Here is a 72089-nt window from a genome sequence, read left to right on the forward strand (position 1 = left end):
TCCGATTCGAGGTATTAAATTTATGGTAATACCGAGTGAACAGTCCTAACATCTCTGGTGAGAAATGAGTAACTGAGTGAATCCAACAGTAGTTTTTAAATTGAGCAATCTTGATGAACTGACACTTTGATCAAGTAAAAGCGAAAAAGAAGAAACATAAGCTGCTGGCAAATGGATTGACCTCGACCTCGGGTATGATTGTTAGAAATTTATTCGATCTAAATGCATCTATGTGAATATGTGTTTTTATTTCGAGTCTTGTTTTCTTTTTCGTTTTCTTTTACTTTCTTGAAATGAGTAAACCATGCTTGAAATTTGCCTTATCTTTTTCTTTTCTTTTTCTTTATACTTGGGGACAAGTATGTTTTAAGTGTGAGCAGTTTGATAAGGCTCATTTCATGCATCGGTTTAGGGGTAAAATGTACGCTACTTGATCGGTTTTATCGCGCAAAGCAAGTGTTAAATGTGCAGAAATGCCGCTTGACCAAGGCAACCGGGCCAAACTGATCAAGCAAGTACAATAGGCGAAAAAGGCTAGAAAGCAGGGGAGTTGATCAGGGGAGTAATCAAGCAGTCAAGGAGGGGACCATTGGCTTCCAGAAGAAGGACATGTAAGGCAATGAGCTGGATGGTGCACATCATTCTGTTAGCAAGGACAACGTTCTAGAAAGGGACACGTGCTGATATATGAGACGCAAGGACGGAGCTGAGTCATGAATCTGTTACAGAAAAGCGTCGCCATTCTAGAAGGAAAGCACGTAGCAATCAACGAGTCGCTCACTCTCAGCATGAGCGAATATTCCCTGCCAAGATCATTATCCAGCTGGAGGTCGTGCCGAGCCTATAAATAGAGGATGTGCCACCACGCAAAAGGAATCCGGTCATTTACTTTCCGTCTTTAGTTTAGTTTAGTTTAGCTCTCTAGTTAGTTCAGTTCTCTAGATAGCTTAGATAAAGTAATGCTTAGTTAGAAAGGGTGATTGAAGAAGCGCTGCAGAATACTTGATATATGTCGGCGTATTCTTAAGTTTCCCGCCGAGGATCTCCTCGGTTTACTTGCTTTCGTAGTTCTGAAGTGTTAGCTTAGTTTAAATTTCACGTTGTACTGTTCTGAGTTTTAGTTTTAATCAAAGTTGCTTTCGTTTTCATCATTATGCTTACTGTTCTAAGTAGTTAATTTTCATTCCAGTCTAAAATTCACTTGACCCAGTAGTTAAATTTCCCTTGAGCAAGTAGTTAGTCACTTTTCTGTCTAAGTTGAAATTAGTAGTTAAAAACTCCCAAAAGTTAAAGCGTGGCAGCAGCCAACCTCCTATTCACTACTCACACACTTGATACACTAGCTTCTCTGTGGGATCGACCCCGAACTTGCCGCTTTACTGTTAAAGTAGTGCGAGATTGGGAGTTTATAAATTACATTGGTGGCGTGCGAAAGCGAGATCAACTTGATCAAGTGGCAACGACATTTGCTAACTGATCCATCCGGTTCAGTTATCTCTTCCATATAACTTGAATCAAAAAGGAAAGTTGCAATCGCGAGGCCTTCCAGCCCAACCATCTTAGTACGATCTAGAAAAAAATACGACTGAACTATCCTGAAATGGAAGGAGTATTATTTTTAGAAGATGATGACATCATATATGTGAGTTGATGATATTGTTAAGAAAATTGTATTATGTTTATGAAAAAAGGATATGGTGATAAGTGCTTCATAGTATAGGTTTTGCAATGAGGATATTGTCTTTCAAAGTTCATACACTTTTTTATTAGCATTAAAAACTATTTTCTTTGTATTAATAGAGTTGGAATAGCCCATATATATTACTTGCCACTTTACTTATTCAATAATATGGGATGTGGCACATGCCAGGCCCAAACCGGTTCGATGATGCGTACCTGATTTCACATTAGTATTATATTATCTGTCTTTGTGCTTAGTACTTCCGTAGTATTTATCTTTGAGTAGTTACTCTCCAAAAGACCTCGTAATAATATAGTTAGGGTATATAATGCTTGCAAGTTTATTTATTCCCTAATGTTAGATGTGGTTTGCACCCTAAGCATGAGAATGAAATCAACCAAAAAATAACAATTCCATTCATTTTGTATTGGTGAGCCAATTGATCAATGAAGCTGGCTCGATAGAAGAGCGTTGGTGTGTGAGCTGGAAAAGAGCCGTTAGAAGTAGTTAAAAGTTAGTTGGTTGGTTATTGGTGAGTTGATTGTGTGTGATCAATGTTAGTTAGCTTAAGATGCTCCTAGCTAAACTAGTATAGTACTTCATCCGTCTCGCTTAAGATGACATATTTTCCTTTTTAGTTTATCCCAATTAAAATGACACATTTCTTTTTTTGGAAATTTTCTCTCTCCAATTAATACACCCAACCACTATTTCTCACTACTATTAAAATATCATCTTTCTTTCTCTCTCTATTTTAATACTTACACCCACCTTTTCTCTCTCTAATTAAGCACATTAATCAATAACTCCTAAAATCCTGTGTCGGCTAAGAAATGTGTCATCTTAAACGGGACGGAGGGAGTAGTATATATGACAGGGATGGACCAATGTAACAGTGATCTTTTGACACACAAAAATATCAATAAGAGCTTCTCGTTTTTCTGCGAACAATGTTTGGAGAAAAGCACTAAGGGGCTTCTTAGTATGATGGAATGGAATGGAGATGAGAATTGAATGAAGGTGGGAATGAAATTGTCATTCCATTCCATTCTTGTGCTTGGTAAGCACAAGGAATGTAAAAGGAAATGAATTGTTATTCCTTGATTGATTTCATTCATATGTTTGATAACTACAAATTAATATAGAAATGAAATGGAATGAAATATGAATAATTAATATGTTGATTCTACCAAAAAAAGCACTACACACATTTCACACACTACACGCACTTCACACACTACACATATTTCACACACTTCACGCATTTCACACAGTTCACAACTACACACACTACACACACTTCACACACTACACACATTTCACACAATTCATACACTACAAACATTACTTACATTTCACATATTTCAAGCATCCTATTTTTGAATTTGTGTAGTGTGTGTAGTGTGTGAAATGGGTGTAGTGTGTGAAATGTGTGTAGTGTGTGAAGTGCGTGTAGTGTGTGAACTGTGTGAAGTGTGTGTAGTATATGTTGTTAGGTTTAGTATACTGAAAAGCATGTTTCGAGCGAGTTCGCAAGAATAGAATCTTGCATGTGTACGGAAAAACTCTACAATCCACTTTTGACTCAATTCAGTATCATTCGAGCAGTTTGCACGAATAGAATCAATATATTATTACATTGTGTTTGCTTGTGTGTTTATAAGATGTTTTATAAACATTTAAATGCATAAGAAGTAAACAAATCCTAAGTCTTTTGCTTAGTAGACTGGTCGTGGGCTGCGCTCACTTTAAGGTACTACATTCGGTTCTAAGCAATGCTTTGCAAAAGAAAAGAAGAATTTCACAACCTAGATAGGCTTTGGCTACCTATCGTGAAAGGTTGCAATGTCAGTCCGATTATTTCTAAGCCTTATTGAAATAAGATGACGTTGGTGTGGTATAGCACTGAATGGATCTAACAGCAAGACGAGTCTTTATGCTATCTACTGAAAGACGAGGTCTTGATAATTAATTTCTTAATCTACATACGTTAGCATTGAGCATACGACATTGAGTGTCTACTATTTTGACTTACCAAAGGTGCGGGTTTTTCGTCACCCAACGATCCAGGTATATTGGGTAGTGGTGATCATTATCTAGCGGTGCTAGGATTGCTATTATGTTGAATCGTGCACGGGGATGAGTCTCGTTTTATAATGTCCCTCTCTCTATTGTGTAGGGGACGAAAATTTCTCTCAGCTCCTCCTCCGTGAGAAAGTTCTGTCTTCTTTATTCGAGTCCTAGTATTTCGATAAGATCAGCCCACCCTGATGTCGGAATACAGTTTGGGACACCAGTCAGAAGATCTCTGGTCTAGTATTGAAGATCAACGTGGAGAAGGCGCGAGCAATCGACGATTCTTTGGAGAATCAAATCGGTAACTCTAAACGGTAGAATTCATGATTTAGGATTTATATTCTTTAAGCATGAATTATTTGCATTCTAGCATGCAATTCTGCGTTAACATGTGAATTGATTAATCTCATAATCTGTCAAATAGATCCTACGTCTGATTTATTTGTTTTGTACAAGTCTTCCGTTGTGCAAGGGGCACCAAAACCCCTACATATGTAGTGTGTGTAGTGTGTGAAATATGTGAAGTGTGTGTAGTGTGTGAAATATGTGAAGTGTGTGTAGTGTGTGAAATATGTGAAGTGTGTGTAGTGTGTGAAATGTGCGAACTGTGTGTAGTATGTGAAGTGCGCGTAGTGTGTGAAATGTGTGTAGTATATGTAGTGTGTGAAGTGTGTGCAGTGTGTGAAATGTGTGAAGTGTGTGTAGTGTGCAGTGTGCGTGTGGATTTTTCAATTATTAAAAATTTTAAAATTTTAATTTTATTATAAAATTGTGATGATATTAAATTTAAATATAATATAAAATGATATTTATATAATTTTGTTAAAATTTAAAATAAGAAGAAAGGAAAATGGAATGGAATGGAATGGTCATTCCTTAGCTAAATGGATGGAATGAGTATTCCCATGTGGAATGGAATGGTCATTCCAAAAGGAATGATAATTCCTAACAAAAATATTTACCATGCAAAGGAATGGAATGGAGGTAGAAATGTCATTCCATTCCTCCATTCCAAGAAGGGGCTAAGAGCATCAGCAGTGGTGCGGAATTCCCGGCGGAATTCCCAAAAACACCTCCTGCCACGTCATACGGACTTCCCACTGCACTGCCACGTCATACGGAATTCCCACTGCATAGTGGCGGAATTCCCGAAGGAATTCCCACAATAAAAAAATTCACAAATTCACAAATTAAACAATTTCCGGAAGTAAGAAATTTACGGAATTAAATACTCGACACAAATAGGGAAAAATATTCCATTAATAAAAAAAAGAAAAGCACATTTCACCAAATTAAAAATACATATTCCCCAATATTCTTCGGAGACCCCATATCATTGTCAAATGTGAATCAAGTTGCTCGGGGGTCATATTTAACCTATCGGCCAAATTGAGTTGGGCCAAAAGGGTCCACAACGAGTTGGTGGGGGTTGAGGTGGCACAAAGGGAGCGGGGGCGGATGGAGTCGCGGCGCGACGGGGGTTGGTCGTCGCCTTCTTCCTTCCTTGCGGCCGACGTTGGGAACTGCTCGGGCCGGCGTCGGGGCTACCCAAATTAGCTCCGGCGAGCTGGCTAGCCACCTCATCCTCGCCGGCGTCGGATAGGGATACCTACCTCAACCGTTTGCTGGAGGAGTTGGAGGATGATGATACGCCCCCCCTATACTTCGGATGCACACGCACCTCCTGCCAAGCGCTGAGGTACTTGAACGGTTTGTAATTTAAGGATTGGTAGGTCGCCAAGGCTGCACTGATGATGTCGATCTCGCTCCTACCGCTCCCCGCCGACCGCTCTTCTTGGAGGTAATACCCCTGGAACTTTTGTATTTCTTCGTTGGCTCTGAATATGACATTGCGCACCATACTCTCATTGCGCTCGATGGTTCCAGCCGGGCGGTCTTCACCGGCGAGAGACGCGCCACCAAAACCTATCCCCGCTTTGGTTCGTGCTTATCTCCGGATCTTCAGAGATAATCAAATAGACTTTGAATAATTGACCAATCTCTGTCGGAGTGTACGGGGTGCGGACACCACGAGGAGTAGGAGTAGGAGTAGGAGTAGGAAGAGGAGTAGTTTGAGAGCCGTCGCTGCCGCTCCCTCCCGATCTGGGTTCGGGTACCCACCCGTATCACCCATCGGGGGCATCTTGGTCGTCCACCGGGTAAGGCCGGTAGCCACCCGGAACTTGAGAACCTTGGGTTTGAGGAGAGGCCGAAAATAGCATTTCCGGACTAGGAAATGGTTGTGAGCGGAACCATTCGTGGTTCCAACCGAGGGAGTCGGAGCGGTGATCGCCGGAGCCGGACATTTTTTTGTAAGTAAGAATGAACGATTGAGAATTGATAAGAGAAGATGAGAGAATTTAGATGAGAATTGTGTAGTGTGGTGTTAAATTTTTGGTGTAGAAGTGAGAGTATTTATAGATGAAAATGTGAATTTTGGGGAAAAATTGAAAAATAAATTAAAAGTGGGGAGAAAACGGATATAATTTATTGGGAAGTGGGAAAATATTTTTTTTATTTAATTCGGATTTTTAAATTAAATTCGATTTTTTTAAAAGAAAAAATAAAATTGCCAACGACATTGCCTTTGGCCAATCAGGCGCCGCCACGTCAGCTGCTCAGCGGCACGGACGTGCTCGATGCATCGAGCAGCGCCGTGCTAGCGGCAAGAGCACATCGGATGCTCTTATTGGGTTCGAATTCGATAATTGAGCAAGACTAGTCGACTTTGCCACATTGCCATCAATATCTATATATATTACTACTAGTATTTAGGTTAATTGCCAATAAAATTACTGACATTTATGTATATTTTGGTTTTTGCGGACCTTTCAGAATTTGAATGATTCTCAATTATCCCAGTGTGACTTTCTTAGGCAAGGGCTAAATTAGTGCACACTAAAATTAGTGTTATTTCACGGTCATAATTTTCAAGTCATATTTACCGATGTTCATATTGGACAATTTTGCACCGGAGATTTGTTATTCGGGTCGGGTTGGTAAATAGCAAACAAATTGAAAGTTTGTGGTTTTAAAAGTCAATCTTAATGTTGATGGGAAAAATCGAAATTCAAGAAAAGTTTATGATTTTTAAGGCGAAAACCCCTTTAAAATATAGTACAACGATAATTAAGGAGTTAGGACCCCCCAATATTAAAATTGTTGGGATTCGCACACACAAGGCTTTCACACACTCAAGAAGATCACACACACACACTCACTGTTGTATGAGATCACACAATGCAGAAACACACACACTCACACTTTGAGTATTGAAGATGATAATCTTGGAGAGAAACTGGAAAACTCTTTATTGATAAAACTCTACTCTAAACTACATACACGGTTTATGAGCTATTTAAAGCTCTACAATCAAGTAGCAACTGCTACTAACTAGCTACAACAAGAATCAAGAAAACAAGAAGAATAACCGCTACATCTCAGCTAACTAACTGCTGCTCCAACGGCTAGTTCGGCTAGGTTGCTTCTTCCTTCTCGGCTCAAGACCGAACTCCCTTCTCGGCTCAAGACCGAAGCAACTCCCTTCTCGGCTCAAACCCGAACTCCCTTCTCGGCTAGTTCCAGCTCAAAGCCGAGCTTCCTTCTTCTGCCTTCTTCTTCTCGGCTAGTTCCAGCTCAAAGCCGAGCTTACCGAACTCTGCCTTCTTCTTCCAACTGAAATGAGCACTCCATTATTACAATTCTCCACCTGAGGGCTCATCTCAGTTCTTGCACAAACATTGATCAACTTCTTGCAATGATCAAACTTGTCTCTACCTAGAGACTTTGTTAGCATGTCAGCCGGATTGTGCAAGGTGTTAATCTTAATCACCTTCACTCTCCCCTTCTCAATCTCGTCTCTAATAAAATGCAACTTTATGTCTATGTGCTTGCTCCTTTCATGAAAACCCGGATGTTTAGCCAAGCACATAGCTGAGCTGCTGTCACAATGAATCACCATTGTCTTTTGGTCAAAACCAAAGTCAGAAATCACTCCCTGAATCCAAAAACTCTCCTGTACAGCTGCAGTGAGAGCTATATACTCTGATTCTGTTGTTGAGAGAGCAACAACACTTTGCAAACCTGATTTCCAGCTGATTACAGTTCCAAACATGGTGAAAAGATAACCTGTTTGGGACTTTCTGTTGTCCAGGTTTGCAGCATAGTCTGCATCACAATAGCCCTGCACAACCTCCTCAGATTCACCTTCCCAGCCATTGAAGACAATTCCCCAGCCACTGGTAGACTTCATGTACCTCAATATCCACTTAAGAGCATTCCAATGCTCCTTCCCCGGGTCAGCCATGTATCTGCTAGTCACTGAGATAGCATGTGCCAGATCTGGTCTGGTACAGATCATAGTATACATAACACTTCCAACCACACTAGCATAAGGAATAGACTCCATCTCCTCAGCCTCTTGCTTAGATTTAGGGGCCTGCTCCTTTGAAAGCTTAAAACTCTGGGACAGAGGAGTTGATGCAGCTTTTGCATTTTCCATTTTGAATCTCTGCAAAACTTTCTCAATATAGTCAGTTTGAAGCATCCACAGCTTCTTGCAGCCTCTGTCTCTCTGAATATGTATGCCTAGGATCTTCCTTGACTCTCCTAGATCCTTCATTTCAAAGCTTGACTTCAGATCTTGTTTAACTTTCTGAATTTCTGTCATAGAAGGCCCTGCAAGTAGCATATCATCCACATAGAGTAATAGGTAGGCAATGGGAGTCCTGCCTGCCTTCTTGATGTAAATACAATCATCATATTCTGACTTGGAGAAGCCAATCTTCTTCATCTGTGCATCAAACTTCTTATTCCACTGTCTAGGACTTTGCTTAAGTCCATAAAGACTTTTCTGTAACAGGCACACCTTGCCTTCTTCTCCAATCTTCACATAGCCCTCTGGCTGTTCCATGAAGATAGTTTCCTCTAGATCTCCATTGAGGAAGGCTGTCTTCACATCAAGCTGTTGTAGCTCCCAGTCAAGCTGATTCACCACAGCCAATAGGATCCTAATTGAAGTGTGCTTCACAACAGGTGCAAACACTTCATTGAAATCGATTCCCTCCTGCTGTGTAAAGCCTCTAGCCACCAGCCTTGCCTTGAACCTGACTCTATCCTTATCAGTGGTCTCAATCTTTCTTTTAAACAACCACTTACAGCTTACCAGCCTCCTTTCCTTACCATCTGTACTCAGCTTGGATTTGTCCACCAAAATCCATGTTTTGTTCTTGAGTAAAGACTCTATTTCCTCATTCATGGCTTCAATCCATCTTTCTCTATCTTTACTCTGCATAGCTTCTTTATATGTGAGTGGATCTGCACCATCAATACTTTCAGCTGCACACAGAGCATAATACACAACATCAGAGAACTTTGTTGGCGGCCTTGTTTCTCTTCTAACTCTGTCCCTTGCAAGCTGATAGTCTCTGATAGAGTCTGATATAGACTCACCAGCCTGGTTGCCCTGAGTTGGAGCCTCTTCTTTATCTGAATCAGACTCACTCCCTGAGTCAGTGACTCCACCTGCTCCTAGGCCAACCCCCACAGGCTCCACCTTGAAGAAATCACCCTCATCTTCACTGGAGTCCAGCTTATCTTTCAGGTATGGCATCTGATCCTCCAAGAACACCACATCCCTACTCACCAAGACCTTCTGCTTACCGGGCTCAATACACCAGAGCCTATACCCCTTAACACCCCTCTGATACCCCAACATAATACATTTCAGAGCCCTAGCTTCAAGCTTGCTTTGCCTAGCATGAGCATAGGCCACACACCCAAACACCTTGTACTTTGAGTAGTCACTATGAGCTCCATACCACATGTAATCAGGAGTTTCAGATTTCAGGGCAGTAGATGGGCATTTATTGATAAGATAGGCTGCTGTATACACAGCCTCACCCCAGAACCTGCTGCTCAAACCAGAACCAAGAAGCAGGCACCTCACCCTCTCTAGGATAGTCCTATTCATCCTCTCCACAACACCATTTTGCTGGGGATTACCAGGAACAGTACGGTGCCTCTTAATACCCTTCTCTTTACAAAACAGATCAAACTCAGCAGACAAGAACTCTAGGCCATTGTCTGTTCTTAAGCATTTAACACTTCTACCCTTCTCTAGCTCAACCTCCTTACACCATATCTTGAACTTTGTGAGTGTTTCAGATTTTTCCTTAAGAATATATACCCACAACTTCCTTGTATAGTCATCAATGATAGCTAGATAATACTTTCCTCCACCAATTGAACACACCGGTGAAGGCCCCCAAAGATCACTATGTATGTAGTCTAAAGGGGCTGTAGAAGAGTGAATACCTGTAGGATAGGGTGCCTTCTTTGCTTTTCCAAGTATACACTGCTCACAGGGGTCCATCTTGTTGAAATCTCCAGAGATCAGGCCCTTCTTGATGAGTTCTTTCAAGCTTCCTTCTGCTGGATGGCCCAGCCTCTTGTGCCATAGCATTAGGGAATCATCTGACACAGCATTGCTTTCTCCATCAACAGCCTTAGCCTTCAAATAATAGAGAATATGCTCTCTGTCAGCCTCCATCATCACTGCATCTCCAGATTTAACAAACAATTTTCCTTGACTCATCAATATGGTGAACCCTCTCTGCTCCAGCATTCCCAATGAGATGAGATTCCTCTTCACTTCTGGAATATACCTCACCCCAGTTAGGATCTTTATAGAGCCATCTTGTAGGCTTAGCTTTACCTTCCCTATTCCTCTGATCTGACAAATGTGATTATTTCCAAGAACAACCGTACCCGATGCTTCTTGAAGATCATGAAACCAGCTTCTATTGGGGCACATATGGAAGCTGCACCCCGAGTCCATTATCCACCTGTGACTGACCCCACTGTCACTAATATTCATAAGTTGAGCCGGGGGATCAGCACTCTCCACACAATCAGATTGGTTGTGTCCCTCAGAGGCCATCTTTCTCTTCCATGCATGACAATCTTTCTTCAAATGTCCAGGTTTCTTGCACCAATAGCAAGCTCTGGTTTCCTTCTGAGCATCAGAACTTGAGGGTTTAGGGCCCTCAAACTTCTTCTTGAAGTTCTGCTTCTTGAACTTCTTCACATTCAAGGCCTCTGCAGCTTGAACATTGGAGCTTGCAGAGCCTCTGTTGGCTGTCTTCTGGAGTTCTTTGGCCATCAAGGCTGAATAGACTTCTGCATAGGTGATAGGTTTATCTCTTCCATAGATAATTGCATCACTTAACTGGTCATACGAGCTAGGCAAGGCATTCAATGTGAGAATGACCTTATCCTCATCTGAAATCTTGACATCAACAGATCCCAGGTCATCAATGATCTTGTTGAACTCCTCTAGCTGCTCAATGATGGACCTATCTCCAGAAAAACTATAGGCATACAGCCTCTTCTTGAGATACAGCCGGTTAGCCAAGGATTTGGCCAAGTAAACTTCATCCAACTTGTCCAAGATCTCCACCGCAGTCTTGGCTTCTTGAACGTCCCTCAAGACCTTATCTCCAAGGCACAGAATCACTGCAGAATGTGCCTTGAGCTGCATCTCCTCCATCTTTGCCTGAGCTTTATCATCAAGCACTGGAGCCTTTCCTTTCTCCTCTGGTTTTGCAAGAACTGCGGCCAAGCCTTGTTGAATCAAAACCGCCTTCATCTTCATCTTCCACAGGCTATAATCATTCTTGCCTGTGAACTTTTCTGCATCAAGCCTTGCTGCCATCTCTGAAACCGTTTGATCCTCTGCAAATCAGCTTCAATATCCCTTTCCCACAGACGGCGCCACTTGTTGGGATTCGCACACACAAGGCTTTCACACACTCAAGAAGATCACACACACACTCACTGTTGTATGAGATCACACAATGCAGAAACACACACACTCACACTTTGAGTATTGAAGATGATAATCTTGGAGAGAAACTGGAAAACTCTTTATTGATAAAACTCTACTCTAAACTACATACACGGTTTATGAGCTATTTAAAGCTCTACAATCAAGTAGCAACTGCTACTAACTAGCTACAACAAGAATCAAGAAAACAAGAAGAATAACCGCTACATCTCAGCTAACTAACTGCTGCTCCAACGGCTAGTTCGGCTAGGTTGCTTCTTCCTTCTCGGCCCAAGACCGAACTCCCTTCTCGGCTCAAGACCGAACTCCCTTCTCGGCTCAAGACCGAACTCCCTTCTCGGCTCAAGACCGAAGCAACTCCCTTCTCGGCTCAAACCCGAACTCCCTTCTCGGCTAGTTCCAGCTCAAAGCCGAGCTTCCTTCTTCTGCCTTCTTCTTCTCGGCTAGTTCCAGCTCAAAGCCGAGCTTACCGAACTCTGCCTTCTTCTTCCAACTGAAATGAGCACTCCATTATTACAAAAATCATGTGTTCGCCATTGCACACAACCCAAGATAGGGCGGGAGGACAACTGCGCGCGTGAGCTTTAGAGCATCCACACCCATGCTCTTTGCAAGAGCATGAATGTGGGTCTGGACCACATTTATTCATTTCTAATTTCCTTCTTTTTCGCAAGAGCACAATACCCACATCCATGCTCTTACACTATTCTGTTATTCAATTTAAATACTTCAATTACTAAAAACATTTCCACAATATTAAAATGCATTAAAAATACCCGAAATACTATTACAAATTACTAAAAATTAAAAATTACATAATTTAAATTCTAAAAATTAAAAATTATGAAAGAGGAAGATGTAGGTGAGTTGTATGTAAAAAATATGAGATAAGTATGAGTGAGAGATAATTTGATATAAAAAATGGATGATGGATGAATGTGTGTATTTATAGATGATTTTGGGATAAAAAAATTTTAAAAAAATAAAAACATTTGAAAAAAACGGTCGAAAAACAACTATATTTTTGGGAATCTGAAAATATTTTTTTTTTATTTTTCGGATTATTTTTTATTTTTTTTAAAAATAGAAATTGCCAACAGTATTGTCGTTGACCAATCGCAGGGCGGCACGTCAGTGTGCTCTTCGGTATGGCGGTGCTCGTTGGCAAGAGCACGTTCATGCCGTCAGCAAGAGCACAACGGCGAGCACGGTACTCGCCTCGCCGACGGCACGGCGGCTGCTCATCCGACAGCACCGTTGCAGATGCTCTTACCAAGCCTAATGTAGGTTTCCATGCATCAATTCTGCTCTAGTTCTTTAAACTGTTCGGTTAGAACATTATAAAAATCCAAAAATATATGTTTAGAAATTTCCTCACCTGGGATTCCAGAATGTTTTCGAATATATCTAATGTTTTGATGTTTCAGATTCGTAATTTATATCTAAATTCTAGTAGAGTTTAAAAGAATTATAGTAGAGTTTAAAAGTTCACATCACATGGTGTCACGACCGCATATTCTAAGAATAGAAAACACGGTTGATCATGAGTCCATGACTAGTTGGGAAGAAAAAGGGAAAACGATCAATTGGCTCGAAACATCGATCAAACGTGGAATTTTAACATTTAAATCAGAGTAGTTCAAGAACTGAAAGAAACAATATTCAATGATTGTCAAACAATGTTTAGTGGAAGCATTCGAGAGTAGAATAATGTCATGTACGAAGATACAACATATTCAGAACATTTGACAGTCATCTTCTTTACTTCAATGCTCAACATCCTCCGCGCTCGTCACATCTCAACCTTCACATAGGGAAAACACATGTAGGGTTGAGTACTTGATACACCAAGTGACTTTATGCCAAAAATATTTTCATAAATTAAGTCATGTCATGCCATGCCATGCCATCTTTGAGTGTACTCAGGTTTTACTTTAAAAATGCAGAGAAGCACTAAAATTCTTTCAACTTTAAAATGGTGATCAGCCGATCTACTATCATCATCATCAACTATCACATACCAAATATGAACCATCTCGTGAAACGAGAATGTGGCCACAAACTCGATCACTAGACCGGTCGACCCAAAAGAAGGTTCACAATCCCTATTTGTGTACACTAGCCTGAGGAAGAGCTCACCACCTAGTCAGACCCGAATTCGTTTACAATCAAAGTCTAGAGGGAATCTAACCCAAGACACAATCAGATTGGCAGCTCCATCAAAAGCCAAAATACGGTAAAACATAACCTATTTGCAAAGTAGATATATCATTCATCATTTGGCAAAATATTTCAAAATATTTTAAAAGAAAGCCCACCTCAACAACTTAGTATTTTCCTTAATCAAACGTCTCAGTTCGACCTTAACTTGCATGTGAACAACACATCGATCTCTCTTAGTAAACTTTTTGTGTGACTTTAGAATGTCGTCTTCATCTTCCTTTGATATTTTGCTGAAATCCTACTCCTCAGAGTCGGGCCCAAACTTCAGCCTAACTCCTCTATTTCCATCAGTCCATTTAGTGCAAACAAATATAGTCCATTTCTTTTCCTCTTTGTAACTTTTTTTTCATTGTTGGACCAACCATCAAATAATTAACTAAGGCCCGACCACCAAACTGAAAAAGGAATGATCAAAACAGTAGCTATCTCCCTAACTTCCCCCCCCCCCCCCCCCGAAAAGCGCATTACACGTTCTCTCTCTGTGTCTCAAAACGCCAACTCTCATCTTTCTCATCTCACGTTCTGTCACAGCTCAGCGCTGTCTCCGGCTGGAACTTCTATCGCCATTCCTCCAGACCGAAAAATGTTGTCTCCCTCGTCTGCAGGAGAATGGAAAAGGCGCCCCATTCGATGATTTGGGCTTTCCATAATTTTGGGCTCAAACAAAAAGAAATCAATAGAGAAAATAAAATAATTATGAGGTCCAAAAGATTGTGATTTGATTTGGACAAGCCCAAATATGAAACAAACTCTTTTTGCTCGACCAAAAAATTTTAGTCACCAAAGAGACGAGGAATCAACAAAAAAAATTCGCGCTTATAAAAAAATTGACGTCATTTTGAGAACAACTAAAAGGTAGCAAAAGGTCAAAGTGTTAATGTTAAGAGATGATTTCTCTTTAACAAGTTTCCGGCGTCGAAGAGGCGAATGGCTGAGGGATAAACGGCAGTCGCGGGAGCTTTGTGTTACGGACGTTCTCCGTAACGAGGCCAGTTAACTAACTTCTCGGAGTGATAAGGTGATCGAACCTTCGACAAGCTCGAAGGAAAGGTCACGATTTGCTGTTTCACGGACGTGTTCCGATGACAGCAAAGAGAGAACTAAAATTACGCTTATTGCTCAAGCTAGATTTAGGGAAAATATTTCATTCATTGATTCATTGATTCAATGATATAATCTCTCCTATTTATAATACTAGAATACTACTACCCTAACTTATTGAATAAGAAACAAATATCTAAATATAAATGGGAAAGATATGGTGAATAAATAGGAAACTAAATAATTGGAATATCCTATGATATAGGATCGTATCAACTCCCCCACGGTTAAAATTCACCTTGTCCTCAAAGTGGGAACCACGAACCATTGACGAGAGTTGAAAAAAGCTTTAGCAATGCGTCTCCTCCTGGATCAAACACGTATCGAACAGCTGAATGTCTCCCTTTATCACCTTTGTCAAAAATCAACAAATGAGACTCAATGTTGTTGGCAAAATTCCATGCCAAAACGAAAAGCTTGTTCACGCCTCTCAGAATGCTCAAACATGGCGTGTCATTGCGCGGAGGAATCAACCTTGCATCGGCGTCGAGTGATGGTAATCGAGGATTCATGCTTGTAATATCACTGACATTCACATCCACACAGACACAAGCAAGTGCTTGCAAACTGGTGTGAGCCCCTCCTTTCGTAACCAATTCTTCCGTTTTTAATGGAAGCTCATCCTCAAACAACCGTCGCTTCTCTTCTGTTTCTACTTGATTGTCCTGCTGTTTTATCTCAAACCCAACCTTGTGCTCATCAACAAGGCTCTGAATCTCCATGCTCCCTCTTTTGCTTGCAGTCAACACACTGAAATATGTTTCTTTCGCTTCTAAACTAGATCAGTGAGGTTCATCCTTTTCCTCTTTCTCGAGCAGCCCCGAAAATTTTTTGTTGATCTCTTCTTCTCTGTTCTTTAGGTTGAAAGTAAGCAACTCTGTTCTCTTATGTTCAAGAGCAAAGTCACCATCTTGTTGCCTCGATAACCCATTAAGATCGAACAACTTCTCATCTCGCTCTTTACTATGTCTCCAATAATGGCAAGGTCGCTTTTCACCTTCATATTCATCAGAGTCCCAATAATCATCACGATAAAATACGGAATCACCCCCTCGGTCACCGATAGTTGCAAAATCAGAAATCGGATCATTAAATTCCAATGGACCTGATGTGGGGTGTTGTGGCTGATTCCCGCTGCGGCTGCCACCTTCTCGGCGGATCCCAGCAACTAGGCAGGGGCTGTTCATATGCCGAGTCCCCACGGAAAGTGCGTTGTCCATGTGTCTCCCGACAGGTAGGCTGATTGGACGCACATGTGTTGTGTTGTCGTCGGCAGGGTTTTGGCTGTTCATAGGGGGAAATCTCATTGGATTTCCGCGACCAGGGTGGTGCGACATCCAGCGAGCAGGTAGCGGATCATATGCGGCCCGACCGAACTGTTGCCAATGGCCCGGAGGGTCCCAGGGAGGCAGCGAATAGTACGGCAGGTCTTGAGCCGGCTGTGGCGGTGGATCCGGCAGCGGACGAGTGTGAATCTCTCTGCGGGAATCGTGGCATGCCTGCTGTGCATACGTTGCTTTAGACGCAAGCATGTTTGTCCTACGCCGTTCAATTTTGTCAAACGTGTTTCCAACCTGGAGATAGCGGCATCCAAATGATCGAATAGTTGTTCATAACGCCCCACTTCGGTGTAGTTGCGTAACATGATGACGTTGAACGGCGACGGTGAAGCTCGACAGTGGGAGGTGATCCGGCAGGTGTTGTGACAGATTTTTTTTTTGATATTGGTGATGTATTTGGGGAATATGGATGACGAAGACGGAGGATGAGCACGGGATGAAATCACCAGTTGTTACGGACGTTCTCCGTAACGAGGCCGGTTAACTAACTTCTCGGAGTGATAAGGTGATCGAACCTTCGACAAGCTCGAAGGAAAGGTCACGATTTGCTGTTTCACGGACGTGTTCCGATGACAGCAAAGAGAGAACTAAAATTACGCTTGTTGCTCAAGCTAGGTTTAGGGAAAATATTTCATTCATTGATTCATTGATTCAATGATATAATCTCTCCTATTTATAATACTAGAACACTACTACTCTAACTTATTGAATAAGAAACAAATATCTAAATATAAATGGGAAAGATATGGTGAATAAATAGGAAACTAAATAATTGGAATATCCTATGATATAGGATCGTATCACTTTGCCCCGTCGATCAAACCAAGATTTAGGATTGCAAAAGAAAGTAAAAATCAAATAAAAGGAAAATAAGCTAATTTGATATTTTTGAATGCATGAAATGAAAAACTCCACACATATTTATAATGTATGGGGATACAAATATATCTAAAGTAAATTAAATCATATCCTAAACCTATATAGAAAAGATATGTAAATCAAAAGATAACTAATTATGAATATTATCATATGATATGCGGTAGGGTTGAGAGCTCGTATCAGTTAATTATACATAGTCTTTGGAATTTAATTTGGACGAGGCTGGGCAGATTCAATGTTCCTTATGAAGTCGACTCAACGTAAATATACTACCGTATAAGTTTATTTTTAATGTAAAAAATAAATACTACTGTTCTATTTTTAAAATTCTTGTTGAAGAATATATGTAGTTTAGTGGTTAAGTTATTGCACACCTATTTGGATTTTAGAGAAAAGGTTATATAAAAAGTACAGGATCAATGCATAAAAAGATTTAAAAAAATACTAGGTCGCCGTGAGTAACTATAGGATGTACTTTCGGGAACATGAATGGTTTCTCATTTTTTCACACTAATATTTAATTGATAATAATAATTTGCTTTGTGTATTATAAACAAATAATCAAAATGATCTTCTCGATTTCGATTATAAGTTGATTCATAATTTATCTTTGAGGAAGGAAAAATGTGACAATTATTGATATAGTCATTACAATATCTTTCAACCACTTTGAAAAACCATCAGAATTGGGAGACAATTCTACTTTTGTTCTAGAGAATTAATGGAATTCCATTTTAATAAAGGAGATTAGATTTATTCCAAATGAGGGAGTGACGCACAAGGGTTATGCGTCGTTATTATTGAACGACGCACAACCCTTATGCGTCGTTGGTTAACGACGCATAAGGATTATGCGTCGTTCAAAGACGCATAAGCATTATGCGTCGTTAACTAACGACGCATAAGGGTTGTGCGTCACACTGGTAAGCATTCCCGCCTATAACCTGGGTGACCTGGGTTCGATCCCCGGCAACGACGCATTTTTTTAAGTGATTAGTATTTGTTAAAAATGAGTTATTCTAAACATTTGTTTTTGGCAAATAGATATTACTCTTATAAAAGAATTAATTAAAGAAGTTAAGAATAAATGCCCAATCTAATTGGTCCCCCAAAACGAATACATGTACATTGACAAATTAATTTATACTTCTATTATCTATGACCACTGTTTATTTTATTTTATATATTAAGTTTATTTTTGAATATCTTAAAAATTACTATTGTTTATTCCGTTAATTGTATAATAACATAAAAATCAAAACTTTATTCACTTATAGATTATGTTTATATAAAATACATGGCATAATATTATATACTATTAATTAAATAATCCAAGTCTTTATGTTATAAGAAAATAAAATAACGCTTATTATAAAATAATTTCCAAAAGTCCTTGCTGCAATATTGATTAATGAATGTTCTACCCACTTTAATAAAATAATGCTTATTATAATAGCGGTGACTATACTCTAATAAATAATAGTAATAATAATAGTAAAAACGCGCCGTTGCCGGGGATCGAACCCGGGTCATCCGGGTGATAGGCGGGAATGCTTACCAGTGTGACGCACATCCCTTATGCGTCGTTGATTAACGACGCATAATGCTTATGCGTCTTTGAACGACGCATAATCCTTATGCGTCGTTAACCAACGACGCATAAGGGTTGTGCGTCGTTCAATAATAACGACGCATAATCCTTGTGCGTCACTCCCCCATTCGGAATAAATCTAATCCCCTTCGTTAAAATGGAATTCAATTAACATGTTTTACCAAAAAAAGAAAGAACTCCAGAATTGGCCAAGCTATATATGACCAGTTTAGAAGTATCAATCAGTATACTCATCTTTCCCAGCAATATCAAGTGTTTTCATATTTAGGTGGTCAACAATATATAAGACATTAATTGGATGACATGCAAAGCAATCATGGATATTGGAACCCTTTTTTATTAGCTTATTAGACTTGATAGAGAAAATGTGATGACGTAAATAGGTTTACTCATGTATCAGAAAATGTGATGACGCAAATAGGTTTACTTATGTATGAAAACAAAATTGATATTTTAAAATTAGTGTACAATTCTATTAACGCGACAAAATACGGGGTTTAGGTAAGATCACGATGACATTTAAGTAAGTTTATAAGTTCCTTGTGGAAAAGAAAACAAAATTGATATTCTAAAAGTAATATACAATAATATATATATTTATATTCTATTAATACGACCAAATGTTGGGTTTAGGTAAGATCACGATGATGTTAGAGTGAGTGTATAAGTTTCTTAAAGTTGATTATATAACGTCAATAATCAGTACTTGCTCCATTCCATTAATATTGAGTCATACATTCTTGTTATGTCCAATTTATATTTTCAGCAAAAAAAATAAAAAAAAACACTTAATTTTTCTTATTTTATTCTTTTTCTTACTTTAATCTCATATACTTCATTCTCATTGTTTATTTACTTTATTCTATTCGAATTAAATTACTGTTAAATAGTATTTATTTCTTAATTTCCATGCTTTTAAAAAAACACCACATTAATGCATTTTAACAACTTTTGAAGTTTGACCAAGAGAACTTTTGGTATGTTACTACGTAGCCATTCACTTCAAACGAATGACTTTTGACATTTGTGACAAACAAATGCTAAATAATAAAACTGAAGCACCCAAAAAATGAAATGACAAATAAAAGTTTGTGAAAAGGTTGACAAAAGATACACATCATTCGTGTCACGAAATAGATAAGAAAAGGAAAGCAGTCATCTATATTTAATATGGTTATTGGCAATATCTATATAAATCTCATGTGGTGGGTTAAACCATTAGTATTTCAAATTTTCCAATTAAGTGGTCAAACACATGTCGTTGTTCCAGATTGCCCCTCTCACTCTCTACATGCTTACACTACAGAAAATTTAGTATTATTCTTTTAAGGATATAAAAATCAAAATGCAATTGAATTCTTGTTTTTAAAATAACAATAATTAAGGACGAAAAATAATCTTTAAATTAATGATAAATTAACCTAATTTTATTTTTTAGGACGCTTTTATTTGCGTCCTTTAATTTTAGTTGAAACACCAACAATAATAACAATACTGATGCTTTTTGAAGCATTGCTTGTATCTTTGAAAACATAAATTAGCGTCATTAAATATATTTAAAAACGTTCAAATGGTTTTTTTTGTTGTACTGTTAATTTCTTCCAATGTCATTGGTCTGTTTGATTTTTCTTAAACACTATGTTTGTTCGAAACATAGTACTATATTACTACTTATTTATCAAGAAGGTTATAAATCGGAAGAGATATTACTCACTCTCCTATATTCCATTCCTTAATTTCTCGTAAACCACTTTCTAAATAATTAACTCTAATTGTTGTGGGAATCTAATGTCTATTTGTTTAGACAAAATGAGACAGTGAACTAAAATTGCGATATAATATCTGATACACATTTCAGACGATAAATGTAGAAATAGATTAATGCATAAAATATCATTACTATTAAATTCGTCGTAAGAAATCTCCAAAAGTTTAATTAACTTTTGTCAATCATATACACTTCTAATGTTGTAATGAAAAACTAACACCAATCAGTCAATGAATGAATGAATGAATAAATAAAAGGAGGAAAAGAAAATCAGCATCATTAATATTCACCATTTAATTTGAGAGAGTCATGAAAAGATTAAACGATGGTTTAGCCGTACGTAAGCATAATTTCATAGACCGAGCCCACATATGAATACTATTTAATATATTGTGTATATATGTAGCTGGTTTTAATGCATAAGAAGTTGGATTCTAGAAAATTAAGATGCACAATAGGGAGTATATATAATGTTAAAAAATGGTTATTTTAGTTTTTACCTTTATATTTTAATACTATACAATTAGTAGGGTGATGAATAATTCAACAATAAGACGTACGTGTCACAATATATGATTCCAAACATTCATGCTTTAATTGTTGCATTTTGCTGATGAGCTCATCTACCCTCTTTGAATTTACTTACCCAATTTGACTATTATAATCAATAAAATATATTTAATTGAATTTCATGCCCTATAAAACGAACAATCAAGTTGGGATGAAATATCACATCTAAATCGACAGGTTCACAAAATGTGGGGGGCAGCAAAAGCTTTAGGTTTTGGGAAGAAGAGTGAGCCTAAGGCAAAGGCAAAGGCAAAGGAAGCCACCAAGGGTGGGAAACCAAAGAGTCAATCATCAATTATAGCTCAATCTTTCCCAGAGATGGATAGTGCCAAAGGCAAAGGTAACACAGGCAGTGCTGCTCATTATCTGTTTGGAAACAATAAAGTTGCGGGCACAACGTCGTCTGGAGCTCGACAGACCATCAAAATCCCGCATATTATCGGTTCGGCCTCTAAATAAATAGTAAGTTCATCGATCATGCACCGTTTTTTTACGAATACAAAATCATTCATCTTCCCTTTTTTCATGTCTTTTTTCTATCTATGATGGGATTTTATGGTGAACAAAATTTGCATAAGAAAAACTTTAATTTAATAGCGGCTAATTTTGGAACTTGCTAGGGTTATATAAGGGCTTAACCTCTAGGCTGTATAAAAGGACTATTTCTTACCATTTTCCCTTTGATATTTTTCATTTTTTGTTCCCTTACAGACAAATTATATTTTGACAAAGTCCCAAATTTTGATTATATTAATTAAGTATTACTTTAATTTATATTTTTGTTTTCTAAGAGTCAACAATGGAGCTACCATCATCGAGAAAATGTAATTTATACAGCTTGATTCTATGGAAAATTTATTTGAGGGGGGAATCTTGAGTAAAGAATAAAAAGTTCTATGGCCAATTTATTTCTAATTAATTAGTCTATCAAAGATTACAAGTGATGGAATGAAAGAAATTAATATCCATAAAATTCATAAAATATGTGTAACCGACTATAGGAAATACTAAGGTTGTCCTATCTAGCTACAATAGAAACTTTGGTGGGTCTACATGTATGGGTTGACTTGTAAAATATTGATGAAAATTGAAAATCATAATTTTTTTTTGTCTCTATTGTTTTCTTGCAGATATGCCTATGACGGTGGACAACGAATCAACGATTCCAAATAATGCTGTTCTTTTATTTCTGTTTTTTTTTGTACTCGTCCGCTGTATTTCTTTTGTAACTGTTATTGATAAAGTGTTTACTTTATCAATATGTTGATTTTGCTGTTTTTTTTTTATTATTGACTCTGTTTTAAATCGTTTTTGTATTGTCATAATGAGGTTCTCCACTTTTAGTTTTGAGAAAATTACTCCCTCCGTTACGGAGACAATAAGAGTCACATTTTGTCATTTTGATTCGTCGCGCAATAACAGTCACATTTTATTTTTACCATAAATAATGCGTAGGTCTCACATTCCTCTAACTACATTCACTCACATTCTATTAATAAAATCAATATAAAAAATTGGACCACATATTCCACTAATTTTTTCTATTCACTATTCTTTGCATCTCTTAAAACATTTGTTCACGCCAAACATGACTCTTATTATGGGACCAAAAGCGTAGCTCTTTTTTACTTTATTTATGTGAATAAATGTTAAACTCAACCCAGAACTAGTTAAAACTTAGTGTCTGTATTGGCAATTTCTTCATAAACATGTTCCGGCATCCAAAATTTTACTACCTTTAATTTGTTGACCTATTTAGAAGAACAAATATTAATGTCATCATATGATAATTGAGATTTAAGAGAATACATATAATAACAACGTTTAACCTTTATGTTCACGCAATCAAGTAGGTTTAGATTCTATCCACGTGGTGGTGCGTGTTTTTAACCAATTTTAAATAAGGTTAGTTAAGACATTTCAACACATGATTTCATTCACACAGTTCATTCGTTATTTTTTGCATACGACCACACCTAAAACAATTCAATATTTAAACTGCTGAAAAAGAAATATTATCTTTATTTCATTTTCTAAGCTACTATATTTTCTATTCAATTCACTTACCTCCTACTCCCTTCGTCTCCCAATTGAATTGAGTCATACTCTTTTTTGGATGTCCCAGCTAGACATGCCCACGGTTCGTAAACCTCGGAACCGCCGGTTCCGGTTTTGAGAAATGTGGAACCGGAACCTAACCGTGAGGCTATTTCACGGTTTCGGTTTCGGTTCGAAAACCGGCGGTTCTGGTTCCGAATCACCGGTTTTCCGACGATTTTTTTTATGATTTTTCACGGTTCTGAATCACCGGTTTCCGGCAGTTTTTAGCGGTTCCGGCTAGATTTCACGATTTTCCGACGGTTTTTCAGGGTTCCGGTTTGGAACCGTCCAGAATCGGCGATTTCGGCACGGTTTCGGTTCGTAAAATTTGGAACCAGAACCGGCTTGCGGTTCAAAATATGGCGGTTCCAGTTCAAGAAAAAAGTCACGGTTCCGGTTCGGAACCAGAACCGACGGTTACGGTTCCGCGGTTAACAGCCTGAACAGAAAACCTTGGGCATCTCTAGTCCCAGCTAAGTTAAGTCATTTATTTTTTTGAAAAAAAAACAAGTATCTAATCACTCTTACTTTATTTCACCTACTTTACTCTCTTTTTATTTTTTCTATTTTATTTCTCTCTCCTACTTTTCAACACAATTTATTAATTTTCATGCCCAAAAGTTTTGACTCAGCTTAGTTGGAATGTCGGAAGTAATAAAATAATACTCATACATAAAATCTAAAAACCAAATATTTTCACATTTAATGAGATAGAGAGATGGAGTAGTAATTAAACAAAATATATACATAGTAGAGCTTCTACAAAAATGTTTTTTATGCTCGTGATGATTTGAGAAATTGATGTTTAAAGAAAGTGAAGAAAAAATAAAGTATAAGAGAGAAATTTATAATAAAATGAAAGAGAATAAGGTTTTTGGCTAAAAAATGAAATGACACAACTACATTGAGACAACTCAGAAAGAATACGGCTCAACTACTCTGGATGGAGGGAGTATTATTTTTCAACGACAATGACATCATGTATTTGAGTTGATGATATTGTTAAGAAAATTATATTATGCTTATGAAAAAAATGAAATAGTGACAAATGCTTCAAAGTATAGGTTTTTTGCAATGAGGATATTGTGTTTTTGAGTTAATGCCTTTATTATTAGCACTAAAAACTTACTCTATATTCGAAGTGGATAGTGTTATTATAATATGGTCAATAGTTAGCACGAAATGGAGACTCAAATGTATGCTCTAAATTAAGTCTTGGTTAGTTTGTTTGTTTTTTTTTCTAAGAGTCAACAATGGAGTTACCTTCATATAGAAAATGTAAGTTATACAGGATACAACCTTATTCTATGGAAAATTTATTTGAGGGGGATGTCTTGAGTAATTAAAGAATTAAATAATTCTATGGCCAATTTATTTCAAAGTAATTAGTCGATCAAAGTTTAAAGTGATGGAATGAAAGAAATGAATCTCCATAAAATTCATAAAAAATGTGAAACCGACCATATGAAATAAAATACTCATGAAAATTACAACGTAGTTTAATCGAGTATTTAGTGGGTCTCCAGAAAAAAAATGGCATTTATGTAATTAGGTTAAACTACAAGCCTGAAATCTCAGTTCGTCCTTAATATATAAATCTGATTTGGAAGTGAGTAATATTATAGTATTACATCCAATCAATTTTACGAGGTTGGAAGTAGGCTTGTCAAAATGGATAATGGATATTGGATATTCGATATCTAAATCCGAAAAAGTCGGATAATTGAAAACCCAAAATCGAAAAAGTCGGATAATTGAATACCCAAAACCCGATCGGGTTATCGGGTTATCGGATATCGGGTTACCCGATACCCGATCGGGTATACCCGAATTATCCGATTTTTAAAAAAAAATTATGAAATATATATTTATTCTGATTTTTAAATATTTAAAATATTTAAGAAATTAAAAATTAAAATAGTTCTTGCGTGTGTTTAATCAATTGTATCTTTTGTAAATCCAATTTTTTTGGGGGGTTTACGTCGATTAATAAATTAAGGTGCATGGATAAGTTATAAGAATTTATTTATACTCGCGCAAGAAGAAAATTTTAATCACCTAAAATTTTGATAAAATTTAATAAATCCAACCTATGCAATGTTTTCATCTTTAATTGAAGAATAAATTTTAATCACCTAATATTTTGAAAAAATTTAATAAATTCAACCTATTCAATGTTTCCATCTTTGATTGAAGAATATAGGATGCTTATCAGAAATGTATGATATCATATCCATGTTGCTATGTGCAATTTAATTTTTCTAACCCATTGACTTTATATAAATAAATAATTTATTTTAACAAAACCATAATTAAAATTGGGACTGGATATTCAATTTTTCGGGACTGGATACCCGAGTCGGGTATCCCGGTACCCGAAATAAAATTCGGATCGAATATCGGGTATTAGTTTTTGGGAAATTCAGGATCAGGTACTCAAAATTTTCGAATCGGGTATCCGCGGGTACCCGATTTGATAGGCCTAGTTGGAACTATCAAACTTCAATAGAAACTTGGGTGGGCCTAAGTGTGTGGGTTGAAATTAATTTTCTCCAAAATATTTGTAACACTGAGTTATTATTTCTCTCTGTTTCTCCTTAATTGACATTAATTTTCTTTTTCGTCTGTCTTCTCATTAATTGGCATTAATTTTCTTTTTCGTAAGTCCCTAATTAATTGACATCCTTCCTTTCTACTTCATCCGTCTCATAAGAATATGCACTATTTCATTGTTAGTCCGTCCCATAAGAATATGTACTTTATAATTTTAGAAACTTTTTTTTCTCTCTAATGAGATGTGACTCATTCTAACTAACAACACTTTAATTATTTTTTCTCTCCACTTTTCTCTTACTTTAGCAATTTTGTATTAAAACTCGTCCTGAATCCAAAATGCATATTCTTTTGGGAGGTAGTACTACTTTTCATAATATATAGATCTCACATTTCTTCATAAACATATTCCGCCATCCAAATTCTACCACCACCTTAATTGGTTGACCTATTTTGAAGTACGAATTTTAATGTGATCAAATGACAACTGAGATTTAATAGAATAATAGTAGTACTCTCTTCGCCATTCGCCACTCAATATGTGCCCCAATTTTTTATTATGATTCATCCCATATTAATTATTACATTTTATTTTTATTATTTTATAGTGGGTTTTATATTTCACTAATTTATTTTACTCACATTTTAATAATCCCTCTATTTCTAAAGAGTATGCACTATTTTCTTTTTCGTCCGTCCCCAAAGAGTACGAACATTCCAATTTTGGAAGCTCCCTTCTCTCTAATAAAGTGGGACTCATTCTTCAATAACAATACTTAAAAAACTTTCTCTATCTCTTTCTTACTTTACCAATAATGTATTAAAATTCGTGTCGAACCCAAAGTTCATACTCCTTGGGGACGGAGGGAGTATAAAATTAGTAATCACTCCCCCGTCCACGAAAAATAGATAAGATTGTGAATGACACGAGTTTTAATGTATAATTAGTGAAATGAGTGTTAATGGATTGTGGGATCCACATTTAGAATGATGTTTAAGGTTAGTATTGGTTGAAAACATTCCTTTTTGAACTTAGTCTATTTTTGTGGATGGACCAAAATGGCAAAACTTGTCAATTTTTCGTGGACGGAGGGAGTATATAAAAGTATGACTCGCGTTCTATCAATTTTTTAATCCACTTTCTATTACTCCATTCGTCCCTTAAATTTTGTCACACTTTGACTGAGTACAGATTTCAAGAAATGTAATGGAAAGTGAGTTGAAAAAGTTAGTGGAGAGTGTGTCCTACTTTTATACTCCATCCGTCCCCAAAGAATATGAACTTTGGGTTTGACACGAGTTTTAATAAATAAGGGGAAGAGAGAGAGAGAGGGCGAGAGAGAGCGAGAGCGAGAGAGAGGGAGAGGGAGAGGGAGAGAGAGAGAGTTGAAATGTGAGTTATTAATTTCATAATAAAATGTGAGTTGAAATTAATTAGTGGAATATGAGGTCCATTACAAAAAATGATAAAAAATGAAATGTGACAAATTTTATGGAACGAACGGAAATGACAAAATGTGATAAAATGTAAGAGACGGGGGAGTAAATTTTTTAAAACCCATATCAGATCAAAGTGAGATACATGTCAAGGTGGGAGTAACATATTACCATATCTTAACCTTTAGGTCATGCAATCATGTGGTTTAGATGATATCCACGTAACCCATTTTTAATGAGTAAGGGTATTTAAGACATTTTCAACCCGTGAGTTCATTCATCAGTTCATTCCTTATGTTTGGCATACGCTCACACCTAATTTAATATTTAAAATTGCTAAAATAGATATATTATCTTTATTTCATTTTTTAAATTATTTTATTTCTATCCACTTAACACATAAAATAATACCCCGTCTGTTCGCAAATAGGAGTCCCGTTTTTCCATTTCGGTCCGCCTGCGAATATGAGTCTTTGTTCACTCTACTCTAAATGGTATATATGCGTCTGGAAGGCCTCGAGAGGGGCGCGAATTCGGACCAAATTATATTGAAGATAACCGAACCGATTGGATCAGTTAGCAAATGTCGTTGCCACTTAATCGATGCAAACTCGCTCTCACTCGTTTCCTACCAACGTAATTTGTAAACTCCCAATTTTGCACTACTTTAACAGTAAAGCGGCAAGTTCGGGTTCGATCCCACAGAGATGTTGGTGTATCAAGTGTGTGAACAGAGGTTGACTGCTGATTAAACTAGAACAGTACAACGTGAAATTTAAACTAAGCTAGCACTTCGGAAAATAAGAAAGCAAATAAACCGAGAAGATCCTCGGTGGGAAACTTAAGAATACGCCGACAGATAACAAGTATTCTGCAGTGCTTCTTCAATCGCCCTCTCTAACTAAGCAACACTTTATCTAAGCTAAGCTAAGCTAAGCTATTTAGAAAACTGGACTAAGCTAGAGAACTGAACTAAACTAAACTAAGACGGAAAGTAAAGGATCCCCCCTCCTTGTGGTGGCACATTCTCCATTTATAGGCGCAGCACGACCTCCAGCTGGATAACGATCTTGGCAGGGAATATTCGCTCACGATGAGAGTGAGCGACTCATTGATTGCTACGTGCTTTCCTTCTAGAATGACGACGTTTTTTCTGTAACAGATTTATGACTCAGCTCGTCCTTGCGTCTCATATGTAGGCACGTGTCCCCTTCTAGAACGTCGTCCTTGATAACAGAACGGTGCGCCACATCTAGCTCATTTCCTCACGTGTTCTTCTTCTAGAAGCCAGTGGTCCCCTCCTAACTGCTTGATCTCCCCATTTGATCAACTCCCCCGATATCCGGCCTTTTTTGCCTTTCGTACTCACTTAATCAGTTTGGCCTTGTTGCCTTGGTCAAACGGCATTCCTGCACATTTAACACTTGTTTTGCGTGATAAACCGATCAAGTAGCGTATATTTTACCCTTAAACCGATGCCTGAAATGAGCCTTATCAAACTGTTCACACTTAAAACATGCTTGTCCCCAAGTATAAAGAAAAAAGAAAATGAAAAAAAGACATACACATATCTACATGTATGCATTAGACCGAATAAATTTCGAACAATCATACCTGAGGTCGAGGTCAATCCATTTGTCAGTAGCTTATGTTTCTTCTCTTTCGCGCTTGCTTGATCAAGGTGTCAGTTTGTCAAGATTGCTCAATTTAAACCACTGTTGGATTCACTCAGTCACTCATTACTCACCAGAGATGTTAGGACTGTTCTCTCGGTATTGCCATAATTTTAATACCTCGAATCGGACTGCACAAGATAGTTCCTTAAGGTCTTTGTTTCGGGTGTAATGGGGCTAAAGGGTAGTAGTGTATTGAGGTAGGGTCCTAGGGGTTCTAAGTTTAAAAATTAAAATTTTAAACTGTAAAAAAAAATTCACATGAGTCAAAAGACCAAAGATTTGACTAAACTCGCTGGATCAGAGTGGGATATTTATTTTCCTACTGGATACTTGGTCAAAATTCAACCTTTAGCCTTTTGGCTTTTTCCTAACTTTCGATTTCCTGGGTCAGGTTACAACTTTTTCCTGCCCGTTTTTTCTCGAACTTTTTGAACTTGATCAACCTGATTGCTTAACTAGATCAACCCGGCTACCCTTTTATTTTGACTCTTCTATTGCTATCGCCGAAAAAACTTCATTTCTTTGACCTCTTTCCTCACGTGATATAATACGTAAGTTTTGGTTTTAAGGCTTCAAGAAACGGGTAGAAGTGTATATGGGCTCAAAGTGACTGACTAAGGGGGTGCCCTTCTTGACGAGGCTGGTTCGTGGAGCGAAAAAAGAAAAGGCTCAAAGGGTTAAGTTCTAATGCCTTTAGTCCTTACTACTTGTGCAATTTTCATCTAAATATTAAAATATAGCCTCTCGTAAAAATTTTCTTTGTAAAATAGTAGAAAGTGTTCTACTTTTGGCTTATAGCTCACATATAGATAGGCTTCACAGTTGGTTAAAAATTGAGCGTTTCCATCATACTTGCGTCGTTCAAACTGATCAAGTTTTTGCAATCAAGTTTTTACATGTAAGCACACTGAATCATTTTTCTTACTCTTCCACAAAGTAATCTAGTCTTCCACTTATCAAATTTCATGCATACTGCCTATCAAATTATGTATATTTTTTTTTGAAAAATTTTTACATGCATGACTTATCTGTAACTAACCCTCCCCCCTCTCCACTGCATATGAACTCGTCCTCGAGGGATTGGATGCAGTGGGAAAGGGTTAGGTACATGCAACGACACAACAACAAACAAGGAGAACTTCTCACACTTAGACTAGACACTGGGCTAAGTGTGAGTTAGTGCCAACAATCAAAACATGCTAAAAGATAAAACAATAACCAAAACACACATATGGACAGGCAAACAACAACTTTCATAAACTTCTCACACTTAGTCCATACACAAGACTAAGTGTGAGAACGGAATCGAAAATCACAATTTACACAAAGAAACTGAGTTAAGGGTAATACTACTGTCTTCGAGATGGTAGAATAGGGGATGTTGCACGCCTTCCTTATTGCCTCCATTTCACAGGCCTTTCTTATTGCCTGCAGGGCGTTTGCGTTCATCCGAGCTCCTTCTCCTTGGTATCTTTTCCTTTATCTCCTTCGCATGGAGGGGCATGCTGGGCAGCGTTAGTAAGCCCCTCACCTTGGTTGGGATGGTGGCCCTTCTCTGGAGGAGGAATGATACTTTCTTCCCCCTTCTTCTTGCTTTCTTCCTCTGCTCTCACCTGACTGTCCTCCACAGTCTTGCTTGCTTCTACGACTGCCCCGGTCCTTTGGGTCGCTCGTCTCTTCTCATCCACCTGCTGCTTTAAAACCTCAGCTTCCTTTAGCAGTTGGTTCATCGTCCGGCAGCGCGTTCTTCCCGGGACAGAGTCATCCTTCTCAGTTGAAAAGAGGTTCCATTCTGCCTTCCTTCGTCGGAGTAGGAGATCACTGGGGCGAGGCAGAGAATCTTTTCTCTTATCATCTCATCATTAATTACAACCTCCACCGGTTGCGGTAGCCCTTTGGGAAGGTATGTAAGGTTCCCGCCACTAGGTGGTGATGGGGTGTCTTGAGTGGGCGTACCCTCTGCCGGTGGTGGCGAAGTGGGGCCCTTAGACCGAGAAATTCCTTGGTGAGCTTTTAGGGAGGTGTAAACCTTCGCAGCGTCAGTGCCGGTGGGAAAACTTTTGAGTAAGGAGTCCAGACGCCTTATGTAAGCCGGGTCTACATATTGGATGAGACCGATGAATCTAGGAGGCGATAATGGGGTTCTGGTGGTTGGCAGGGAAAGGTTAGGGTTTTCTGGGTTGGGTGGTGACAAGGATCTCCGATTACCACTGTTGATGAAGTATTGAGTTGAGTGCTTTGCATTTGTTTTTCCTGGTGATGATTGTGGTTGATTCCTTGGAGGTGATTTGAACTTGGAGAGAATTAGATGAGGATAGCACAAATGTTCTGAAGGCAGTTGATGAAAAGTGGGATCATAGAGACCCCTTTTATACTGAAATTCCGACTGTTGAGATCCCTGCCTGTTTGAGATCTCTGCGACTCTTTGCATACGAGCGCGCCTTTTCAGAATGCCAGGTGGCAAGGCTTCTCCGATACACTTCCTCCTTCTCTCCAAGACGTCTTTTCGTTGCGACAGTTTGCGCCGCCTGACACCTCTCTACTAACTGCACACGTCTTATCATCTCCTGCCCTTATCAACTCAATCTCTGTACCACCAATTAAATTCAAGTTGTACTGACCAAGTGGACAATTAAATCCAGATGAAAACTCTCATAATTTCACTTGATCAGTTTCTTTCCTCCACTTCCGACTTTTAATTTTCTAAGAAATAAAAATCAACACACTAAAAACTATTTACACTAACAAGGACTTGACCGGGTTCCCCTGGAATGTCACTTGATCAGATTAATAGATTTAGAATTTGTTGCTTGATCAAGAAGACTCCCCATAAGCACCCGGTCACTCATTTTACCTGTTCACTGGCGCGAGTTAGGCATGAGTAGTGGAATGTCGTCCACTACAAATGCTTCCATTCCGTCCCTTACGGGTAACTCGCTTGCCACCAAGTAGTTGGCCATACCTGGAAACATTGGTCCTTTCTGTGCATGTTGTCCCTTGCTTCCTTGTTCGGCTTGACCAATTCTCCCTTCCTGATAGATCCACTGTCTTTCAGATGTTGACTTGATCAGGTGCAGGCGCTTTTCAGAAAAAATGTCTGGAATGGCTTCACCGTTGTCTTCTTGCAGAATTCGGCTCAGATGACCCGCCTCTCTGTTCTCACATCTTTCCTTATCCACTGCTTCCCACTCAAACTCCTGTAGAAGGAGTACCCATCTGATCAATCGCGGGTTTGATTCCTTTTTCGCCAAAAGGTACTTGATTACGGCATGGTTTGTATACACTATCACTTTGGACCCAAGTAGGTACTGTCTGAACTTCCCAAATGCAAAGACTACTGATAGCATCTCCTTTTTGGTCACATCATAGTTCCTTTGTGCCTGATTCAACATTTTTGACGCGTAGAAGACAACGTACCTTGGATTTTCTGACTAAATACTGTCCCCACAGTATAGTTGCTAGCATCGCACATCACCCCAAGGGGGTGATTCCAGTCGGGGCGCGTATTATTGGAGAACTTATCAATCGGTCCTTCAGAAACGTGAACGCGACCTTGCAGGCATTAGAGAATTCAAACTTCACGTCATTCTGGAGAAGCTTCGTCAGGGGCTGGGCATTCTTTGCGAAATCCTTGATGAGTCTTCTATAGACCCCAGCGCATCCCAAAAAGGCTCTGACCTCCTCCTGGTTGGTAGGGTATGGGAGTTTCTCCACCTGTGTGCGCATTGCCATGATTGTTCGGGGGTATGCCCATTTTGAATTTCGCTTTTTGGGTATCAGTTTGGGTTGACACTGGAAGGGTAACTCTTTCTGCCCCACTATGAGCTCTTCCTTTCTCAAAGCGGGGTCGATCAAAGTGGGGTACCACTCCTCCTTCTAACATGGCGGGATGCATGCACAGGTCCGGGTTGATCTTTGTTGTTTTCCACTTGACCACCTCTCAGCCCAGCCTCAGTTCTTCTATCATTTGTCCTCCTTGTCCTTGCAGATTTGGCTCGACTGGTTTTTGACGAGTCTGGTTGGGCAGGTTCTTGATGGTAACTTGCGATGTGGGTAAAGACAGTAGTTACCTTGTAGGCGAGGGATTTCCCTCCAGCATTCCTCTCAATGGGGCGGCTTGATCAGGTGGTTTCTCGACCCTCCCTGGTTGATTGATTTCTTTGACTCGACTGGTTGTGATGGTTGGCAGAATTCAATAATTGCCCTTTCAATGGCCTGATCATCCATTTCCCCAGTTATTGTTGCATCGAACCATTCAGCTGCTTCCCTCTTAAGCTGTTCATCTTCAGTGGGACCAGAGGGTGGTTTTTTGAAGGGTTCATTTTCTAGGTACTTTTGCTCCCAAGGTCTGATAGTGTCTGCCGATTGAATGCTCTCACTGTCCTGCGACTTCCTCACAGCTTTATCAATTTCGAATGTACGCTGTTCTTCTTTAAAACTCAGATGCATCGTCCCATGGCGAACGTCAATGACTGTGCTAGCCGTAGATAGGAAAGTCCTTCCCAAAAGGACACCAACAGACTCTTCCTCTCCTAGCTCTGTCGTTTTTATGACGAAGAAGTCGGCGGGGTACATGAATTTGTTCACCTTGACGATCTCATCTTCCAGAACTCCCTCGGGGTAAATGCAAGACCCATCTGCTAGCTATATCACCATATCGGTTTTGACAAGCTTAGTATCTTCCAGCTTCTCGTATATAGAATACGGCATAATATTGATGGAAGCCCCTAGGTCGCACATTGCGTGCTCTATTTGAACGTCTCTGATAGAAATTGGGAGGGTGAATACCCCTGGGTCAGTAAGATCACAAGGTTGGATCTCGACGGCATCATTTTCTACTTCGATCATCTTTCCGTTCTCAGTGACTTGTTCAAGGGTACTAGACTATCCTTCTTTTTTGGCTTGATCAAGGGCGCTAGGCTCAGATCCTTCTTCATGATTGGGTCCGTCTGCGGGTGCTGGAGAATTCGCAGATGGGTTTTGATAAACTCTTTCTGATTTCAAAGAGACTACATTGACATTCTCTCGCCTAATAGGTGGCTGCACTGTAGCTAGAATTTTTCCTTCATTTCCCCTTAGTTCGCCCAGTGACATGGCGACCTGAGATAACGACTTTGTAAACATATCGAGTGCAGCCCTTTGTTCCTTCTGGGCTTCTTGTATTTCTTGCATTGCATCATGGGGCTGATGCGGGATCATCACATCGCCTGAACCTTCATTTTGTTGCTTGTTATATCTTTGTTTAAAACGACCTCCTCCATGGCCTTGCTGGTAGTAGCCGGAAGGTCCATACTGCTCTGGTTGGTTCTGGGGAAAGTGCAACTGTTGGTTTCCTTGGAAGTACTGTGGGTTCCCTTAGGTTTGCTGGTTTCCTCTTTGGTGCTGTGGGACATAACTCACCATTTGATTATTCGGCTGTCTTCCCTGGTTGCTAAACTAAGGGACTTGGTGTTGGTAACCTCATTCTCCTTCCTGTTGTCGGCTTGACCAGTTAGACTGTCCTCCATTTGACCAGTTCCCTTGAGGTCCACTTGACCACCCTGCCTGACCTCCCTGCATTCTGTTTCCTCCAGTGTTTGGCCTATCCTGGATTCGAGCAGGCCAGTTGGGCTGCCCGTCAGAGGGTTGTATCTGCTGTGTCGAGGGTGGTTGGCTTTGATTCCGATCGGTCCACCTAAAGTTTCGGTGGTCTCTCCATGGAGCATCTCTCTGCTTTCCCTGGATCCAGTTGCCATTTGTGTTCCAGTGGCCAACGGCATTCACTGGGGCCTGCAGTTCTACCTCTGGGGGGGAATTCACAGTAATAATAATGATATTCTTCTGGTGGGGACGGTTGCGGCACATACTGTGTCTCCTTTGGTGCAGGTGGTGGTGGCGGCCTGGCCTTCTCTACTGCTTCCAACAGCTTCTTCTCCATTTGCTCGAATCGAGCCTCCAATTTTTCATTGTTGTGCGCATCTGCTGCGTGGACAGCTCCTCTCCTATACTGCCCTTAAGATGTCTCGTACGACCGCTTGGCCTCGATCAGCCTCTCCAGTATAATCTTGGCTTGGCTAAATGCGGTTTTTGAGAAATCCCCTTGATCTGCGAGGTTGAGGTCGTTTTTGCTGTCTACTGTGAGTCCGCCATAAAAGATCGAGTAGATCTCTCGCTCCCCCAGCTTGTGGTTAGGGAATGCTTGAAGCAGCCCTTGGAATCTGTCCCAGTACTGGCCGAGGGGCTCATCGTACTCCTGTCTGGCTTCTGTAATCTCCCTTTTCAGGCACTCGTCTTCGATGCTGGAAAGAAACGATCGAGAAATATCATGCGGAACTCGGCCCATGTCCTATTGGATCCTTCTGGCAGCCTTGACAGCCAGACACCTGCTTCGCCCTTCAAAACGAAGGGAATAGCTTTGAGCCTGTAATCTTCGGATGTGGATCCAGCCGGCACGGGCTGAATATCACAGTATCGGCAGAACTCCTCCAGAAAAGCGTACGGACACTCCTTCGAAAGACCGTAGAAGTGGGACAAAACGGCCAACACTTCTGACTTAATCGCAATGGTCCGCATCCCAGGAGTAGCGGCGATGGCATGTGTGGGCTCCCTGTCGTCATGAGCGTGTAGAGAATCGATTCCCGAGTCGTTATCGCCGAGGGCCATCTCTGTTTCTATTCGTTCTGGTGGTGGTGGTTGTGTGTTCTACTCAGCAGCTGCTGCTGCTTTATAATGAGTGGTGACAACGCCGGCTTCCAATGAGCGTTAGCGCCTCTGTATATAAGAGGGTGATTCCGGTGGCCGCCGCGGTGGTACCTTCTCATCAACAGCAGGAAAAACAAATGAGAAAAGAGAGAAATAAAATTACCTACACCTACACACTACGCACAAACATAAAATAACACCATGCTTCCCCGGCAACGACGCCATTTTGGAAGGCCTCGAGAGGGGCGCGAATTCGGACCAGGTTATGTTGAAGATAACGAACCGATTGGATCAGTTAGCAAATGTTGTTGCCACTTGATCGATGCAAACTCGCTCTCACTCGTTTCCTACCAACGTAATTTGTAAACTCTCGATTTTGCACTACTTTAGCAGTAAAGCGGCAAGTTCGGGGTCGATCCCACATAGAAGTTGGTGTATCAAGTGTGTGAATAGTGAACAGGGTTGGCTGCTGCCACGCTTTAACTTGGGAGTTTTTAACTACTGATTTTACTCTCGGCAGAATTAAACTTGCTAACTTGATCAAGGTAACTTTAACTACTGGGTCAAGTGCATCGTAACGAAACTGAAACTAAAGCAGTAAATGCGAGGATGAAAATGAAAACAACTTTGATTAAGCTAGAACAGTACATCGTGAAATTTAAACTAAGCTAGCACTTCGGAAAATAAGAAAGCAAATAAACCGAGAAGATCCTCAGCGGGAAACTTAAGAATACGCCGACAGATAACAAGTATTCTGCAGTGCTTCTTCAATCGCCCTCTCTAACTAAGCAACACTTTATCTTAGCTAAGCTAAGCTAAGCTATCTAGAAAACTGGACTAAGCTAGAGAACTGAACTAAACTAAACTAAGACGGAAAGTAAAGGATCCCCCTCCTTGTGGTGGCACATTCTCCATTTATAGGCGCAGCACGACCTCCAGCTGGATAACGATCTTGGCAGGGAATATTCGCTCACGATGAGAGTGAGCGACTCATTGATTGCTACGTGCTTTCCTTCTAGAATAACGACGTTTTTTCTGTAACAGATTTATGACTCAGCTCGTCCTTGCGTCTCATATGTAGGCACGTGTCCCCTTCTAGAACGTCGTCCTTGATAACAGAAGGTGCGCCACATCTAGCTCATTTCCTCACGTGTTCTTCTTCTAGAAGCCAGCGGTCCCCTCCTAACTGCTTGATATCCCCCTTTGATCTACTCCCCCGATATCCGGCTTTTTCGCATTTTGTACTCACTTGATCAGTTTGGTCTTGTTGCCTTGGTTAAGCGGCATTCCTGCACATTTAACACTTGTTTTACGCGATAAACCGATTAAGTAGAGTACATTTTACCCTTAAACCGATGCATGAAATGAGCCTTATATGCGTCACATTCCACTAACTCATTCACTTTCATTCCATTTAAAACTAAATATATATAAGTGAGAAGACTCATATTCCATTAATATTTTCTCACCCACTTTTCTTAACATTTCTTAAAATCCACGTTGAAAAGAAATGGAACTCCTATTTACGGATGAAAGGAGTACTAAATAAATCTCATGCCGAAAAACAAATACTCTCTCCGCCCTACAAGAATATACACTTTTGGTTGGACAATAGTTTTAATGCTCAATTGATAAAATAAGAGATAAATAGAAAAAAAAGTAAACAAAGTAATATTATTACTGGAGAATGAGTTTCACTTCAATAAAAAAAAATCAAAACTAAAAAGTGCATAGTCTTAGAGCATCCACAACGGCGAGCAGGACGGCGTCCGTCCGTCCGTGCCAGCGGCACGGAGACGCTGTCCGCCGCTGCGATCGCGCCACTGGCACGACGCTGCTCGATGCATCGAGCACGTCCGTGCCAGCGAGCAGGCGACGTGGCAGCGTGTGATTGGCCAACGGCATAGCCGTTGGCAATTTAAATTTTTTTAAAAAATCGGATTTTATTTAAAAAATCAGATTAAAAATAAAAAATAAATATTTTTCCACTTCCAAAAAAATTATATCCGTTTTCTACCCACTTTTAATTTATTTTTCAATTTTTTCCATAAAAATACACATTTTCATCTATAAATACCACCCACTTCCACACCAAAAATTCACACCACACTACACAATTATTATCCAAATTCTCATCCAATCTTTCATTCACACTTACTCTTACAACAAAACAATGTCCGGCCGCGATGATCACCCCCCGGGCTCCCATGGTTGGAACCCCGATTGGTTCTGTTCACAACCGTTTCCTAGTCCGGAAATGGAATATTCGGCCCCTCCTCAAACCCAAGGTTTGGAAGTTCCGGGTGGCTACCAGACTTACCCGATCGACGACCAAGATGCCCCCAAAGGGCAATACGGGTGGACACCCGAGCCTAGAGCGAGGTCGAGCGGCCCCTCACAGACTCGGACTACTCCTACTCCCGGTGTCCGCACACCGTACACTCCGGAGGAGATGAAGCAATTGTTCAAAGCATTCTTGTCAATCTTTGAATATCCAGAGATTGGCACGAACCAATCCAGTGATCATTATTGGTGGCGCATCTGTCGCCGGTAGAATGAAAACCTGCCGGCTGGAACAATCGAGCGCAACGAGAGTATGATGCGCAACGCCATATACAGAGCCAACGAAGAAATCCAAAAGTTCCAGGGGTATTACCTCTTGGAAGAGCGGTCGGCGGGGAGTGGTCGGAGCGAGGTCGACATCATCAGTTCCGCCTTGTCGACCTACCAATCCATGAACTACAAGCCGTTCAAGTACCCTAACATTTGGCAGGAGACGCAGTCGCATCCGAAGTATAGGGGAGACGTAACATCCTTGATAAGTCGTATTCTAGGCCTTGGTTACTGGTCAGTATAACGTGCGTAATTGGATTATATCTGCAAAACACTTGCTAAAGTGTGCAGGAAAAAGGTCCCAGTCAGCACGAGAGGGTTCAGATAACTCAGGTGAAAAGAGCACCAGAAAGGTGCAATACTGACCAGGAGGCATGCCAAAAAGGCTCGAGATGGAGAAGAAGGATTGCTGGGAAGAATCAACCACAAACGAGGGAAAAAGAGTCATTTCACGCAGAGAGTCTACCCTAAAAAGCAAGGGCAGGCCTCCCTATAAAAGGAAGCCACTTGGAGAGAGAATCAGAATTGACTTTTACGCTTAGTTAGGGTTCTCTCTCTCGGTAGATCAATTCCTTCAGCATAATCCAAAATCTTCTTGTTCCTCGCCACAACCATGGTCACCTGAAGTTCCATCAGTCCACCGGAGAATCACCTTCCATCGTTCCAGCCAGTTCATTTCGTAGTCGTAGCAGTTTCATCGCCCGGAGTGGCAAAACAATCTTATTTCGCTTTCCTAGTTAATCGTTACTTGTTTTCTTACGTTGGATCTGTTGCATATTCAGCATTCGTTAGCTTTTGAAGTGTTTTGTTGGGATCCAAACGTTTTATGCAATGAAGTTGTTTTCATGCATCTCTTTCCGTGTAAATCTGTTTCATTCTGCCTAGGTAGCTTAGATCTAGTTGTTACAGTAATTTCTAAGTGTTGAAAGCATGATTTCATTTAGAGTTGCTCGATCTGAGATTGTTAGCTAAACTTGTTGCTTAGATTTAGTTTTCGAAGGGATTAAGTATGAAATCTGAGTTTACGTGAATTTTGTCACCTTGCATGTCGCCCAGTAAGTGTAATTCTTGGTTTCACTGAGTTTGTTTGATTTTGTGCATATTTGTTGGAGAAGACAACATCCACATCCAAGTTTGGGACCACTTTTGCTTTTTAGTTACTTTTGCTTTTGTCCTTTACTTTTCTGCTGGTACCCTACAGACCTGACAGTGCAGCCACCAACCCACCACTTATTCTCTGATATTTCATTTATCCTTTTATAGTAACTATCTACTTTCCACATGTCTCTGAAACACCGTGTCCCCCACTCTCACGTACACAGCCACATGTCAAGCACTTTCACACCACCCAGTCAGTAGAGTACCACCTTTAATTCCTGTCTAGGTAGAATCTCAACCCTAGCGTGGTAGCTAATCAAACCCCTCCAGATTATCACCACAATTACCCAAAGCGCATCCATCTCTGTGGGATTCTACCCTTACCTCCACTATACTAGGCAGTAGGAGTGGATACACCCTTGCTTGACACGACACCGTGAACCTGCACGCATATCAAATGGCGCCGTTGCCGGGGATGGATGGCGTTATTAACTGTTATTGTGTGTGATATTTTGGTGTACATATTGTGCATAATTTTTCTCTTTTCTTTTTATTTCAGTTTATGAGAAGCAGTTCGGCTCCTGACCATTGGAAGCCGAAGATACTCCAACGAGGGACTATACTCGTGACCACTCGTTCTGGCCTGTCGACAGCCCTGTCTGACCTAGGATCGAGTAGTGACGAAGAGCAAGACACCATAGAAGGAAGAATACCAGAACCGGTGCTACAATTGGAAGGTAACCCAAGGAATCCGGCTTCCCACGTAGACGATGACCCAGAGATCGGATCGCTGAACGCGCATGCCGACGGAGAACCGCCGCAAGCCATAGTTGTCACCCCGGGACAGACAGCCTGTGATGTGAAGCCCCATGTTATCGCAATTGTACCCATGTACTGTGGGAAGAGTTATGAATGGCCCTACGAGTTCCTTCATGAGTTCTGTAAGATTTGTAAGGCACAGAGAAGGCCAACGGGGGCAACCGAGGATGACTACAGATTGAAGGCCTTGTCGTTCGTCCTAAAGTGGGAGGCCAACACATGCTTCATGCGCCTGCCACCCAACTCCATTGAGAGTTGGGCCGATTTCAAGTCAGCCTTCCTAGGTGAATTTTTCCCGTTATCGAAGATGAGTGCGCTGAAGAGAGAGATAACCAGTGTGAAGCAAGAGTACGATGAACCCCTGAGCGATTATTGGGCGAAATATATGAGCCTTTTGGATGCGTGTCCAAACAATCGCATGGCAGCTATAGAGATACATCACACCTTTTATGAGGGGATGAATAAGGCAACAAAGGATCTGGCAAACTCATCGTCAGGAGGAAGCTTCACGCAAGTGAAGCGAAAAAGGTCCTAGGGAAGCTTTTGAGCGTGAAGAAGGAGTACGACAATTCGAGGGATGGATACAGCAGAGAAAGGATTGCGACTGCTTCATCCACTGACCAGGAGCAGAAGATGAACTTGAAGATGGAAGAGCTGAAAAAGACACTCCTGAGCGCGATCGAGAAGAACACGCCACCGCCTTCCCCAACTGGGGGCTACAAGGGTGTAGACCAAGGAAATCAAGGGCCAACCTACGATCACCCGAATGACTTGGTCAATATGGAGCAAGTAAATGTTGTAGGATACTATAACTCCAGTGGAAATTGGATTCCGGGGAGACAACGAGACACACCATGGAGGGACCATCTAAATTTTCGATGGGGAGATGGGAACCAAAATCAACACTAAGGTCAAGGTCACAACAAATACAACCCCCACCCGAACCAAAATCCCAACTGTGGCCCAGCAAACCCCGACCACCAATCCAACTGGTCAGGGAGAAACCAACAACCCCAAAACCAAAACCAACAGAGCCAAAACTCAAACCATGTTTATATACCACCCCACCAGAGGAGCTACCAAAATTACCAGAATCAGCATAGTCAAGGTCCACAACACCAGCAGAACCAGAACCAGTTCCAAAACCAGAATCAATATCACCAAGACCCATACAACCCTCCTGCCCAGTATAACCAATATCCACCTAACCAGAACCAGCAAAACTTCCAGAATTACCAGCACAACCAAAACCCTAGTATAACCAGCACCAAGGACCAAATCAGTTCTAATATCCTAACAGGTCAAAGAGATCTATGGAGGACATGATGGGAGAAATGCTCGCTTCGCAGCAGAGTATCAAGGGTGAGTTGCAGTCCAATAATGAAGTAGTGCAGGGGATGCAAAATGCGCAGAATGAGCATAAGGCGAACATGGATATGATGAATAGGCAATTAGCCCAGCTGGCAAGTTCAATGGGTGAATTGAAGGGGAATTCAGGGAAACTCTCGTCTACAGTCCATGTACCTGAAAATGCAAATGTGAGCAAGGTCACATTGCGGTCCGGAACTGCCTATAATGGGCCCTTACCGAAGAAACCCAGTGGAGAGCCAAGTGAAACGAAGGTACTGAGCGACATCGTCTCGGTGGGAGAGCTCAACAGACCTCTACCTTAGAAGCAGGATCCATTTTTCTTAGATAATGCACCATTGGAAAAAGATGAAACAAAAAGCTTATAGCCCAGGGAAGACCCTCCTAAAGAAACGGAACTCACCACAGAGACTTCAGCCCAGAATGTGCCCAAGAAAGACTCCAGGAAGGCTGTTGAAGAACCGGTAGAAGAGGCGAAAGGGAAAAAACCATTTCCTTACCGTTTCGTGACAAGGAGGAAGAAGGAGAACCCAGTGGACTACATGTCCATTTTTTGGAAGCTGGATGTCACCATACCATTCCTCCAAGCCGTGAAGCTACCCCTGCTTGGGAAATTCATCAAGGAGTTCATAGCCGGGAAGGCCCAGGAAGATGGAAAAACCATGGTGGAAGGGATAGCGTTAGCAATTGTGCAGGAGAAGCTACCGCCGAAAAGAGCCGACCCAGGTATGTTCACCTTACCCATAACTATTGGAGATGTAAAAATCGAGCATGCGATGTGTGATCTGGGAGCATCTATAAATGTTATGCCATTATCCATCTATAATCGGTTGAAGAGAGTAAAGTTGTCAAACACTAAAGTGTTAATCCAACTGGCTGATAGGTCATGGATAAATCCTGAGGGCGTGTTGGAAAATGTATTGGTGAGAGTGCATAATTTTACTTACCCTGCTGACTTTTATGTGATCAAGATGAGTGAGTCTGAAGCTAGAGAGTCTAGCGGTATATTGTTAGGGAGACCATTTTTTAGAACAGCTAAGACAATCGTGGACATGGCTAAGGGGACAATTTGCATTGATTTTCATGGACAGAAATTCACTTTTGATATCAATGAGGCCATGAAGAAGCCTATCGATTCTGAAAATTTATGCTATGTTGATGTAATTGACCCCCTAGTCCAAGATTTTCTTGACACCGAGCTATTGCAGGAAAAACTCCAAGCGTTGGATGTGTATGGATAGGCTGATGTAGAAGCAGCTGCATGGTGCGATCTGATCAGCAGCCAAGGGTTGACTGATGAAGAGATAGATGGAGCAATTAAGGACTTTTGTTAGAAATCAGAATTTATTGGAGCCGCAGGGGCTCAACTGCCAGCCAGTACAGAGGAATTCTCAGATGATGAATTAGAGAAAGAGGGGAATGCTGCAAAAAACCTTCCACCCGCAGACACACTTCCCCCACAGGTTGATTTAAAGAAACTGCCAGCAAACCTGAAGTATGCCTTCCTCGGGGATGAAGACTCATATCCTGTGATTTTCAGCAGCAGCCTTACGGAAGGGCAAGAGGCAAGGCTACTGACTGTGATAAGCAAGAACAAAAGAGCAATTGGATGGAGCCTTACAGATTTGGTGGGAATAAGTCTCGATGTCTGTATGCACCACATCAGGCTGGAAGAAGAAGCGAAAGCACATCGAGACTCGCAGCGGAATGTGAACCCTAACATCCGAGCGGAGATATTGAAGGATATTTTAAAATAGCTGTCATTAGGAATTATCTATTCGGTGCCCGACAGCGAGTGGGTCAGCCCCATTCACATGGTCTCCATGAAGTCAGGGGTCCAAGTGGTTCAAAATGAGAGGAATGAGCTGATACCAACAAGGCTAGTCACTGGTTGGCGGATGTGCATAGACTACCGCAAACTGAGCGCCGCAACCAGGAAGGACCATTTTCCCCGCCGTTCATCGATCAGATGTCGAAGCGACTGGCTGGGAAGAAGTACTTTTATTTTTTAGATGGGTACAACGGATATTTCCAAATCTAAGTGGACCCTGAAGACTAGGACAAAACCACCTTCACCTGCTCATTCGGAACCTACGCGTATAGACGCATGCCGTTCGGTTTGTGCAACGCCCCGGGTACATTTCAAAGATGCATGATGAGCATTTTTTCCGATCTTATCGAGGATTGTGTAGAAATATTCATAGATGACTTTACGATCTACGGAGACTCTTTCGACTCATGCCTACATCACTTGCACGTAGTTCTAGAGAGGTGTCAAGCAAAGAGCCTAGTCTTGAATTTCGAAAAGTATCATTTTATGGTCACAGAAGGGATCGTCCTAGGACACGTGGTGTCGGAGAGAGGTATCCAGGTAGATCAAGCCAAAGTGGACGTCATATCCAAGCCGTCATTCCCTACTGACCAGAAGGAAGTAAGGGGCTTTCTGGAGCATGCAGGGTTTTATCGACGATTTATTAAGGACTTCGCCAAAATCACCCAACCCCTTACCAGACTCCTTCAAAACGAGGTAGAGTTCATTTCTGATGAACAGTGCAAGGCCGCTTTCAACCTTCCCAAAGAAAAGCTGATATCCGCACCAATCATCCGAGCTCCTGACTGGGATCATCCTTTCGAAGTGATGTGTGATGCCAGCGACTATGCAGTGTGAGCTGCTCTGGGTCAGAAAATCGAAGGAAAAAGGTACGTGATTTTCTATGCATCCAAGACCTTCAATCAAGCTCAACGGAATTATGATACCACTGAGAAGGAGATGCTGGCCGTGGTGTATTCATTCGAGAAGTTTCGGCAGTACTTGTTAGGATCCAAGGTCATCGTCTATACTGACCATGCGGCCATTAAGTACCTAATTGCCAAGAAGGAATCAAAACCCCGACTGATCCGATGGGTACTCCTGCTACAAGAATTCGATTGGGAGGTGGAAGACAAAAAAGGAGTCGAGAATAAAGTAGCGGATCACTTGAGCAGAATAGTGCAAGATGGGAGCAGCGAGGAGGTGCACGACCGGTTCCCGGAGGAACACTTATGTGAAGTGATTTTTGCCGTCAGAGAAATTGATTGGGAAGAGGTAATGAAGCTCAATGGCCAGGATACAACAACAAAAGGGAAAGAAAAAGTAGGGCATGAGCCATGGTTTGCGGACCTAGCCAACTACCTAGTGACAGGAGAACTTCCAGAAGTGCCAAACGCCACCAAGGCTCAAAGAATGAAGATCAGAAGTGAATCAAAATACTACTTTTGGGACGACCCATACCTGTGGAAAGTAGGAGCAGATCAAGTGATAAGAAGATGCGTTCCTGACTGGGAGCAGAGGGACGTACTGACACATTGCCACTCCTTGGCATATGGAGGACACTTCGGTCCCAAGACAACGGCAAGAAAGATTCTGGACAGTGGATTCTACTGGCCAACTCTCAACAAAGATGCTTATGAATTAAGTAGAAGCTGTGAACGTTGCCAACTGACCGGTGGGATCTCTGCACGAGACGAAATGCCACAAGTACCGGTTATTATTTGTGAGCTGTCCGACATATGCGGGATGGAATTCATGGGTCCTTTTCCCTCGTCCTATGGAAACCTGTATATTTTAGTCGCAGTTGACTACGTCTCTAAGTGGGTAGAAGCCAAGGCCACGAGCACGTGTGAGGTGAAAGAGGTGGTCAAGTTCCTCAAGAGTAACATTTTCAGCCGTTTCGGAATACCAAGGGCCATCATATCCGATCAGGGAACCCACTTATGTAACCGCACTATAGAAGCCTTGATGAAGAAGTACAGTGTTCACCACAGATTATCTAGCCCCTACCACCCACAAGCGAACGGTCAAGTGGAGATCTCTAACTGAGAGATAAAGAGCATTCTGGAAAAAACTGTCAACCCTTCCAGGAAGGACTGGAGTGTGAGGTTAGAAGATGCTCTGTGGGCGTACCGGACAGCCTACAAAACGCCCATAGGAATGTCCCCATACAGAATCATTTTTGGGAAGATGTGCCATTTACCAGTGGGGATCGAACATCGAGCATATTGGGCAGCACAACAAGTTAATATGGATGCTAAGGCATGTGAGGAGGAAAGGAAGCTGCAGCTACAGGAGTTAGAGGAACTTAGATTGGAGTCGTTCGATTCTGCCATGTGGTATAAAGAGAGAACTAAATTGTGGCACGACAGAAATCTAAGGACCAAAGATCTCCATGTTGGCCAGAAAGTACTACTCTTCCAGTCAAGATTGAAGCTAATGCCTGGGAAGCTTAAGTCGAAGTGGACATGACCATATGTCATAACTGCACTCCGTTCTAATGGAGCGGTGGATATTTCAGGGAGTACTCTTAATTCTGAACCTTTTATCGTAAATGGACATAGGCTGAAGGTGTTTAGGGAAAATACTGATATGTGTGTAGTGGAAGAGATTGCACTACAATCACATACTGAGGTTGCGTAATGACCAGTAGGATGGGAATTTGGAGTTCCACTGGGCTAGTTTCTTTTTTGCAAAGTTTGCATATGCTGGCCATGTAGAATTCCAAATTACCTGGAGTAAAATGTAAATATTGTAAATACGTGGTAGTTAATAGTTAAATTTCTGCATGCAATTAAAAATTAAAATCTAAAAATATTTTCGGACCTTAAATATTAATTTGGAGTACGTACTGACCACAAGAATACCAATTCGGTGAAACTCCTAATTGTATTTAAGTGTCCTTTCACTTTATTTCCATACTGAGAAAATATGGGGGGAAATGTTAAGGGAGAGATTTGAAAATGATAGGGTGAAATTCGAATTTAGCGTGTGGTGCAGCTTTGCAGGAAGGGGCAGCGACTGGGAGGGCGCGTGGTGCAGAGACAGAACAGGCGACGTCCAATCAGAAGGCAGTACTCTAAACCGTCTTCCACCCGAAGCGGCGCGACCTGGAAACCACCTATTGCCGGTTAAAACACTCAACTGCTCAATTCCACTCTAAAAGCCCAACCGTCCATTCCCCTTTCACTTCACAAACCCTTACCTCCATTCTCTCACCCAAAGTACCCACCATTATTCCCGAACCCAACACATACACCACCACCAAAAACCACCGACTCAAACCATGGGAAAGAAGAAAATGGCCAGAAAACAAGCCTCGGTGAAACCCTCTTCAAATCTCTGAGATGAAACCCCAGAAATACAACCGCCGATTGATGAGCGGCCGCCAAACCCACAACCGCAACCACAAGAGCCGATTCCTCAAGCTTCGGTGATGATTCCCTTTCTCAGACAGCAGGACCCGAATAAAGATTGGGCGGCTGCATTGGTGGGGTTTAGCCGAACCGGAGGCGGGTCGAGCATGGCCGGGGGAACACCGGTAATAGCAACCCCAGAAACAGATGTTCATGCTACGGTGAAACCACCAACCTCCGTCCCGATGTCCTTAACACCCCCACCAGAAAAGCAATCTCCCTCGATAACCGCACCATCGGCATCCTCGAAACCCTTCCCGATTCACCAACAAATCAAACCAATGGATGTTAGCCCCCTTTTCGCCTACCATGACTCTAACCTAGGGGAAACTAAGGGGAAAGAAAGCGAAGAGAAGAAGAGCCAGGGGGAGGGATGAATCAGAGAAGACGCCGATCGCAGAACCTGTTCCCCAAGAGAAGGAAAGAGAGGAGATAGATCTGAACGAGACGGCCAGGAAGCAAGGCCTTATGACTGATGACGAATTCCAGGTGCTTTTAGACGAGGTGAACAGGATGGATGTGGACACTGCTGAGGTGGCTGAGGGTCTGGACCTCGCATCGAAGGCAGTAGGAAGAAGTGAAGAATCTGGCACAGTGAACGACTCAGACGGCCTAGCCCACCAATCAGCAGACGAGGTGTCAGAGAAGCAGACCGAAGAAGAAAAGCCGAAGTTAGTGACCCCCCAGTCGGAAGCAGGGGAGGATGATAAACACATCGAGGAGAAGGAGACCAAAGTGCAACCAGAGGAACCAGAGCCAGTGGTACCACCAGTATTGAAACCAAAAGCAGTTAAAAGAAAATTGGTGTTGAAAAATGATACTAAGGCAGAAAGGCCGAAGCCAAAGAGAGTGTCGCAAAGGTGCCTCGGGAGATGGACATCCAGCAAGGCAGGAGCAAACACGGCAGCAGGCGCAGTGGAGATCTCTAGTGAAGAAGAAAGGACTACTCCTACAAAACCTGGGGAGGAATCCTTGTCAGCTACCAACCTGGAAGACGCCTCGACAACAACAGAGATGATCTCACCCACGCCGAGTGACCAAAGAGAAGAAACTAACGAGATGGCTGAGGGTCTGGACCTCGCATCAAAGTCAGTAGGTCATGAAGAGCCATTAGATGACAATACCAATATCCGCGTGGAGACCCGGCCTACTACCCAGAAGGAGCCTTCGATACCAATAGAGGAGAGACTGGAGGAAGACGAAGATGAAGATGAAGATAGGTACCTCCAGGAGAGGAAAAAGAAAGGGAAAGCCCCTGTTACAAAGAAACCGAGCAGCAAGAAACAGCGTATGGTCAACACCAGCGTCGTCATCAAAGAACCAGAACAGAGAACCCCACCACGCCGACGGGAGCTAAGTGACAGTGAGTAAACCGCTAGTGAGGAATCAGAGTCAAACAGCGACGTCTCCCTAGAAGATGAAGAGTATGGCGAACAGCAGCTCCCACACAACCACCGTGAGTTGATACATCCTCCGGTGGAAAAGCAGAAGTACAGTCGTTGGAAGGTGGAGATCACGGACGAGCAGATAGAAGACATGAAGCATTTCAGTACCAAAAAGCTTCAGGATGCATTCGATAATAAATACGATGGCAACAAACAGATTAAGAACGGGAAGGTACTCTATTTCCCATCTCTTGATGAACTGAATGCCCGCGAGCCATTCTTATCACATATGCGTGCATTGGGTTTCAACTGGTTGTTGGAAAATAGGGACCCGAGTATACCCATTAGGCTGGCAAAGTAATTTTTCACCACCTTTAGATTCCGGGTCACTACTGACCTGGATGAAGAGTCGATAACCTTTCGGGTATTCGGGAAAGAAGTGAGGATGAGCTTGATAGAGTGGAAGGTCAGGTTGGGCATGTGTAGCTTAGAAGAGGCCATAGGGCCAGAATGGAGAAGTAGGGAGAGGGGGATTCTCCGGAGACATATTGAATTTGACCTCCAGGAAGCGTGGGAAGAACTGACTCACCCAGCTGCTGGGAAGTTTGCGTCTACCATATCGCGCTCTATCTATTTCAACAACCCCATCTTGCGCCTCGTCCAACTCTACCTGGATTTCAATCTGATAGGGCAATCAAATTCTGCAGTCCGGAGATCCATGGCCGAGCTCTACCTACTCTGGTGCGCTAAACGCAGGAGGAGAGAGCATCTTGGGTTCCGGACCGCTTATCAATGCCACCTTATTGCCACACACCCTTCGTGAGGAACAACATAACAATTGTGGAGGCCGAAGATTTGTCTCTCTTGTACATGGTGGATCCTCCTGGCCCATTTGATACGTCTTTCTTCGTCCGCACAAACACTGTCTACATAAGGGAAGGAGCCCCGCGTTTTTACGCCATGGGTGAAAAGGCTATCCCTGCTGGGCGAATAGCAGCAGGCCAAGGCACACAGGTTCAAGCTCAGAGGCAAGTAAACCTGGAGAGGGCGGTGGCTGAACTAGCAGAGGACAACAGGCAAGCAGGGGCAGAGTTGACCCGTCTGACGAAGGTGATGGAGAGCATACTGAAGGAGTTAGCAAAAGGAAGGACAGCTGAGGGAGCTGGAACGAGTGGCCATGGAGGCCACAATGATGAACCACAAGTAACAGAGAAGAAAGAAGAAGAGCCGGAGGAAGAAGGATCCGATGTACCGGCAGAGTTTGAGGAGAATCAATCTGAGTCTGAGGATGAAGAACCCGAGGAACCACCTGCACCCAACCCTACCCCGCCGAGGAGTAAGAGGAATATGTGACCACCCACCCTACTGACCAGTTAGTTTTCTTTTCCAGTTTTAGTTTTTTTTATTATTTGTTGTTCTGTTTGTTTTAGGTAGAGTAATTATGTGTCATATGTGTATGCAAACCCCATTCACAGCACTTAGACCATGCAATAGTCTAAGTGTGAGAAGTACAAGGTTTGTTACTTTGGTGCATGTGTATATGTCTGTGTTCTTTTCGTGTGCATGTTTACTCACACTTAGCCTATTGCATAGTCTAAGTGTGAGAAGTTTATGTATATATATGTTTGTGTTTGTTGAGTTCTGTTTAAGTCTTCAACTCTCCCACTTAGCCTATTGCATAGTCTAAGTGTGAGAGTTTTACACTAAGAATGTTTTGTTCTTGTTTTGTTAATGCGTCTGTATGTCGGCCATACTAGCCATTCCCATTTTCCACTTCACAGCCATATCTGAGGGCAGACACTTGTGAAGTGGGAGGGAGGAGACAATGGCTAGTATGACATGTATATATGTGTGGTCTGTGTTAACTGTATGTGCTAGTGTTTGTTTAGGTCTAGGATTTTTATATATGTGTTTATGAATGGGCTTAAAACTCAACTGTCTCGAACTGACGGTGAGGGGAATTGAGGGAGATAAGGCATGCTGGACAATGGAAACCACCCCCATAGTATCTCCTAGTCAGTATAGATGATGCAAGTATGAGAGAAAAACCCATCCTTAGAGCCAGATACAAAAGCCCTCTTAAATGGTGAGTTATAAGCCTAAGTGGAACCACTTTCCACCAATTTAGAAAAAGAAAATAGTGGCTGCCACATGATGCCTAGGGTAAGGTGACCGCGTGTAGCAAGTCCTGAAGGCAGTAGGAAACCCCCATGCATAAAAAAACAAAAAAAAAACATTCCTTAGAACCCCTCTTTCTAGCCAAATCTATACCCAGATATAACCCACTAGCCACTGGGACTGTGTGTATGCGAGGCATAAGGCAATAAGGCGACTGCCCAGGAGGACATACATGAAAAACAACTAGAGAAATAAGTCGAGGGGTAAGGAGAAAATCAACCAGGAAAAATTCCAAGTCCAAAAAATAAGAAGGAATAAGGGTGGCGAAGCCACATATAAAAAAATGTTGAAGAAAATGGTCGAAAACACTTGACCACAAAAAAGAGGGAAGAAGGAATAAGAGTGGTGAAGCCACAAAGAAGCTACTGACTAGTTGGAGTCCAATATCAGGAAACGTCCAGCCGAAAAGAAGCAACAGCCAAGAGCCCAAATGCATACAGTTCCCCCACATTAAAATAAGGTAGTAGTTTTTGAACCTTAGAGCTTTAGGAACATCCACCCCAAACACTACAAACCAATAGCCTCATTACAAGCTTTAAGGCCCTTCAGGAGCCGCACGTGAGATCTGAGTCCGAAGCATCTGTGGTTCAGCATTTTGAGAGAAAACAATCCTAACATCCCCGGTGAGGAATGAGTGACTGAGCGAATCTGGTGTTTGGCCAAGAGTTTGGGTGATCTTGACGAGCATATATACTATACTGACTGAGAGGGAAAAGGGGGGCGACAGAAGTTCAAGGCTGTCTAAAGCCGGATTGCACCTGATCCCAAGGGGAGGGATGGTTGAAAATATAGCCCGTTCAATGTGTTTAAGTGTTATGTGTCTGTTTATATGTGTTTGTCCGTCGTTTATGTGTTTTTCTTTGCGTCAAAGTTTATAGTATAGTTTAGGATAGAGTCGGTCAGGGTGTAACCAGGCTAGAATTTGACGTATTTCTTTTGTTTGTTCTTCACGCTTGAGGACAAGCATGTGGTAGGTGTGAGTAGTTTGATAAGTCGCATTCTAGGCATTGGTTACTGGTCAGTATAACGTGCGTAATTGGATTATATCTGCAAAACAGTTGCTAAAGTGTGTAGGAAAAAGGTCCCAGTCAGTACGAGAGGGTTCAGATAACTCAGGTGAAAAGAGCGCCAGAATGGTGCAATACTGACCAGGATGCATGCCAAAAAGGCTCGAAATGGAGAAGAAGGATTGCTGGGAAGGATCAACCACAAACGAGGGCAAAATAGTCATTTCACACAGAGAGTCTACCCTAAAAAGTAAGGGCAGGCCTCCCTATAAAAGGAAGCCACTTGGAGAGAGAATCAGAATCGACTTTTACACTTAGTTAGGGTTCTCTCTCTCGGTAGATCCATTCCTTCAGCATAATACGAAATCTTCTTGTTCCTCGCCACAACCATGGTCACCTGAAGTTCCATCAGTCCACCGGAGAATTGCCTTCCATCGTTTCAGCCAGTTCATTTCGTAGTCGTAGCAGTTTCTTGGCCCGGAGTGGCAAAACAATCTTATTTCGCTTTCCTAGTTAATCGTTACTTGTTTTCTTACGTTGGATCTGTTGCATATTCAGCATTCATTAGCTTTTGAAGTGTTTTGTTGGGATCCAAACGTTTTATGCAATGAAGTTGTTTTTATGCATCTCTTTCCGTGTGAATCTGTTTCATTCTGCCTAGGTAGCTTAGATATAGTTGTTACAGTAATTTCTAAGTGTTGAAAGCATGATTTCATTTAGAGTTGCTCGATCTGAGATTGTTAGCTAAACTTGTTGCTTAGATTTAGTTTTCGAATGGATTAAGTATGAAATCTGAGTTTACGTGAATTCTGTCCCCTTGCATGTCGCCTAGTAAGTGTAATTCTTGTTTTCACTGGATTAATCTTTGAATTTTAGAGTGTTACATTGTGGATCTGAATTGTGAAGTTGTTAATCTGCAATTGTTATGCATGGAATCTGAGTTTGTTTGATTTTGTGCATATTTGTTGGAGAAGACAACATCCACATCCAAGTTTGAGACCACTTTTACTTTTTAGTTACTTTTGCTTTTGTCCTTTACTTTTCTGTTGGTACCCTACAGACCTGACAGTGCAGCCACCAACCCACCACTTATTCTCTGATATTCCGTTTAGCCTTTTATAGTAACTATCTACTTTCCACATGTCTCTGAAACACCGTGTCCCCCACTCTCACGTACACAACCACATGTCAATCACTTTCACACCACCCAGTCAGTAGAGTACCACCTTTAATCCATGTCTAGGTAGAATCTCAACCAAGCATGGTAGCTAACCAAACCCCTCCAGATTATCACCACAATTACCCAAAGTGCATCCATCTATGTGGGATTCGACCCTTACCTCCACTATACTAGCCAGTAGAAGTGGGTTGAGGAATTTATTGATACCAGGTTCAGGTTGGCTTGGAATTCTATCCTGATCAGGTGGATACACCCTTGCTTGACACGACACCGTGAACCTGCACGCATATCAATCCTCGTCTAGTGGCTCCTCCAAACGGTCAAGGTCGGTATCCCTATCCGACGCCGACTCCGAAGACGTGGCTAGCCAACTTGCCGGAGCTAACTTGGGTAGCCCCGACGCCGACACGAGCGGTTCCCAACGCCGACCGCAAGGAAGGAAGAGGCGGCGGTCAACCGCCGTCGCGCCGCGACTCCATCCGCCCCTGATCCCAACCCGCTCCCTATGTGCCACCTCAACCCCCCACCAACTTGTTGTGAGGGGTTTTGGCCCAACTCAATTTGGCCGATAGGTCAAATATGACTCCCGAGCAACTTCAATCGCATGCGGCGATGACAGGGGTCTCCAAAGAACGTTGGGGGTATTTCCGGATAATGATTAGTCTTCACCGGGGGCATTTTAACACTTAAATTGTGTAATTTTTATTTTTTAGTAGTTTAATTATGTAATTTTCAATTTTTAGGATTTGAATTATGTAATTTTTATTTTTAGGATTTTAATTATGTAATTTTTATTTTTTAGGACTTTAATTATGCAATTTTTAATTTTATTTTAATTTGTAATATTATTTTGGGTATTTTTAATGAATTTTAATTTTTTGGAAATGTTTTTATTTAAATTGAATAATAGAATGGTGGGACCCTTGTGCTCGTCTTTGCAGAAGAGCACAACACTCACATCCGTTCAACCAGATCCGGATTGGCAGCGAGGGAGAGAGAGAGAGATTTCTGGGCGGCAGAGCGCGATCGTGATGTCGGTGACAGCCGTTTCGTCCATTCCGCAATTAGGTTTTGGCGGCGGTCCCTCATCACATGGACAGCAGCACGCTGCCCTACTTGGAGCGTCGCCGTGGGATGGATACGGGGTCAACGCCGGGCAGAGTCTCGGCAGGCAGGTGACGACGTGGGACAATCCCGCGCATAGACTGGATATTCGACCCGGGAGACACGCGACGGAGTGGGATCGGTACGGCGCAGATAACGATGGATTTCGGGGGAGACGCGCGACAGCGTGGGACAACCCGGCGCTATTATTTATCATATATCTATTATTTTGCCCATTAGTATTATATTAGCATATCTTTACCATATAATTAGTTTCTTATTCCCTAAGTTAGTGTATTTAGCATTATAAATAGGGACTTTGTTATTCATTTTCCATTATTCATGAAATAAGATTATTTACGTTACTTTCTCTTCTTCTACAATACAAACCCTAGTTCTTATCGTTGTTGATCGTCGGGCAAAGATTCCCGCGACTTCACGGAGGAATTGATCCTAGTTCTTTTCGTGTGCGATCGACGGGCAAACGTTCCCGCGACTTCACAAGAACTAGGATCAATTCCTCCGTGAAGTCGCGAGAATCTTTGCCCGACGATCAACAACGACAAGAACTAGGGTTTGTATTGTAGAAGAAGAGAAAGTAACGTAAATAATCTTATTTCATGAATAATGGAAAATGAATAACAAAGTCCATATTTATAATGCTAAATACACTAACTTAGGGAATAAGAAACTAATTATATGGTAAAGATATGCTAATATAATACTAATGGGCAAAATAATAGATATATGATAAATAATAGCGTCGGGTTGTCCCACGCTGTCGCGCATCTCCCCCGAAATCCATCGTTATCTGCGCCATACCGATCCCACTCTGTCGCGTGTCTCCCGGGTCGAATATCCAGTCTATGCGCAGGATTGTCCCACGTCGTCGCCTGCCTGCCGAGACTCTGCCCGGCGTTGAGCCCGTATCCGTCCCACGGCGACGCTCCAAGTAGGGCAGCGTGCTGCTGTCCATGTGATGAGGGACCGCCGCCAAAACCTAATTGCGGAATGGACGAAACGGTTGTCACCGACATCACGATCGCGCTCTGCCGCCCAGAAATCTCTCTCCCTCGCTGCCAATCCGGATCTGGTGGGTCTGGTTCCGGCAGCGGCGGTGGTTGAACGATTGTCGCGCTCCGCCCAGAATTCTCTCTCCCCCGCTGCCAATCCACATATGGTAGATCTGGGTCCGGTCGCGGCAGTGGTTGCGCAACTGCCGCGCGCCGCTCCGAGGCATCGAGCCTTGCCTCCAACCTGGCCAACGACGCTAGCACATGCTCGAACGCCAGCGCCGGTGTATCCAACGCAAGAGTCGACGACGATTGCGACTCTCCCCCGACTATGACACCGGCGGAAGTCACCACCATCGGTTCCGTACGGTTTGCCACACGATTCGCCATGAAAGAATGAGTTCGACAATGCAAACGCCAGTTGTTAAGGATGTACTCCTTAACCTCGATTAGATTCCTCCGTGAAGTCGCGGGAACGTTTACCCGTCGATCGCAAGCGACAAGAACTAGGATCAATTCCTCCGTGAAGTCGCGGGAATCTTTGCCCGACGATCAACAACGACAAGAACTAGGGTTTGTATTGTAGAAGAAGAGAAAGTAACGTAAATTATCTTATTTCATGAATAATGGAAAATGAATAACAAAGTCCCTATTTATAATGCTAAATACACTAACTTATGGAATAAGAAACTAATTATATGGTAAAGATATGCTAATATAATACTAATGGGCAAAATAATAGATATATGATAAATAATAATAATTGTCTCGTATCAAGCCCACATTTGGATGTGGATGCTCTTATATTTAATGTTTGAACAGAGGGAGTACTTAACATTTAATGGGATAGAGAAAGATGGAATACTAATTAAAGTATAAGAATAGAGGGAGCACTTAACATTTAATGGGACAGAGGAAGATGAAGCAGTACTAATTAAACAAAATATATATACACTTGGAGGCTTGGAGCTTCTACTAAAATATTTTCTATGTCGACCTTTTGGTAGAGCAAAAAAGAGGCTCCTTGTATTCTAAGGTAGTTAAGACATTTCTTTTGTGTACGACATTTAAAAAGTTTAAAGTATGAGAGAGAAATAGATAATAAAGTTTTTGCTAAAAAATAAAACGCCTCACCTACCATAGGACAGTCTGAAGAAAGATAAGACTCAATCACCCTCAGATAGAGAGATAGAGAGAGTCTTATTTTTAGAAAATGATGACACCATGTATCTGAGTTGAAGATGTTGTTAAGAAAATTATATTATGCTTCTGAAAATATGACATAGTAACAAACATATGCCTCAGAGTACATATTCTTTGCAATGAGAACATATTATTTTGGAGTTGATATACTTTTTATTGCACTAAAAATTAGTCCTTTCGTCTCATTAAATATAAAATATTTATCTTTTTGCATAGGATTTTATATATTCTACTTCATTTATCCGTCATTTAAAAGCATGTTTTGATTTGGTAGGAGTTTAAAGAAATTATTTGATTTTATAAATAAAATGAAATTAAAATGCTTAGAATTTGTATGGTTTCTGTTTTCTTTGTTTAACATTTTTCATTTGTTAAAACATTTGTTATTCTTTGAATACCAAGAGGTAATCGTTATAATTTTAGGAATGATTTCTGATATTATAATTAAAATCTACAACTATAATTTATCAATCATCAATAATTTATAAGCTTTTCTGAATTTGATAGTGTATTTCAAAGTTTAAATAAAAAAAATATTCTAAAACTAGAAATCAAGCAAAGAAAAATAGGAAATCAAATAATTGTATCAAATCCATGCGTTTAAACAGTAAATTGTTGCGCTTGTGTGCACAGTGCACATCATCATCATCATCAATCATGTAGTAAAATAATGGAGTACATTGACTAACTACAATTTACTAAGACTACTAGTCTTGCCCTAAATATTTCTACTTGACTTGCTTTTCATAAAGAACAATTGAGTTTCAGCTAAGTCAAGATTCCAAGTAATACATTATTAAGTTGTATACTAAACATTTTTTACAAATAAAACAAGCAAGTTACATTAGCATAATCTCACAAAACAGAAAAAGAGAAAAAGACTAGGGGAAAAAAAAAGGTGCATGGAAGGAGCATCTAGTACTAGCTAGCCTTCACTGATTTTCAGCTGTGGGAACTCTCTCATACATCTCCAAACCCCTCATCAGTCTCTTCGGAAGAATGCAGCGGCCGCCATGGCGCTGCTGCACAAACACAACCACCGCCAACGCGATAACCCCACACGGGATTACGATGTCCCAAGAGGTCGAGTACATGTCCGCAGCTGGATTCGCGTAGTAGTAGTAGTAGTAGTAGGTTGCATTCAGATCAAACTTTGAGAAGCTGTGAGCCCTGTACTGGTTATAAGCATGTGGCACCAATTGAACCGTGCTTGTCCCAATGTAGAACGGACGAGACAAGGCTTTCTCCGCTGAGCCCCTCACCACATTGAGCAGGATTTGTGGCAAGCGTGTTGGATACCAACACCATCCCGATCTCCAAGTCCATCCGCCATATGGATCGCTCAGCTTCTCCACGATAGTACACAAAACTTTGGAGTATGAGGTCATCAAAGTGAAGCGAATCCTTTCCTGTTCTTGTGCTTCTGATGACTCCCTTTGCAAGGCTGTCTCTCTGCCTATTCAACGGAGGCAGCTGGAGTTCCATCCAAACATCACAGTCTTTGAAAGTGAAGGATTCGTTAACAATCCTTCTACACCCCACCATACAGAGGTGTCCATTTGCAGCATTGTACACTCCTTCCGCTGTGATCTCCATCTCTTCGAGACTCGGTGGTGATGAGATACTTTGATTACTCGAGTTGCCAATATAGTGAGGGTGGATCCTTATTTTGTAGGTCATATTCACAGGCGAGTCCTGAATCTGAAGAGGTTGATCAGCGAGCACCGTGGATTCTGCATAAGACACTGTGGAGATTCTTCTGTATGTAGTGGTAACGGCGGCCTGGTTCCATGCGGAGAAGTAGGGTGTAGAGAGGGAAGGTAGAAAGTCATGTTCGTAGCTAGGATGGAGGAAATAAGTAAGAACAGTGTTTGGCGTAGGAGGAGTCATCGTCGTTTTCGGATTTAGAAAAGGTGAAAATAGAAGCTAGGAGAAAGAAGCAAGCAAAGGAGCGAAACCACATGGTGACCAAAACCAAAAAGACGAAGACGAAGACGAAGACGAAGAGATATGATGATTTTAACTGATAAGGCTGCACCGGGAAGTCAATTTCTAGCACTCACATTTTCATCATCATGCATTAATCCACTCTTTCTTGGAAATCACTCAAATTTCCAATCAAATTATTTCATCCTCATTGAAACATTTGATTTTCTAGTACTTCTCTATCCAATCCAAGATAACCTACTTCCTTTTTTTTATTTATCTCCATTACTAAAAACAGAAATCTCTTATTTCTATTTTATTTTATCTTTCTTACTTTATTTTCTTCACATAACATTGCAAAATAAAACTGCATAAATGTTACTTCTTCTGTCTCATTAAAAATGAAATATTTTTCTTGTTGACTTCCTATTAATATTAAAACATTTATTAAATGAAAACAACAATATCTCTACTTTTTTCTCTCTATTCATTAACTCACAAAACAACATTGTATAAAATCTTGTGCCGAAAATCAAATGTTTCATATCTATTGAGATGAAGGGAGTACTATTTTATACTCCATCCGTCCCATAAAAATATGTGCATTTTCTATTTTCGTTCGTCCCATAAAATATGAGTATTTTCATTTATAGAAAGTTGTCACCAACTCATATATATATATATATATATATATATATATATATAGGAAAATGATCAATACAAAACTTGATCTCAATACAAAATCCAGACAAAATCCTGACCATGAGATTTGACAATCCAATGGTCAATAATTAAACAAAAACACGGAGGGTCATTGTAAAGCAGTTTTAGGTCATATTATAAAATTTGGGTTTGAGGTCATGTTAAGATCATTTCATGTCATCCTTACTATAATGACGTAAATATAAGCTTACAATGACCTAAAAATGACTTATGTATGCTTGGTTCTGCATTTTTGTATTAAGAATGGTTTTGCATGGATCAAAACCCTATATATATATATATATATAGGGATGTATTCATTTCCTTTTCTCATATTTCCTCCTTTTTCCTTCTTGATCTCAACCGTTTATTTTCTACATCCTAAGGCCGAAAATATTCAACTTAAATAATACATTTTAATACAATTTTTAACGTGGAAGGGCATTATAGGGAAATAATAGCTTGGTGGTTAAGGAAAATTCCATGAAATCCTCCCATGAAATCTTCCGTTTTTTTCATCTTCTTCACGCGTTCCAGACGCAGTTTTTTGCAGTATTCCATCTTTGAAATTCGAAGCATAGTATTTGGGTCGTTGCAATTTCCGTCTCTCTCGGCTGTTCGATCCTAGGGTTTTCTATCTTGTTACGCCGGCGTTGTTATAATCTTGTTACGCCGGCGTTGTTATAATCGTTTTTTTCAATTCTATTTTCTCCGTATGCGTGTATTTGTTTATGTATCGTAGGTATCAATACCAATTCAGATCCGATTTGTTATCCAGATACTTGTTGAGCACGTATTTCGTGTGTTGCGATATATTGCAAAAAACAACTTTGGCGAGGTTTCAATTATTGTCCGTTAGGGTTCTTGTTATGGCCTGTGGATGCCCAATAGTTGTGGATTGTTGATTTAGTATAGGGTGAGAGTCAAAACCATGATGATGTAGGGTGAGAGTCAAAACCATGATGATGCACCGTTAGTACGTATCAGTCCTTGTGGGTCTAGTTAATGGCGTGGCTAATGTAGTTATGTAAATTGATACTAACAATACACCAAATAGTAATGGATAATCTATTTTATAGACTATATAATGCGTAATTTATGTAATGCAATGTATAGGATAGTGTAAATAATGACCGACCGCGATTATGAAACATTCCTTCAGGGTTTAGCTCTCGGCTTGAATAGTGCAGCAATTTAAAACGATACGTATAATGCACAAAATGATGAAGTATAATGAATTGTTTTTACTATATAATGCATAATAAGTGTGCGGCAATGCATAGGGTATAAGTATTGGGTCGTAGTATTGATGTTTGGCACACGTTTGTTTTGACCCCTAAGGGTTTAATAAGTCTAGGGGCTAGGGTATAGTACGCACACATTAATTACAACGTTTAAGAATAGCTTGTATTTGACCTATAAATAAATCACGTAAGCTTCCAATTGACATATTATACTATTTATAGTTGGTACAAATAATGCACCAAATGATGGAGTATAATGACATTTTTTGCCAATATAATGCATAATACGTGGGGCGGCAATGTATAGGTTATAAATATCGGGTTGTAGTATTGATGTTTGTCACATGTTTCTTGTTTCCCGTTAGGGTTTAATAATTCTAGGGGCTAGGGTATAGTACATACCCATTAATAAAAACGTATAAGAATAGCTTGTGTTTGACCTAAAAATAAATCACGTAAGATTCCAATGTACATGTTGTACTCAATAAAGTTGGTTTAAATAATGCACCAAATGAATATGCCTAATGCATTATATTATCTGTATAATGCATACTATGTTATTTGCAATGTATAGGTTGTACGAATATTTGAAGGACCGATAGTATGCCTTATTCCTTTAGGTTTTAAATATCGGTTAGTAGTTTTGATGTTTTGCACACGTTTCATGTTTCACCTAGGGTTTAATAAGCCTAAGGGGTAGGGTATGGTACGTACACATCAAAAAAACGTTTAAGATGACGGATAATGAATTGTATTGACTATATAATGCATAATACGTGATCGGCAATGTATAGGATAGAGAAAATAACTGATCGCCCGCGAGTATGAATCATACCTTTTGGCGTTAACCCGGTACAAATAATGCTCCAAATGATTATGCATAATGGATTATATTGTCTGTATAATGCATAAAACGTCATCTGCAATGTATAGGTTGGAGGAATTAATGAAGGACCGCTTCCAGGAAGCTATACCACTTGATTAAGAAGGTTGTGGCCCTCAGGAAGCATTTGGAGAGGAACAAGAAGGATAAGGATTCCAAGTTCAGGTTGATTTTGGTGGAGAGCAGGATTCACCGCTTGGCCCATTAATACAAGAAGACCAAGTAGCTTCCATCTATGTGGAAATATTAAGCCGAGATTGATTGCTCGGTGCACGGTTATTATTTGTCCCAAGGGTTTAGGAATTCTTGGGGCTAGGTTGTAGTATGCATTGAGTCCACGAGTTTCGGTCATTCATCTAAGGTTCATCTAAGGTTTAGGAATCATATCCGTTAGGTAGTAGTTTTTAGCCGATATACACAATGTACACATGATACTATATAATGCTTGTTGTAAGTGCTGTAATGCACGTTTTTTGATATATAATGTACTTTTATACTCACAAATTTAATTTAAGTTTGGCCTTAGTTTCAATGTTTGGCGCACGTTTCTTGTTTCCCCTAAGGGTTTAGCAAGCCTAGGGACTAGGGTGTAGTATGTTCTAAGTCAAAAAAACGTTGTCCAAGTACACGAGCTGCGGTAATTCATCTGGGGTTGCACATGCATAGCGCGCAGTTATTTTTTAACTGATATACATGATGTACATATTTTATAATATAATGCGTAGTTTAGTTTCTGTAATGCATTATTTGTGATATGTATTGAACATTTATCCTGGCGCGTTTAATTTAAGTTGTGCCATGTTTCGATATTTGGCGCACGTTTCTTGTTTTCCCTAAGGGTTTAACCAGCCTAGGGGCTAGGGTGTAGTATGTTTTAAGTCTAAAAAACATTGTCCAAATACACGAATTGCGGTAATTCATCTGGGGTGCACATGCATAGCGCGTAGGTTATATATTCAATAATATCCATTACTCGTTACAATTTGGTGCATTATTCGTATCGGTTTACAATTTGTTATTAATGTCTACGTACTATACCCTAGCCCCTAAGCTTATTAAACTCATAGGGAAACAAGAAAAGTGTGCCAAACATCGTAACACGGTACAACTTGTTCGAATGCATTGCAGTTCACATATTGTGCATTATATAGTCATTAGTATCCATTACTCGTTACCATGTGGTGTAGTATGTACATAATAATGCAAAATACTTGACAAACAATATATCTTAGAACATATTACGAAACTGATACTGTACATTGTTAGCATTGAAGGTTTTCATTATCATGCACACACACTTAATGGGATGTACAATAACAATATACTACAGTTAGAAACTTAGACGTTGGTTGTCGACAATAGAGATGGTCGACCTCTCCCCCCTGGCTTTCTTCTCCTCACTCTGTTCTGGAGCCGTGCTTGGGCCTGCCTTGGCCAATCGTTCCCTATATTTTTGTGCTAGGGCTCTGGAATAACATCATCGACTGTTTCATCGATTTCAAGTCGTAGCAGCTTCTCTGATATGTAATCATCAAAATTAAATATCAAACTTTTACTATTACAAAATACAATAATGCATAATATATGCTATATAATGCACACTACTGGTTACAGAATGCACAGATTATTTAAAATAATGCACAAATGAGTAATACTAAACATTTTTTGGAACTCTCGTTAAAACCTTTTGAACCATGTACACATGAAATCTAATAATGCATAATACCAGGTAAACAACGTTCTGTGTAAAGATGTGCACATATTAATGGTTACATATTAATGCAAACAACGTAATTAATCAGATCACATGAATGATTGCGTAACACATTCGCATAATGCATTAAACATCACTGATAATGCACAGGCTAAGTTCAATAATGCATATACCTAGGCCCATATACCTAGGCCTCAAACAGTAGCTCTAGGCCATTGCATTACGCACTACGATTGTTGCATTATTTGTGTAAAATACACAAACAACGTTTGTAATGCATAATCTAATACGAATACTTACATTATATGCAGATATGATGCACATACAATTCAGGCGTAATATATATATTTTTTAAATTATTAGGTGTGCAATAAACGAATGCATTATGTAGTGTTGCCATTGCATTACGCACTACGATTGTTGCATTATTTGTGTAAAATACACAAACAACGTTTGTAATGCATAATCTAATACGAATACTTACATTATAAACAGATATGATGCACATACAATTCAGGCGTAGTATATATATGTTTTAAATTATTAGGTGTGCAATAAACGAATGCATTATTTAGTTGAGGCGGTAGCATTACGCACAACGATTGTTGCATTATTTGTGTAAAATACACAAACAAAGTTTTGTAATGCATAATCTAATACGAATACTTACATTATAAGCAGATATGATATACATAAAATAAAGGCGTACTACATACGGGGCTTAATTTATTAGGTGTATAATAAAAATGCATTATTTAGTGTTGCCATTGCATTGCGCACAAGGATTAGTGCATTATTTGGCATGTGTTAAGCATTACGAGAGTTAATTGGCCACCTATACAGACAAAAAAAATATTACAAACAAGACAAATAACATAATACACCAATTACACACAGAGTATTTGTATCCGTCTGATTAAAAAGAATGCACATACGGTTCGGCTGAGTGTTCACAAGATCAAAATTAGAAAGACTATGCTCAAAAACATTGTTCAGTGTATTCAAGGTTGTAAAAATATCTAAAGTGCTAAGTCTTCCAACAAAGACTGTGCTAAGTTTTCGCCCCGTAGGTGGTTTAGGCTCACCTTGACTACCAGAGGTCCCAGGGCCTATCTCGGCTAACCTCTCCCTAAATCTTTTTGCTAGCGCCACGGGAATAATGTCGTCGACAACACTGTCTTTGTCGACTCTAAGGTGGTTATCTGAAATGGACCGAAAAACACATCATGAACTGAATTTGATTACTGATTAATATGTATAGCACAATATATGATGCTTAAGTCATAATAAATAACGAATTAAACTTAAACACCACAGCTAACACCATTAATACATATACCACAACATATGATGCGTAAGTCATAATAAATAATGTATTAAACTTAACCACGACAGCTAAGACCGGCAATAATGCTTAAAATACTGACTACAATGCATATATCATGTTACATAATGCATAGTGTAAGTTAAATAATGCACATAAAATTTTTTGTTAACATTATGTTGTACATCACAGATGACACTACTTACACCTCTAAAATGCAACAAAACCTGGAATGTATGCTGTTATGCTTTGACATAATGCAATGCAGATAAAAAAACAAAATCAGATGAGATTAATGCGGATAACTACGTACAGCAAGGAAAAACTGATGATGTAAGAACAATTAATGGAGCATACTAATCTTAGCCATAATGCATAAAATCAACCAGATAATTATAACTGTCAATTCACATTGTAAAGAATCTATATTTAATCCTCAATCTGAATCCTCTGTAACAATACAAACAACACTCCATGTTAACAGCAATATAATGCATAGATAATGATACATAATGTACAGTATGCCCTAAAAAGTGCACACAGTAATCTTAACTATTTTATTCTCTAGCACAGTTAATACAAACAACACACAGACATGGGAATACCATTATACACAATAAACTAATCCGATACTGAAAAGCACAAGATGCGACGACAAATTACCTGCATCCTGTGAAGCTTGGGAGCGCGGACGACCTCTTTTCGACATTTTGAGCCTGGCATACAACGGAAATATAAGAGACCTAATTCCATCCTTATTTAACACAACACAATTTCTACGTCAGGATAATCAGTGACAACCCTAGTCGAACAACTCATTTCAGAGATTTCTGCGCCTCGGCGCATTCAAAGATTCAATTTTAACAACGTGGGTCTGCAAAATCACGATAAAAAGACGCCTAAATCACTATGGAAACATACATAGTAGAAACGAATCGGTGTTTCTGAGTAGATGTTATCGGTGATAGCTATTTCCTCTGAAATTTGGTCGACAAAATCCCCAATCTTCAGACGCGGCGCTGGGAGGGAGTTGTCTAGGGTTTCGGTTGTGGAGAGAGTGGAAGGAGTGGGATGGGGTGAAAGAATAATGAATGAAGAAAGAAGAAGATTGAGATCGTTTCAAATCCCACGAAAGTCGTGTATTCCAAAAATATGGCGGTTCATATTCGGCCAAAATGTCTAGATTACCCCTATAATGCATTTACGAACCTTCTATAATGCAACACGGAAGTAGATTTACTGAAACAATGTGATCCGTCGATTCCCTAGATCTAACGGGTATTATTAAGAAGGAAAAAGGATGTAAGATGTGAAAAGGAGAATAAGGTGCCCCTATATATATATATAGGGTAGTGATCAATGTATAACTAATTTTAAGTGTATAACTAGAGAACAAATCTCAACCACACATCTTAATGGAACAAATATTATTTATTTTAATTATAGAAAATATGCTGATGGTAATTTTGGAAATTACAATATTAAATTTAAATCTGCGTACAATTACACTGTTTCCTTAATTTGAACTACAGGGAATTGCTTCAAAACCTATACAAAGTGAACGCGAACAATTAAACGAACAGAAATCGAAGAAGCAGAACCTCAGATCTGGTATTGACGTAGCTAACATCAGCGGCTACACCAGGCGTTCCGGCGATATCATAGTGTGAGAGGTGTGAAACCATCGGATTCAGCTTCATTAAAAGAGATGGTGTCTGTCCGATCCCTCCGGCGGCGCCCAAAATCGCTACCTTCCATTGCTGCCCCGGCGGCGAAGCGAAGGCACAGATCGACATGTACGACGCTGCCGCGCTCCTCCGCAGAGCCCATCTCAACAAGGCGGCCGTCATTGTTAATTTTTGTTTATGTAAATATGAGCTTGAAAGTGTGTGCGTAGTGTTTGTATGATTATGAGAAGCGGTCAGTGTATGATTGCCTTTCTCGATACCACCTCGCCCCTCAACATGCTCCCTTTGATGTTTTCCTTGTCGCATTGCAGTCGCAGAAAGAGAGAGAGAGTCCTCCTTATCCTCTCCTTTTAATAAACTTTTGCCATCAATATTCAATTAATCTCATATTGCATTCTAAAAATGAAGAAGATAAAGATTGGAGATGATAATCCACAAATCCGAATCGGTGAAAAAAAAAGAAATATTAGCATGATTTTACTTCACTCTTGTTTACAAAACAATCACTCTTAGCATGATTTTACTTCACTCTTGTTTACAAAACACATCACTCTTAGCATGATTTTACTTCACTCTTGTTTACAAAACACATCACTCTTAGCATGATTTTACTTCACTCTTGTTTACAAAACGCATCACTCTTAGCATGATTTTACTTCACTCTTGTTTACAAAACACATCACTCTTAGCATGATTTTACTTCACTCTTATTTACAAAACGCATCACTCTTAGCATGATTTTACTTCACTCTTGTTTACAAAACACATCACTCTTACTATGATTTTACTTCACTCTTGTTTACAAAACACATCACTCTTACTATGATTTTACTTCACTCTTGTTTACAAAACACATCACTCTTAGCATGATTTTACTTCACTCTTGTTTACAAAACACATCACTCTTAGCATGATTTTACTTCACTCTTGTTTACAAAACACATCACTCTTAGCATGATTTTACTTAACTCTTGTTTACAAAACGCATCACTCTTAGCATGATTTTACTTCACTCTTGTTTACAAAACACATCACTCTTACTATGATTTTACTTCACTCTTGTTTACAAAACACATAACTCTTACTATGATTTTACTTCACTCTTGTTTACAAAACATATCACTCTTACTATGATTTTACTTCACTCTTGTTTACAAAACACATCACTCTTAGCATGATTTTACTTCACTCTTGTTTACAAAACACATCACTCTTAGCATGATTTTACTTCACTCTTGTTTACAAAACACATCACTCTTAGCATGATTTTACTTCACTCTTGTTTACAAAACACATCATTATTAGCATGTTATTATGGAGTAAATTTGTGATTGTAGACTAAATTTTTGATTAAATTGCCAGAATCGGAGGAATCGAATCGACTGAATAGAAATTTGATAAACCAATTGCGAACAGACGCAATAAACTGACTTCCTATCTCACAAGCAGTTCACTTTTATAGTTTCCACCTTGAATCCATTGAACACAAATTTATCAGCAAACACGCAATACACTGAATTCATATCTCACAACTAGTTCAGTTTCCTCCTTGCATGTGTATTTTTCACCTCATCTCACACACGCAGAGTTCGCATTCGTTAATTCTCGTACATAGATAGGCTGTAGTGGACCACCACCTCATGCCCGTAGTGGACCACCACCTTTCCGTCAACCTCATCGCAGTTGCACGGCAGCGGAATGGTCAGATTCTGGCCCACTTGGATTAAATCGGCATTAGGTATCCCCGTTGGCAGCCTGAATTTCGACTGCGGTGACGATGTTGGAGAAGACCTCGGCGGCGATGTGCCAGAGACCACGGTGTAGACGGGGTGGCCGTTGGAGACGCCGGTGCGGTTGCGGAAGATGCAGAGGAAGGAGATTCGAAGCTTCTGTTGGGCGACCTAACCTGATTTTAATATCAAGCTTTTACAAAATTACCATAATACCCCACCTTGTTATTATGGAGTAAATTTGTGATTGAAGGAACTAATTTCTCCTTAAATTAGAAAATTACATGTATTAATACTAGCCCTTGATTTTCTTGATCTTGTGGCTGTGATTTGTTCTCTAGTTATTTGGTTAGGGGGTGTTTGCCATAGATCACTACCCTATATATACATATATATATATATACATATAGGGATGAAGGGAGTACTATTTTATACTCCATCCGTCCCATAAAAATATGTGCATTTTCATTTATACAAAGTTGTCACCAACTCATTAACTATATATATATATATACATATAGGGTCTTGTTAGGTTGAGATTATTTAGCTAAATTGAGAAATGAGATGCAATATCAGCCACTAATCCACAAGATTAACTAAATGTCAACAGCTATCACATTATGTCAACACGGGGGTATAAGTGTCATTTCGTGTTTTAATGTGTCGGATTGTTGACATGGCTTGTATGTCTAGTTGACATGACTTATAATTGTTGTTGACATGGTTTCTATGTGCAGTTGACATGGTTGTACGTGTAATTGACATGGCTTGTAACACAATTGACATGGCTTGTATGTGTAGTTGACACGATATGTACCGTAGTTGACATGACATGTATGTGTCGTTGACACGATATGCACCATAGTTGTCATAGTGTCACCGGCTTATATATCAAATGTCAACAACTTATAGTAAAATGTATCAGCTTGTATATCAAATGTCAACAGCTTGTCAGAAGCTTGTATATATTGTCAACAACTCAAAAAAAATTATTGTAATTAAAAAATAACAACTATTTGACTTAATCTTCTCTAAGCATCATAGTATACAACTATGCAATAGCTTAATTGATAATTCCATAACAGAAACGGAGACGGAGTCGGAGGTGATTGACTCGCCGGAGGTGGAGCGGCTGAGGGAGGATCTGTTGGACGGAATCGACGAGGATTCTGATCTCTGCACTTCCATCCACGACCTCGACTCGTTCATGAAGAGTTTCGAGGAGGAAATCACTACATCTCCCACTTCCAGCCACGGATCCGGAGCGGCTGAGGAAAGAATCGTCGAATCGGCGTCGGATTGCAGCGAATCCGGGGAGGTTGAGGAAGGAATCGTCGAATTGGTGTCGGATTCCGGCGAATCGCGGCCGGATCTAGGCTATCTGCTCGAGGCGTCGGACGACGAGCTAGGGATTCCACCTCCGGCGGCGTCTCCGGCGAGGAAGGAGCTGGTGACGGGGTGAGGAGGAGCGCTGCCGTGATTTGAGGCGGAGCATCAGCGAGAAGGGTCGAAAAAGAGTGGAGGAGGAGATGAGCAGAAGGTGGAGGCGTAAGGGAAGAAGAATGAGAGGGGAGAAGTTAGTTTTCATTTGTTTTCAACTAAATTTACCATTATACCCTTTCATAATAAATTAATCTAAAAATATTTTTTTGTGGCAAAATTTGGACCACTCATTTAATAAAAATGAGTGGCTGATGTTGCATCTCATTTCTCAATTAGCCTAAAAAATCTCAATTGATCATGGACCTATACATATATATATAGTAGTGATCAAGATATAACTAATCTTAAGTGTATAACTAGAGAACAAATCTCAGCCACACATCTTAATGGAACAAATATTATTTATTTTAATAATACAAATAAGGCCAAGGGTATTTTTGGAAAAATTACCAAATTTAAATCAAATTATGCAGCCAAGTGCGACAAGGACAAGGCCGCCAGCTCCTCCGCCGACCTCCTCGGCGCCGCCTCCAGGTACGGAAAGCTCGACTCCACCCAGCTCTTTTCTGTGGTGATCGTGGATCCGATTGATTGATAATTTCTGAGGAGGAAAGAGCTCTAACCGACGCATCGATCGGCTCATCGACGGCGCAGCAGATACTGATTCCGGCTAGATCTCTCTCGTTTTCCAACAGCCTGGAGATGTACTCCGTAGCGTCCGATGCCTGAGAATCGAAGTTCGATGAGTATTCCAACGAGAAATATCCTCCACCGGATGAGATAATACTACTGGTAGCCTTGCCGCAGAGGAGGTCGGAGAAGCAGTCTGAGCATGACGATAGTGACATGGCGAAATCAAGCGCCGAAGACGACTCGTCATTCTCTTCGAATCATATTTTGTAGAAATTGAGCTTTGTATCGCCGGATTGGACGGTTTATCCACCGGAAAACGTAAGTGAGAGAGAGGATAGGTGAGTGAAGAAGAAAGAGTGAGAGAGGGAAACACTGTAGGTTTTGGTCAGTGAAGACTTGAGATTCACTAAACATGTGATGCTTTCAATATATAAATAGCTAAAAATTAACAATCACTCTTATTGTGATTTTACTTCACTCCTGTTTACAAAACACATCACTCTTATTCTGATTTTACTTCACTCTTGTTTACAAAACACACCACTCTTTTACTTCACTCTTGTTTACAAAACACATCACTCTTACTGTGATTTTACTTCACTCTTGTTTACAAAACACGTCACTCTTATTGTGATTTTACTTCACTCTTGTTTACAAAACACATCACTCTTATTCTAATTTTACTTCGCTCTTGTTTACAAATCACATCACTCTTGTTGTGATTTTACTTCACTCTTGTTTACAAAACACATCACTCTTATTGTGATTTTACTTCACTCTTGTTTACAAAACACATCACTCTTATTGTGATTTTACTTCACTCTTGTTTACAAAACACATCACTCTTATTGTGATTTTACTTCACTCTTGTTTACAAAACACATCACTCTTATTCTGATTTTACTTCACTCTTTTTTACAAAACACATCACTCTTATTCTGATTTTACTCCACTCTTGTTTACAACACACATCACTCTTATTCTGATTTTACTTCACTCTTGTTTACAAAACACGTCACTCTTATTCTGATTTTACTTCACTCTTGTTTACAAAACACGCCACTCTTATTCTGATTTTACTTCACTCTTGTTTACAAAACACATCACTCTTATTCTGATTTTACTTCACTCTTGTTTACAAAATACGTCACTCTTATTCTGATTTTACTTCACTCTATTTTACAAAACACATCACTCTTGTTCTGATTTTACTTCACTCTTGTTTACAAAACACATCACTCTTATTCTGATTTTACTTCATTCTTGTTTACAAAACACGTCACTCTTATTCTGATTTTACTTCACTCTTGTTTACAAAACACGTCACTCTTATTCTGATTTTACTTCACTCTTGTTTACAAAACACGTCACTCTTATTCTGATTTTACTTCACTCTTGTTTACAAAACACGTCACTCTTATTCTGATTTTACTTCACTCTTGTTTACAAAACACGTCACTCTTATTCCGATTTTACTTCACTATTGTTTACAAAACAAGCCACTCTTATTCTGATTTTACTTCACTCTTGTTTACAAAACACATCACTCTTATTCTGATTTTACTTCACTCTTGTTTACAAAACACATCAATTTTATTCTGATTATACTTCACTCTTGTTTACAAAACACATCACTCTTATTCTGATTTTACTTCACTCTTGTTTACTAAACACATCACTCTTATTCTGATTTTACTTCACTCTTGTTTACAAAACACATCACTCTTATTCTGATTTTACTTCACTCTATTTTACAAAACACATCACTCTTATTCTGATTTTACTTCACTCTTGTTTACAAAACACATCACTCTTATTCTGATTTTACTTCACTCTTGTTTACAAAACACATCACTCTTATTCTGATTTTACTTCACTCTTGTTTACAAAACACATCACTCTTATTCTGATTTTACTTCACTCTTGTTTACAAAACACATCACTCTTATTCTGATTTTACTTCACTCTTGGTTGCAAAACACAAAGAACAACACATAAATATGAAGTGATTTAATTCCAAACTCAAGCACCATCAAGATTCAAGAAATCAAATTCTCAAAATAGTAGTGATCAAAAATAAATCCCAGTGCAACAAACACAAAATTGAAGCAAATTAAGTGCATTATTTAGCAACAATTATCCAAAACTGAAACTCTAATCAACAAAAATCAATGATTTTTGTGAGCATGGAAGTAAAATATGACAGCAGCAGCAGTGGCAATGGCTGTGACCATCCACCTCCTTCCACCGCGGATCTCCCTAATCACCATCTCATTCTCATCAAAGCACCTCTGCATTTCCTCCTCCGCCAAATCTTCCGATTCTAATTTCTCCGCAATCCTTTACAAAACCTGGATTCGCTCATCTCTAGCATCTAATTCCACCATCAGCGACGCCTTTTTCCTCAAATTCAGTGTCCGATTCCTGCAGAACATGACGGCGACGGCGACGGCGACGAGAAGGTTGAATCGAGCGAATTTTGCAGAAGAGAGAAGAGAAGGTTGAATCGCGCGACGGGGTTGAATCTCCTGCCGCCGCTGCGACGACTGCGGGTACAAAGCGGCGATGAAGATGGAGAAGAGGAGAAGAGGAGATGAATTCAATTTGTCGACGTAACCTATTTTTGGCTATGCAATGACCATTATACCCCCGCCTGGTTATTATGGAGTAAATTTGTGATTGAGGGAACTAATTTCTCCTTAAATTCGAAAATTACATGTATTAATAATAGCCATTGATTTTCTTGATCTTGTAGCTGTGATTTGTTCTCTAGTTATAGGTTTAAGGGGCTCTTGCCCTAGATCACTATATATATATATATATATATATATATATATAGAGATGTATTCATTTCTTTTTTGTATCTTTTGTTCTTTGTTCATTTTAATCTCAACCCCACGATTTTGCCATCCGACGGTTATATTGATGTCACGTGTCATATAATAATGCAGATTTTCAGTTGAATAATGCACACCGACTAATAATGCATCATTATAGTGTAATAATGCAAATCATCTGGACCGTTGATGAATGAGATCTAACGGCTCATATTAAAAAGAATAAAG

At 40.3% G+C, this 72089-nt stretch overlaps 3 protein-coding genes across 3 annotated transcripts; 2 read left to right on the forward strand and 1 right to left on the reverse strand.

The window, feature by feature from the left end:
• The first annotated feature begins 41503 nt into the window (after positions 1-41503).
• On the forward strand, positions 41504-48413 carry LOC121803933 (nucleolar protein dao-5-like). The gene is made up of 3 exons (XM_042203507.1): positions 41504-41695; positions 46992-47955; positions 48058-48413. The coding sequence occupies exons 1-3, from the start codon at positions 41504-41506 to the stop codon at positions 48411-48413; spliced, it is 1512 nt and encodes a 503-aa protein (XP_042059441.1).
• A 13537-nt stretch (positions 48414-61950) lies between these two features.
• On the reverse strand, positions 61951-65380 carry LOC121803934 (malate dehydrogenase-like). Its single transcript, XM_042203508.1, has 5 exons — positions 65132-65380; positions 65038-65078; positions 64194-64246; positions 63292-63408; positions 61951-62009 (listed from the first exon to the last, which is right to left on the reverse strand). Exons 1-5 carry the CDS (start codon positions 65378-65380, stop codon positions 61951-61953), a joined length of 519 nt encoding a protein of 172 aa, XP_042059442.1.
• A 240-nt stretch (positions 65381-65620) lies between these two features.
• On the forward strand, positions 65621-68410 carry LOC121803935. Its single transcript, XM_042203509.1, has 2 exons — positions 65621-65666; positions 68034-68410. Exons 1-2 carry the CDS (start codon positions 65621-65623, stop codon positions 68408-68410), a joined length of 423 nt encoding a protein of 140 aa, XP_042059443.1.
• The last annotated feature ends 3679 nt before the right edge of the window (positions 68411-72089 follow it).

Source organism: Salvia splendens, chromosome 5 (assembly GCF_004379255.2).
Source record: "Salvia splendens isolate huo1 chromosome 5, SspV2, whole genome shotgun sequence".
NCBI classification, from domain to species: Eukaryota; Viridiplantae; Streptophyta; class Magnoliopsida; order Lamiales; family Lamiaceae; genus Salvia; species Salvia splendens.

Excerpts from the sequence above, each read along its gene's own strand:
- LOC121803935 (XM_042203509.1), top strand. The coding sequence starts at position 65,621 with ATGAAGAAGATAAAGATTGGAGATGATAATCCACAAATCCGAATCG. Across the intron at positions 65,667-68,033 it reads TAATCCACAAATCCGAATCG|AAACGGAGACGGAGTCGGAG; the intron begins GTGAAAAAAAAA and ends ATTCCATAACAG.
- LOC121803933 (XM_042203507.1), top strand. The coding sequence starts at position 41,504 with ATGGATATGATGAATAGGCAATTAGCCCAGCTGGCAAGTTCAATGGGT. Across the intron at positions 41,696-46,991 it reads GAGAGCCAAGTGAAACGAAG|GGGAAACTAAGGGGAAAGAA; the intron begins GTACTGAGCGAC and ends ACTCTAACCTAG. Across the intron at positions 47,956-48,057 it reads ACCGAGCAGCAAGAAACAGC|AGTCAAACAGCGACGTCTCC; the intron begins GTATGGTCAACA and ends GTGAGGAATCAG.
- LOC121803934 (XM_042203508.1), bottom strand. The coding sequence starts at position 65,380 with ATGACGGCCGCCTTGTTGAGATGGGCTCTGCGGAGGAGCGCGGCAGCG. Across the intron at positions 65,079-65,131 it reads ACGTCAATACCAGATCTGAG|GTTTTGAAGCAATTCCCTGT; the intron begins GTTCTGCTTCTT and ends CACTTTGTATAG. Across the intron at positions 62,010-63,291 it reads TGGGACCTCTGGTAGTCAAG|AGAAGCTGCTACGACTTGAA; the intron begins GTGAGCCTAAAC and ends ATTACATATCAG.